This window comes from Microcaecilia unicolor, chromosome 7 (genome assembly GCF_901765095.1).
Source record: "Microcaecilia unicolor chromosome 7, aMicUni1.1, whole genome shotgun sequence".
Lineage (NCBI taxonomy): Eukaryota > Metazoa > Chordata > Amphibia > Gymnophiona > Siphonopidae > Microcaecilia > Microcaecilia unicolor.
In genome coordinates, this window is record NC_044037.1 from 9,954,186 (window position 1) to 10,026,274 (window position 72,089).

A 72,089-nucleotide genomic window follows, 5' to 3' on the forward strand; every position below is an offset into this window, starting at 1 on the left:
GTCTATCCCAACTAAACAGTCCCTTCTGCTGAGACATTTCAGCAGGTGGTTAAAGACATTTTCTGCTTCTGCTCCTTCATGCAAAGTCTCCTGCGATAGTATCTATTTCTTTAATCCTATTTCTTTCCCACGTCCTCCCTCCTCCTTCCCTACTGCCTTCACCATCCTAAACAGTATACAACAAAAGGTCAAATGAAGTGTTTCATTTTCAGATTCATATCTGCCGCCCCTTTGCGCTTCAGTCCCTGCCATTATGTTTTCTAATCTCCACTTTGCCTGCAGGACTTGATAGGACATAAACCCTGGGATAGCAAAATAATTAGACTCCATTCAGTGGCACTACAAAAAAAATCTCGGTTCTTATTTTCTTTCTATTCAAAGCCCTCATTTGTTACCGCAAGGACAAGCTGGATATCACACTGAGTCAGACATGAATTCCTTCCGCCGTTCCAGTAGCTCTCCTCCAAATCCTTCTCATTGGTAGTCAATGTGCGCTGTTCATACACTGTTTATGTTCACAGATCAGAAAGACCCAGTCCTCACTTTCGTTCATCATTCCAGGGCAAGGAATTGTGTCAGTGCGTAGGCAGGAGCCCAGCTTTCAAGTGTATAATACTGCTTGAGTATTTCGATTTCTTATTCAATTTAGTCAGAGCTGTCGGTCTTTTGCAGCAGCTCGAAGGGTAGACTGTATGGCAAGAGTTAGGAAACGATGGTGCACGTTTCTGAAAATGTAAATGTTTATGCATATTAAATATTGACAATTTTATTTCATGTTATAATAATAGTTTACTAGCGTTGCTTGCGTGTCTGAATTTTGTTTCTTTGTTGGCTGGGGAAAGGGGATCTTGAGAATTGGAGAAGGGAATGATGACGAGCGATGCTGGGAGGGGATCTGGGGTCATGGGGGGGGGGGGGGGGGAGAAGTGGCAGGAGGGCAGATCTGGGATTAATGTGGGGAGAGATCTACATTTGGGGGCGATGAGGAAAATGTCCTTTCCCAGTTTCAAGCCTACTTCTCCTCACATCTCCTCCCTCCTAATCTTCCTCCTTTCCTTTCCTACTTCTATCCCCCACATCTTTCTTCATCAAACTTCACTTACATTGGCACTCAACTGTGGAACGCCTTACCCAAATTAACAAAAACTACCCAGAACTTCCTAAACTATAGGAAATCATTGAAAAGAGTATTGTTCAAGAAGGCTTATTCCTCAGGTTCAACATAATCAGAATTATCCCTTACTATTATAAGATCCAATAGACTCTAATTACATCTTATCTTTCATATTTACTACTGATTAATTGTTATTCATATACTAATTCAATACCCATCGCTGTTTAACTGTTATTTTTTTATTCTGCTAAATTTAAAAAATTGTGCTTCTTGCATTGTAACTTACTACAATATTCTTGTAAGCCACTTTGAGCCTGCTATCAGTGGGAAAAGGTGGGATACAAATGTGATAAATAAATAAATCCCCCTCCACGTGAATCCTTCTCTCACTCTCGTTTTTTCTCTGTCTTCCCCTTGTTTCCCCTTCCTTACTGGCAGGGGGAAGAGAGAGCAGCCTCATTTTGGGGCCATTTTACTAAGCCGCGTAGGCGCCTACGCGCATCCAAATGTGTGCCAATTTGGCTACCGTGTGGCCCGGGTGGTAATTTCATTTTTTAATGCATGTCCACTACGCACGCCGGAAACTTTCTGGCGTGTGGCGCTAACCGGGCGGTAATCGGCAGTGTATGCGTGCTGACAGTTACTGCCTGGTTAACGCGTGAGACTTTACCACTAAGTTAATGGGTGGCGGTAAGGTCTCAGGCCTAAAATGGATGCGCACCATTTTTAATTTTGCCGCATGTCCATTTTCGGCCCCCCAAAAAGGCCTTTTTTGCAGGTGCGCTGAAAAATGGACCTGCGCGCGTCCAATACACACATCTACAGCAGCGCAGGCCATATTTCAGCGCACCTTAGTAAAAGGATCCCTGTGTGTTGACCTCCTTCTGAAAGCCAAGTCCAGCGCATCCTTGGAACTGCGCAGGACACTGTAGTCCCATGTAATCTAATCTTAGTGTATATTCAAATCTTTTGTTGAGAATTCCCTCAGAATTTCCACTCATTACTGCAAGTGATAATATCACTGCCTGGTGGTTCAGCACTTCGTTCATCAGGTGATACTAATCCTTAATTCACCTTCTATTAAATGTGATATAAGTATAACCAATAGCCGATGTTTCTGATAATATAGTCAATAAATAGCGGAGGAGTGGCCTAGTGGTTAGGGTGGTGGACTTTGGTCCTGGGGAACTGAGGAACTGAGTTCGATTCCCTGCACAGGCAGCTCCTTGTGACTCTGGGCAAGTCACTTAACCCTCCATTGCCCCATGTAAGCCACATAGAGCCTGCCATGAATGGGAAAGTGCGGGGTACAAATGTAACAAAAATAAAATAAAACATGCACTTATCTCGTAATTCGTGAGTGCTCCATCTTGTTGAGTCATGACAAGAGAATATCCAATAGCCTCCCCCCTAAAAGACGCCTTTTAGTGGAACTGGCTGGTGTGGAGATGGACTGAAATGGAGCAGAACCATTTACAGGCCATCGTCAGGTCTGAGCAAACAATTTGACTGTCCCTGTGTGGTGTCAGTCGCACCACACAGGCCAAAAGGCAGGGAAGTTAATTTTCTGTTTTATAATGATAGAAAAATAGCATTGCTCTCTCTGTCTCTCTCTCTCTCTCTCTCACACAATGAAATTTCACTTTGTTTCCTTTCTGTTATTTTAAAAGAAAACAAAGTGCACATAAATAAATAAATAAAACCCCCAAACAAACAAAAAACCCCAAATGAAGTGAAAAAAAAAAATAGAAATAAGTAGAAAACAAATGAAGTAATGAAATGAAAATGAAAGTTTTCTATGCATGTCTGAGCTTATTATGTGGTCTGGTTAGAGGTTAGAGGTCAGAGCTAGGCCAGGTTCTACCCTCTCCCAGAAACTCCTGCAGTCATTCTGGGGCCTGGTTTTAGGGAAAGATGATGTCAGAAGGTAGCTTCACATTTTATTACCACTCTAGGCCCTGCTCCAGCCAACAACTCCACTCACATTTTTAGTCCGGCAGATATGTCACCTATACTAATACCCAACAAGAATCATTCTGAGCCCATTTCTCAGAGCACACTGGAGGCATTTCATAGGGAAGCAATCTTCAGACTGTGCATTATGGAACAACGTCCATGGGTTCTTTTCAATTTTCAAAGCACAATTACTCAAGTACTTTTCTTGGAAACTTGCTGCTGGTACAGTGTGCCCACAGACTTTTGCACCTGCTATTGAGACAGACATGAGGAAGCAACTGGTTGCCCTGGGATTGTGGTAGATGGAATGTTGCTACTAATTGGATTTCTGCCAGGTACTTGTGACTTGGATTGGCCACTGTTGGAAGCAGGATACTGGGCTCGATGGACCATTGGTCTGACCCAGTATGGCTATTCTTATGTTCATAATGCAGAGGACTATTCCTTGTCCCGGGATCAGTAGCATGGAATGTTGCTACTCTTTGGGGTTCTATGTGGAATCTTGCTACACTTTAGGATTCCGGAATCTTGCTATTTTTTAGGATTCCGGAATCTTGCTGCTCTTTGGGGTTCTATATGGAATCTTGCTACTCTTTAGGATTCCAGAATCTTGCTACTCTTTGGGGTTCTACATGGAATCTTGCTACTTTTTAGGATTCCGGAATCTTGCTATTCTTTGGGGTTCTACATGGAATGTTGCTACTAAATGGGTTTCTGCCAGGCACTTACGACCTGGGCTAGATGGACCATTGGTCTGACCCAGTATAGCTACTCTTATGTTATGTTTTCCGTGAGCAGTTTTTCACTGAAAATAAGGTGAGTAGGTTTGAAATGATCATCTGCTTGTTTATTTTCCTCCTACACCCAAAGCCAAAATGCCGCTTATGAATGCAGTGGAATGACGCATGCACATTGTCAGGTTCTCAGGTTCAGAGCCCGCGGGGCTGGGCTCTGGAGCAAACGTGAGCCCTTGGGCTGCTGACGAGGAGCGACAGCAGCAGGCAAAACCCACCAACCAACACTGGGTAAGCACACTGGCAGGGACTGCAGGCACTGCCCAGCGAACCGGAACACATGGACTGGAATCCCCCGGACTGGAGGACCCAGGGCTGGAACACTGGACTGCAATTCCCCGGACTGGAACACACACCGGACCAGAACACACTGGACTGGAGCACACCAGACTGGAACACACACCGGACCGGAACACACTGGACTGGTCCCCCGGACTGGAGGACACAGGACTGGAACATGGGACTGGAGCACACTGGACTGGTCCACACAGCTTCACCTGCACTTAGCTACTAAGCCCCCCAGGAGTTGAGCTCCTGGGTTCGAGTAGCCGACAGGACTTACTGGACGACACAGGGACCAGGAATAGAAACAGAAGTGCTCCTAAACCTAAACTGATCTAAAGTGTTCCTAAGCCCAGCACCAACAGAAAAGCTCCTAAGCCCTCCACTAACAGCAGTGCTCCTAACAGAAAGTAACAGGGGTGCCCCTACGCCCTACACTAACAGAAGTGCAGGGAAACCACAAGGGAAAAGGAAGGGAAGACAAATGCCAAACCTTAACACTGGTACTTCCTAAGCACCAAGCTGCAGCAGCTAAACACAGGTCATGAGGAAAACGGGGCAAGCACAAGGAAACAAGCAGGAAAGCCAAATACCCAAACAACAAAAGGTGCTTCCTAAACCCTTACTCACAAGGGAGCTCCCAGCACCAAACTCCAGCACTGCACTAACAGCAGTGCTACACACCGTAACAAAAGGGAAAAACAGGGAAGTCAAACACACAAGTCACAAGTGCACTCTGCACTAAAGTAACCTGGACCTAAAGCAAGTAGCCAGAAGCAAACGTTGCGAAGGCCCTGAAGGAAAGAACCCACTTCCTTATCAAGGCCCTCCCAGATGATGTCACACTCCCTAGACCTAGGCAAAAGCACACTGACCCAGAGAGGCCCAACCCACATCAATGCAACACCGTGAAACACTTGAAGCCAGTACACCCAAAGAGAGTTAGAGCAACTCAGACTACCCACACAGGTGCAGTATAGTGAGACAATTAACCCCATGCTGCTGGAAGCTGCCAGCACAGAGAGACAGAGCCAGCTCAGAAAGGACAGAGAAAGAAACAGAAGCCAGCTAAGAAGCTGACTCCCAGGAAAGAGGTAAGTTTGAAAGGGGTTCAGACCCCAATCATAACACACATTTAACCACAGTAAAGGAGAACAATTTTCAGACTGCCAGTTATAAGAAAAAAAATGCTGTTTTTACCCCTTGTAAATGGTTTTGAAAATTGATCTCATGATGAGCAGTTGAAGTTATAGCAATAAAAACAGCCTATTGTACGTAATGTTTTCTACATCCATCTTATTTGGCTCTGATGATGTGTTTTTATATTTCAGGGAGACATTTGAGGTCTGGTAATTGCTCATTATTGGCATTTGCAGGTGGTGCTTGGCCACATTTGACTGTGATGAGGGAGAGCACGTTTGTTTTGCCATGCCCCCGTTCTTTGGAATCAGCTCCCTCTGGAGCTGTGTGGGGTCTTCTAAACAGTAAACATATTTGTTTTAGAAAGCTTTTTGGATTTATTAATTGCGGGGTTCACTTGGGAATCTGAAACTTTTAGGAGGATGTGAGTTGATGGCTATGAAAATGGGTCCATTTCTATCACGATTGCCATTCTTTTCTGATTTGTTTTAATTTTTATATTGTACAACACCCTGATTGTTAAGAAGAGTGGTATATCAAGCATTTTAAGCTATTAAACTCTCATAGAATTCCACCCACTCTGGAGTTCGCTGCTTGAATTTTGCGGAGCTGGAATACTGTGCATTTTAATTATCTAGAACTAGTCCGACACATCTCTCATTAGCAGTCAAGTGGGAACTGCGTGATATCTTTGCATCACAAATTATCTGCTCCTTAGTCATAATCAAGAGGTTTAATAGGAAAATTGTTGTAATTTCCGGTGTTACACCACTGCATATCTTACTAGATAGGTAGATGGGGTTTGATGAAGCAGAGGGAATGAAGTGGGCAGCTGGGGCGTCAGTTTGACAACCAGAATCAGGGAGAACTAGACTGGCATTACCTTGAATGCTCAGTTTTACTGCCAGGGCAAAGTCTTGTGTGTCAGGGGCGTAGCCAGACTTCGGTAGGAGGGGGGTCCAGAGCCCGAGGTGAGGGGGCACATTTTAGCTCCCCCCGGCGCTACTGATCCCCCCGCCCACCCGCCATTGCCGACACCCACCCACCCCGCCATTGCTGACTCCACTGACTTTGCACTCCCGCCGCCGACCCTCTCGACCCCAACCCCCGCCAGCCGAGGTCCTCTTCTTCTCCCAAAAGACTTCCTTCTGTTTCTGACGTCCTTTTGCCCAGGCCCAGGGAATTTTGTCCCCCCTGTCCCCCCCTCTCGGCGGCCCTGTTTGGCAGTGCGTTCCATAGTTGTGTGCTTAAATAGGAAAAGCTGGTTACGTAGATGGATTTGTATTTGAGTCCTTTGTTGCTTGGGTAGTGGAGGTTTAGGTATGATCATTTATGTATTATCATTCATGTTACTCTGCTCATCCACTGACGGGCCATTTTACTAAGCTGCGTAAGCGCTTCCCTATGTGCGCCCAAAGCATGTCGATTCTGAGTTACCACCCAGCTACCACATAACACGGACAGTAATTTCATTTTTGATGCGTGTCCTCTACGTGCGGTGCAATCGGGCAGTAAAAGGTATTTGACAAACGTAGACCATTACCGCCAGGTTAACGTGTGAGAGACCTTACCGTTAAGTCAATGGGTAGCGGTATGGTCTCAGACCCAAAATGGATGCGCGTCAATTTTCGGTCAAAATTAAAATGAGGCATTTTTACAGATGCGCTGAAGAATGGAGTTTGGGATATTTTCGGAGTCATAATAGATGTTGTGGAAGGTCCCTAGTATGTACTATGTGGTTGCCAAGAGACTAAAATGCTGCAGATGCTTGTAATGAATAGAAAAGAACAGAGTCAAAAATAAAATTCCTAAATGTTGAAAAAGTTAAAAAATTGTTGATAAAAGCAAAGTTCTATGGCTGCTAACCTGAATTAGTGGAGTTTAATGCAAAAACAAAGTTTTGAAATGTCATTTTTTTAAAAGGTTTTAAAAGCACATAAGCACCGCCATACTGGGAAAAGACCAAGGGTCCATCAAGCCCAGCATCCTGTCTCCGACAGCGGCCATCCAGGCTTCAAGAACCCGGCAACCCCCCCCCCCCCCCCAAATAAATAAAACGTAATAATGTTCAATGGACTTTTCCTTCAGGAATCTGTCCAAACCCCCCTTAAACTCCGTAAGGCCAGCTGCTGTCACTACTTTCTCCGGCAACGAGTTCCAGAGTCCAACTACACGCTGAGTAAAGAAAAACTTTCTCCTATTTGTTTTAAATCTACCATATTCTAGCTTCATCTTGTGTCCCCTGGCTCTATTATTTTTTGAAATATTTTTTGGCTCTGTTTCCAAGCTATGTAAGCAGCAAGCTGATAGGCTGCACTGCTCCCTGTAGGAACCTTTGCATCAGAACACCAGCCTCACAGGGTGAGAGGGATTTGAAGAGGCAGGAGGTGCTGAGCGAGTGTATGTCTGTAAAGGATAGAAAAGTGAATAGAAGTAATTGGATTTGACTGAGTTTAAAAAAGGTTTGGACAAGTTCCTGGAGGAAAAGTCCAGAGTCTGTTATTGAGACAGACATGAGGAAGCCACTGGTTGCCCTGAGGTTGGTAACATGGAATGATGCTACTCTTTCGGATTGGCCACTGTTGAAAGCAGGATACTGGGCCAGAGGGACCAGTCTGATCCAGTTGGCTATTCTTATGTTCTTATTAAATATTTCGTTTAATTGAGAAATAGAGGAGTCCTTTTACTAAGGTATGCTGAAAAAATGGCTTGCGGTAGTGTAGGCGCGGGTTTTGGGTGGGCACCGATCCATTTTTCAGAGCGTCTGTAAAAAAGGCCCTTTTTTATTTTTTGCTGAAAATGGACGTGTGGCAAAATCAAAATTGGCGTGCATCCATTTTGGGTCTGAGACCTTACCGCCAGCCATTCACCTAGATTTATGTAGTAACCGGGCGGTAATGACCTACGCGAGTCAAATGCCACTTGGCATGTGTCCGATACGCGTGTTTGAAAATAAAAATGATTTTTCAGACACGCTTATCGGACGTGCACCAAAAATGAAATTACCACAAGAGCCACACAGTAGCTGGGTGGTAACTCCATTTTGACGCATGTTGGGCGCACGTAGACGCTTACGTCTCTTGGTAAAAGGGCCCCAGATAGAGTACAGATATTTTAAAAGGAAAGAAAGGCCCAAGAGCTTGTCTCGATGGGCTGTGAAGAAGGGGATAAGGGAACAGAGAGGGAGGGGTACCAGCGGAGGAGAAGATAAGGCCCAGAGGAGGGGACAACCCAGATTCTTAGCTCAGGGAGTTCCACATGTCAGGGGAAAGCATAGATCATTTTCCCCAGAAGGCTGGAGGCAGGGTAAAAACTATGATTCCCAGCAGCCCTTGAGGAAGTCTTACAACAGAATCAAAGACTTCCTATCCCAGCAGCCCCCAGTGCAGCCCAAGGGAAAGGCAGGTAAAGGTGAAACCCAAGACACGGAGGGGAGGTGGTGGAGATGAAAACGGTAACGGAATTCAAAAATGCGTGGGATAAATATAAAGGAATCCTGTTTGGAAGGAAGGGATCCTCAGAAGCTTAGCCGAGATTGGGTGGCAGAGCCGGTGGGGGAGGCGGGGCTGGTGGTTGGGAGGTGGGCCTTGTTCTGGGCAGACTTCTACGGTCTGTGCCCTAAAAATGGCAGAAACAAATCAAGAAATAAACTAACAAAAGGAACCAAATCAAGGTCAGGTGTACACATAAAGTAGCACATAGGAGTTTAAATTGTTGGGCAGACTGGATGGACTGTGCAGGTCTTTTTCTGCCGTCATCTACTATGTTACTATGTAATTGACTTTAATTAGAATTTAAACGCATAACTTTCTAGGCATATTATATAACGTGGTGTGCATAAATTCTAATGCACGCAGCTGAAAAGGAAGCGGGTCATGGGTAGGGTTACCATATGTCCGGATTTACCTGGACATGTCCTCTTTTTGAGGGCATGTCCGGGCAACCAGACGGGTTTTGCCAATCTGCCTCTTTGTCCACCAGCCTGCCCGTTTGTCCAGAAATCCGAACAAACGGGCAGATTGCTAGCCTCCCCTCCCCTTACTTACTAGTGCCCTGGTGATCTAGTGACCTCTTCCGCCTTCGGGACAGGAAAGAGCTCCCTGTTTCCTGCCCGGAGCGCTGCCCTGCATGCTTCCTTCCTGTTGCTGATCCTCGGAGCCAATTCAAAATGGCCGCCGAGAGTTGAAGTGACCTCGCGAGACTTCAACTCTTGGCGGCCATTTTGACTCGGCGCCGAGGATCAGCAATAGGAAGGAAGCATGCAGGGCAGCGCTCTGGGCAGGAAAGAGGGGGCTCTTTCTTGCCCCGAACAGGTCACTAGACCACCAGGGCAGTAGTAAGGTAAGGGGAGGGGGGTGATGGGGAGGGGGGGGCGATGGGATATGTGACAGGGGGAGGGGAAAATGTGACAGGGGCGGATCGAGGGTGTGACATGGGGCGGGGTGGGTGTGAAAGGGGGTGTGGTGTGTGGTGGGGCGGGGCATGTGTCCTCTTTTGGGTCGTCGGCAGGGGTCGTCAAAGTTGGTGGCGACGGCGGCAGCGCTGCCGGCGGGGGAGGGGGGGCTAAAATGTGCCCCTCACCTTGGGCTCTGGACCCCCCTCCCGCCGAAGTCTGGCTACGCCCCAGCCCCAAAGTACCCTCAGAGTTCAGGTCAGGCAGTGGGGTGGGGTCTCCTCATTCTGAACAATGACAGACAGTAATAAAGTAATAAAATACAGCAACTTATATTCTCAGGTTTATGTAATAAAAAGAGTGTCAACTTCGCAAATACTGGCCATTTTTTTTTTTTTAGAATCCTATTCATGTGTAAAAAGTAGGGCTTCATTTTCATTAAAATTTTTAATCATGCAATTACACGCAGGGCATAGTCAGCAATCAATTGGGGGGGGGAGGGGCACCAGGGGCACGGCAAGGACTGGGGGGAATGCATTCCCACTCCTTCCCCCTACCACGTTAGAACTGATGGTGGAGAGCTTTGCAGAGCAGACAGCACTTGAGACCTGAGAAATAGAGAGCCTGGCCCAGTGGTGTTCCTAGGTCAGATCACTCCCCCCCCCCCCCCCGACGCATCATCCTATCAGTGAATCTCCCCCCCCCCCATAAATCACCCCCCCCTGACACATCATCCTATCAGTGAATCTTCCCCCGCCCATGAATCTCCCCCCCCATAAATCACCCCCCCGGTGCATCACCTCCCCCCCCCAACGTATCATCCTCTCAGTGAATCTCCCCCCCCCCATAAATCACCCCCCCCGACACATCATCCTATCAGTGAATCTCCCCCCACCCATGAATCACCCCCCCCCCCCCGGTGCATCACCTCCACCCCCCCCCAAGCGCATCGCTCTTACTTCCTGGGGTTGTAGGGAGCAGTTGTGCGGCTGTCGGCTCCGCCGGTTCCCTGCCCTGGAACAAGAAATAATATCAGAGGGAGCAGGGAGCCGGCAGAGCTGACAGCTGTGTGGCTGCTCCTTGCATCCTCTTGCAGCGTGTACCCGGGGCAGACCGCCCCCACCACCCTGGCCTTGGTATGCCATTGGCCTGGCCTCCTCAAGGCCTGATGTTTTGCAAAACTCTCCACCATCAGCTCTTCCTAGGGAGATGGTCAGCAGCCTCAGTTTTTATAGCCCCTTGGAAAGGGTGAAACATGACCGTGTTGGGCTTTTAATTATTTATGTATTTATGATTTTACGTGGTGAATAAATTCGGACCCTTCTTTGTACCAACGATCAGCTATTTTGTTGTCAATCTTGGATTTTGTAGATCACCTGCTAATGTGTTTTTGTGACCTCCTTTAAACTATGCCAGGGATTCTCAACCCAGTCCTCAGGACACACCAAGCCAGTCAGGTTTTCAGGATACCCACAATGAATGCTGAGATAGATTTGCAGACAACGGAGGCAGCTTACAGAAATTTATCTCGTGGATATCTTGAGAACAAGACTGGCTTGGTGTGTCTCGAGGACTAGGTTAAGAACCCCTGAAATAATTTGTAATTCAGTTATGGTAAATTTGGAAAAAGTCTTGGGTTGGTTATAGAAATAAACCTGAAACCCTAGTAAGCAAGACATAAAAGCCCTTCACAGTACCATGGATGTGTCTTCATTTCAAATCTGCCTCTGTTTTACACTATTCTGAAATATTGAAAGCATCTTTTCAAACTGATTGGAGAGATTACAAAAAAATAAGATCATGTCTCTAAACCTGTAACTGGAATTGTATGAAATGTGATACAGAATAATCTTCTGAAAAGATGCCAAAACATGCCAAACAGCAGAAACGTTGCAAAACGTAGAGAACGCAGAGCTTGTCCTCCAACACGAAAAATCTGCATTGCTGGTGTGATTTCAGCAGAATGTCTATAATGATGCCAAAACATCAAACGTTGCAAATAGCTCAAACCAAGACTGATTGTGAATCTTGGAAGACCCAAGTTCTAGTTCAAACACTGCCCCCCCTCTGTGACTCTGCGTAAGTCACTTAATTTCCCTGAGTGTACCTTACATTGCAAGTTCATTCGAGCAGGGATATTGTACCTTGCGAGTTCTCACACTGACAACAACATAAGGTTTTCACTGTATTTCTTTGTGAAGCCACTTAAAAAATGTCAGCCTGTAGTTTTTTCTAAAACAAGACCCTCACATGAGGGGGGGGGGGGGGCAAAAGTCATATCAGCAATGAGAGCCCTACAGGCGCAGTGCAATGCCGCCATGGTACATCTGTCTTAACTCACTGCCACGATGGGTTCTACTATGGAAATATCCGTCCTGCCTGAGTTGACGTTGGAGGCTGACCGGGCGCTCGGAAGTGGATTAGCTTGTTTATAGTTTTCAATCCAGGCATGCCTGAAGGGAGGAGAGATGGACTGCAGAGCGTGACTCTGGGCCATGCTTCTTCGCCTGCACACACAGAGCAGGGCCTTCAGTTCGGAGCGGAAACTTTCATTCAGCCAACAGTAGATGAAAGGGTTGTAACAGGTGCTGCTCATGGCAAACCAGTGGAAGGCAAAGTAGAGGGCATTGTTGATGCCAATGGCCCTGCTGGACATCAGAACTACGTAGCAATTCAGAGGAAACCAGCAGACGGCAAAGACCACCACCACCAGCATCAGCATCTTCAATGTCATCTTCTTCTTCCTGCGGTGAGCGTAGTACTGTTCCATGGTGATGTCGCCAATGGCATTGCGCATCCACAGCTTCTTGGCCACTGTAGTGTAGGTGATAGAGATGACAAAGAGGGGCAAGACATAGAGTAGCACGAATGTGGCCAGGTCCAGATACTTCCAGAAGAGGTCCGGAGGGTGAGGGAAGCTGACAAGGCAGACCATGCGCACGGAGTTTCTGCAAGAGAAGCAAGGTGCCTTAGTGTGAAAGAGGGAACTGTGCCATTTCTAGAACACTGGTAGACGTGTGCATCAATGAGACATAAAAATACTCACATCAGAGAGCAGATAAAAGGAGAAACGTAACACGTATTGAAGGAATACAATACAAAAATAAATACATTCTGCTACGTACCTTAACAACTCACTGGAAATTAATATGGAAAAGAATCTGTTCAATAATTCCCTTCTCCTCGCCTGTTGGTTTGACAAATGACGTGGTAATACTTCGTTCTTCAACCCCTAAACTTACACTTGAGGATCAATATCAAAAACCTTTTGGATATAATGATGGCTCTGAGCACCCATCTGATAGTATTTCATTGGAAAAATAATTTGCATTTGAACTTTTCTGAATACTGGAGTCACCTTTGTACTATTAAAAACTGTGAAGAATCTGCAGCTTTTAAATTTCGTCAATTGCCTACTTTCAAGAAGCATCGGGCTCCTTGTGATCATTACATCGAAACATCAGCATCTCCTAGAGATTAGATTTTTATATTTATAATTAAATTGTCACATTTATCTATATGTAATGCATTTGGTTTTGTTGTTGTATGTTACATTGGTTTAAATTTTCTTGAAAACTCAACACAAATGATTGAAAAAAATAAACAGCTCACTGTAGATAACAGAAGAGACTAGTCAATAATAGGAATAACAATAATTTCATAATAAAATGACCTCAACAAAAGTAAAATGATAACTAAAGCAGTTAACAGTTTTCCAAAATAGAATTGTTTTCAGCTGTCATCGAAAAGACCAGTTAAATCGCTTGTTTGCGACTATCCAGTCATTTTCAGCAAGTAGCACATATGAGTTTATCTTGTTGGGCAGACTGGATGGACTGTGCAGGTCTTTTTCTGCCGTCATCTATTATGATACTACTAGTAAAACACGCCCGTTTCTGGAGCAAATGAAACGGGCGCTAGCAAGGTTTTCCTCCCGAACCCCCCCCCCCCGTACCCACCCCTTCGGCGTTGTGAAGCCACTGACCGCCATTGTTCCGGACCTCGTGAACGCACGCCACCTTCATATCCCGCGTCCTTGTTGGTTGTAAAGCCACTGATGCCATTGCTCCGTCCTCGACGTCATCACGTTTGACGCGAGGGCGGGGCCCAGACACAGCGATTTCAGTGGCTTCACCACCACGAACCCTTCGAACCAGAAGGAAGTGCCCACAGGAACTGACAGTGACGTCAGTGTCCTCAGAACGTTGAGGGTGAGTTTTATTATATAGGATTTAACTGATTATTTTAGTTGAAAATGACTAGTTAGCGCTAGTTTCAAATGTGGTTATCTTGTGGACGTTCCAGGGGCAAAGTCGGGTTCAGTGCCGCTATTCAGCCCCTGACTGCATCAGCAAACCACTTAAATTGGGCCGCATACATAGCAGTCCTATCTTTAAGTGATCTGGCTTATGCAGTAAGGGACTGAATATTAACCTAGTTGGCTAGATATTAGCCGACTTAAAAAACGGATGTTCAATGCCAAAGCTCGATGCACGCCTTCAAGCCTAGTTGTAAAAAGAGTTTGAACTAAAAGGTTTGAAGTTCATTATTTTAAAGGATTGTAGCGCAATAAAGAAAAGCACATAGAATTAACTAGGGGCATTTAACATTGAAAGGGGGAGGGAGAGGGGAAGGGTTTGAAAAAGGGAGGGGTAAAGGAAAGAGGAAGAGTGAGGGAAATTATTTATAAATAGAACTGATAAAATAATTAATAATATTACATTTATTAAGGTAGCATAGGATATAAATTAATGTTGAATATATTTATTTATTTATTTATTTATTCAAATAGCGCAAGGGAGGAAAACGTTTTAAATTAAGAGGAGAAGGGATAGGGGATGTATTTAATTGAAATTTTTTTTTTAAAAAAAAGGTAACTTGGAAAGAAATTGATTGGGGCTGTGAGGGGTTAATATAGGCAGTTTTGTTTTGAACTGGGGCGGGGCAAAGAAGCACGAGGGACACGGCACGTCTGGCGGGCTGAGGGCTGTGGAGATACAGCAGGTGGGTTGGTAGGACAGAAGTGTGAGGACACTGGGAGGCAGAAATTTAATCCCACCCAATCCCTCCCTAATTTTGGTTGGATTTGGGAATAAATTGGGAGGTTAGTGTTTAATTTTGTATATTGAGTTACAAAAAGGAAAATTATTAAGTCGCAGCATTGGAAAATTTGATGTGAATTTCAAGTGGTCTTCATTTAAGGGTAATTAATTAAATGGATTTGTGGTTTAGTTTGTGTAATACGCTTGAATGTGAAACTGCCATAAGCAGGAGTGAGGGCCTTGATGTCACCACAAGTGCCTTCACCTCCAACTCCCCCTTCACTTTCCCCACCCCCCCCACCCCCCCAACTCTGGCTGAGTTCTTTCATGATAAGATTCACAAGATTAAACTTGAATTCTCAACCAGGTCACTTCCACCTCTCCTTCCCTTAGTCCATTCTCTCAACCCTCCAACCCCTGCCTCCTTTTCTGATATCACTGAAGAGGAAGCTACACATCTTCTTTCCTCCTCGAAACTAACTACCTGTTCCTCTGATCCTATTCCCACCCATCTACTTAACACTATTCTCCTATTGTCATCCCTTTTATCAGTCATATCCTCAATCTTTCACTGTCCACTGCGACTGTTCCTGATGCCTTCAAACATGCCGTAGTCACACCATTCCTTAAAAAACCTTCATTGGACCCTACCTGTCCTTCCAACTAGCCCCCCTCCCCATCTCCCTCCTCTCTTTCCTATCCAAGATACTTGAACGTGCTGTTCACCGCCGTTGACTTGACTTTCTTTCATCTCAAGCTATTCTTGATCCACTTCAATCTGGCTTTTGCCCCCTTCATTTAACTGAAACAGTACTTGCTAAAGTCTCCAATAATCTGTTTCTGGCCAGATCCAAAGGTCTCTATTCTATCCTCATCCTTCTCGATCTATCTGCTGCTTTTGACACTGTTGATCACAGCCTACTCCTTGATACGCTGTCCTCACTTGGATTTCAGGGCTCAGTTCTTTCCTGTTTTTCTTCTTATCTCTCCCAGCGTGCCTTTAGTGTATACTCTAGTGGATCCTCCTCTACTTCTATCCCACTGTCAGTTGGTGTACCTCAGGGATCTGTCCTGGGACCTCTTCTTTTCTCCATCTATACTTCTTCCCTTGGTACTCTAATCTCATCCCATGGATTTCAGTATCATCTTTATGCTGATGACTCCCAGATCTACCTCTCCACACCAGAAATCTCAGCCGAAATCCAGGCCAAAGTATCAGCCTGCCTGTCTGACATTGCTGCCTGGATGTCTCAGCACCATCTGAAACTAAACATGATCAAGACTGAGCTTCTTATCTTTCCCCCTAAACCAACCTCTCCTCCTCCCCCATTCTCTATTTCTGTGGATAATACTCTCATCCTTCCTGTCTCAGCAGCTCGTAACCTTGGGGTCATCTTCGACTCCTCCCTCTCCTTCTCTGCACATATGCAGCAGACTGCTAAAACCTGTCATTTCTTTCTCTATAATATCACCAAAATTCGCCCTTTCCTTTCTGAGCACACCACCAGAACCCTCATCCACACTCTTATCACCTCTCGCTTAGACTATTGCAACTTGCTTCTCACAGGTCTCCCACTTAGCCATCTCTCTCCTCTTCAATCTGTCCAAAATTCTGCTGCATGACTATTATTCTGCCAGTGTCGTTATGCTCATATTAGCCCTCTCCTCAAGTCACTTCACTGGCTTCCTTTCCATTTCCATATACTGTTCAAACTCCTCTTATTGACCTATAAGTGCATTCACTCTGCAGCTCCTCAGTACCTCTCCACTCTCATCTCTCTCTACATTCCTCCCCAGGAACTCCGTTCACTGGGTAAATCTCTCTTATCTGCAACCTTCTCCTCCACCGCTAACTCCAGACTCCGTTCCTTTTATCTTGCTGCACCATATGCCTGGAATAGACTTCCTGAGCTGGTACGTCAAACTCCATCTCTGGCCATCTTCAAATGTAAGCTAAAAGCCCACCTTTTTGATGCTGCTTTTAACTCCTAACCCTTATTCACTTGTTCAGAACCCTTATTTTATCATCTTCACTTTAATATTCCCTTATCTCTTGTTTGTCCTGTTTGTCTGTCCTAATTAGATTGTAAGCTCTGTCAAGCAGGAACTGTCTCTTCATGTTCAAGTGTACAGTGCTGCGTATGTCTAGTAGCACTATAGAAATGATAAGTAGTAGTAGTCTGTAGGATTCCGGAATCTTTGCTAGTGTTTGAGATTCTGTACAGAATCTTGCTATTCTTTGGGATTCTAGAATCTTGCTACTCTTTGGGATTCTGCACAGAATCTTGTACTCTTTGGGATTCCGGAATCTTGCTATTCTTTGGGATTCTGCATGGAATCTTGCTACTCTTTTTCCTTATCGCTTATTTGTCCTGTCTGTCTGTCCTAATTAGATTGTAAGCTCTGTGGAGCAGGGACTGTCTCTTCATGTTCAAGTGTACAGCGCTGTGTACGTCTAGTAGCGCTATAGAAATGATGAGTAGTAATAGGAGTCTTTGGGATTCCAGAATCTTGCTATTCTTTGGGATTCTGCATGGAATCTTGCTACTCTTTTTCCTTATCGCTTATTTGTCCTGTCTGTCTGTCCTAATTAGATTGTAAGCTCTGTGGAGCAGGGACTGTCTCTTCATGTTCAAGTGTACAGCGCTGTGTACATCTAGTAGTGCTTTAGAAATGATAAGTAGTAGTAGTAGTCTCACTTTATAAGTGGAGTACTGAGTATGAATACATTTGATAATAAGTATATCTAGTTAGGTCGGCACCGACTAGCTATTAAAATGAATACAAGAGAGTTGAAAGTCATATTAAAATGTTATTCTGTTATTTTGGTTAAGTTTATGATTTATTAATAAAGCTGCGGCCAAATTAATTATACAACAAACAAGCTGTCATTGAATTATTTATGTGTGAGATAAGAACGAATGCTCTGCAAGTGCCAATGTTAAGTTGTTGGGATAAAAACATTAACAATAGTCAGTGTGTTTTCTCTAGCAAAAAAGGTGCCGTTACTCAAATTCCTGGCCACCCTTCAGGAGTGGGGTGATCACTGAGGGGCCCACCCCACAATAGCCAGACCCCCAGCAACCAGTCACAGAATCTATGACAAGGTAGAATTGGTGTGTAGGGCCTGAGCTCTTTCATTAAAACTTGGGGTTCATGGGTCAATTTTAGCAGACAATGGAAAAGGTGCCAATACTCAGTACCCCCAAGTACCGCCTCAAAAAAAGCCCTGCCAATAGTTGTATTCATTGCAGTTGTTGTACTTTTACTTTTTACTCAAAAAGTATTATATTATACAATTATATTTTTACTTTCACTTATGTATATTTTTAACGTGTTCTTCATTGTACTTTTACTTTTACCTAAATATTAAAATACGTATTTTATTTTTACCTTTTTACTGAAGTACAGTGATACCTCGGTTTTCGTTGATAATCCGTCTGAAAACAATCAATGAAAACCGAAAAAGACGAAAACCGAGGCAATTATTTCCATAAGAATCAATGTAAATCCAATTAATTTGTTCTAGACACTTCAAAATACATGCCGAAAACACATTTTATAGAGAATAAATATAGTCCCATGATGGAGCTAAAGGGAAAGGGTTAACTTATTAGCAAGGGAAACACTTAACATGGAAAATGAGATTTGAGCACATGTGATTTTATCTTGCGTGCGTTGTGTTAGACGCGCGGGGTGATGCTCACACAGCAAGAAACAACGCCACAATGAGCAGGAGAACGCGTGGGTCACCCTTTGTTTTTGCAAAATTAGCAGCGAAAACCGAGGCAACCAATGAAATCCGAGACAAATTTTTCACTGAAAAAATCAACGAAAACCGAAACCGACGATAACCGAAGTCAACGAAAACAGAGGTTTTACTGTACTTGGAACAACACTGCTGAAATTTAGCATCCAGAGTTCTACAAATCAATTAAACTTAGTGGTTCATTTTCTTGAGGTCATGTGTACTAATGGATAATTTATCAGCCAAGAAACCTGAAAGTTAATCTAGAGGGTGGGTACAGCTGGACGTCTACCTGGGACATCCATCACCCTTTCACCAGTCCTGGAAGCAGAATGTAATCTTGCCACTTTTTGGGACTCTGACAAGTGACTTGCATTGACCACTGGGCTTAATGGACCTTTAATCTGTCCCAGTATAGCAATTCTTATGTGACCCTGAAATTGTACAGGTTACGCTCTAAACTTACCCAATGTAGAACTCGCCCAGCTTCTGGTAGATTGCATGAGGCAGGGAGAAGCAGCTCGCCAGGACCCAAATGACACCAATGCAGATCACTCCCCTGACGGTGGACATGCGGGGTTTCAAGGGATGCATGATCACCTAAACAGAAAAGCCCAGACTTTCAGCCACCTGATTGTCATGTGACTATTTAATTTTTAAAAAATCTGAGTCTGGGGGTTGTTACAGTCCTCCTTTCCTGGGGGAATCAATCTTACAAGAGCTAATAATTTAGCCAGACCCTGGTGACATGGAGGCATTTTCTGGAGTAACTTTGCTGTGCCTAATCGCTTTTCTGCCCCCACCCCCCAAGCCTTCACTTCACACCCACTGCCACTCTCTGTTATACAGTTTTATTGAAAATCGTGTTATGTTAGCAGAAAATCAGCAGGTGTCATTTTTCCTGGCTAGTATTAATTTTAGATTAATCCTTTTCGTAGGAAGTCTCACAGGAAGAAGAAATGTCTTAATCTTTGGATTCTCCTTTTAGCCCAAGGCATGTGGCAATTGCAGTTGCCCCAGCTGGCACTGGACATGGGGCAACTATAACTGGAGGGAAGGACAGTCTTTTCTTGAATAGCATTACCTTGGGCAAGTCACTATGGGGTCCTTTTACTAAACTGCTTAGGCTCCTATCCAGCTTATTTTCGAAAGAGAAAGACGCCCATATTTCGACCCAAATCGAGAGATGGGCGCCTTTCTCTCATGGGCGCCCAAATTGGTATAATTGAAAGCTGATTTTGGGTGCCTCCAACTGCAGTCTGTCGTGGGAATGGACAAAGTTGATGGGGGCGTGTCGGAGCCGTGGTGAAGGCGGGACTGGGGTGTATTTGTCGGCCAAGGAGAGATGGGTGCGCGCGGCTGATAATGGAAAAAAGAAGGGCGGCAGAAGCGAGAATTTGGGTCACTTTTTTTTTACCCTTTTTTTTTTCATGAACAAGTCCCCAAAAAGTGCCCCAACTGCCCAGATGACCACCGGAGGGAATCGGGGATGACCTCCCCTGACTCCTCCAGTGGTCACTAACCCCCTCCCAGCAAAAAAAAAAAAGAATTTTAAAAACTTTTTTTCCAGCCTATATGCCAGCCTCAAATGTCATACTCAGCTCCATCACAGCAGTATGCAGGTCCCTGGAGCAGTTGTTAGTGGGTGCAGTGGACTTTAGCCAGGTGGACCCAGGCCCATCCCCCCCCCTACCTGTTACACTTGTGCTGCTAAATGGGAGCCCTCCAAACCACTCCCAAAACCCACTGTACCCACATCTAGGTGCCTCCCTTCAGCCATAACTGCTATGGTAATGGTGTAGTGGGTTTTGGGGGGGATTTGGGGGGCTCAGCACCCAAGGTAAGGGAGCTATGGACTTGGGAGGTATTGTCATTTTTTAAAAATTGTTACAAGTGCCCCCTAGGGTGCCCGGTTGGTATCCTGGCATGTGAGGGGGACCAGTGCACTATGAATCCTGGCCCCTCCCATGACCAAATGCCTTGGATTTGTTCGTTTTTGAGCTGGGCACCTTTGGTTTCCATTATCGCTGAAAACCGATACCGCCCAGCTCAAATCCGCCCAAATGCGATGCATTTGCCCGGCACAAACCGTATTATCGAAACAAAAGATGAACTCCCATCTTTTTCGAAAATACGGTCTGGCCCGCCCCTTCGCGGACCCGTTCTCGGAGATAAACGCCCATGGAGATGAGTGTTGCGTTCAATTATGCCCCTCCACGTGCACCCAACGTGCATCAGTTTGGAATTACCACCTGGCTACCGTGTGGCCCGGGCGGTAATTTCATTTTTTCCGGTGCATGGTGCTAACCGGGCGGTAAAAGGCACTCTACGCACATAGACCATTACTGTCCAGTTAACGCGTGATACCTTACCGTTAAGTCAATTGGTGATGGAAAGGTCTGAAACCCAAAATGGACATGCGCCAATTTTCATTTTGCCGCATGTCCATTTCCGGTCAAAATTTTAAAAAGCCATTTTTTTTACAGGTGCTCTGAAAAATGGATCTGCGCGCATCCCAAACATGCACACCTACACTACTGCCAGCCATTTTCAGCGCACCTTAGTAAAATGACCCCTTTCTTTCCTATTTCCTCAGCTACCTACTTAGATTATAAGCTGTGTAGACAGGTTTATATTGTACCTGACTATTTAACACCACTAAGGAGCATTCTGTGCAGCCAGTAGCAGGATAAAAATAGTATTATTTTCATGAACCTGAAGGTGAGCGTCTTAGGCAATGCGTCTTTGACTATGACCCAAGCCTGGACCAACGCATGTAATAAGAGAATTTCCTATATTTTCTGTTAGCAAGAGTCTGCTACATGACAACTGTGGTTTCATGTTTCTAAGCTGCACCTTAATCAGTGGTGTTGTACGTGCAGGATGTCAGACTCACAGAAACAGAATGAAGCCTTGCAGATTAGCCAGCGAGGTCCTCTTCTTCCGGCGCAAGGGTTCATTCTGTTTCTGTGATTCTGACGTCCTGCACGTACAATGTGCAGGACGTCAGAAACAGAACGAAGCCTTCGCGGGAAGAAGAGGACCTCCTCGGCTGGCGGAGATTGGGGTCCCCTGCCAGCAAAGGTAGGTGACGGCTGGGGAGGGTTGGCGGCAGGAGGGGGGGGGGTCGAGAGGGTCATCGGCAGGGGTTGGCAAAGTTGGGGGGTTGGCAATGGCTAGGGGGTTGGCGGCACCGGGGTGGGGGGCTAAAATGTGCCCCTTCACCTCGGGCTCAAATGTGCCCCCTCACCTCGGGCTCTGGACCCCCCTCCCACCGAAGTCTGGCTACGCCCCTGACCTTAATATAAGCTGACTTCATTTAAAGGTACGTCTGCGTAAGCCACACCTACATATTAGCCGCCACTTGGGTGTACGCAGACGCTACTGTGCAACACATGCTCGAATGTGGGTGTTTAATGTGTGAAGTAGAGACGGTCGCAAATGTTATCATAACATTTTAAATGCAGATAGTAGGCAACGAACACGTGCGCAGGTCCGAACAAAACCAAAAAAGAAAGCACACCTAATTCAGTGCAAAAGAACAGGCGCCAATGTGGCACCCGTTTCTGTCTGGGCATGTGTGAAAGAACCGTGCTTAATGCAAAATGTTTCTGCGCATGTGCCAGGCATGTTCCTCCCCTCCCCACCCCCCGCAAAACCAAAATGGGGTTCACAATTTCCACAAAAGTCCAACGACACGAAAAGGGGTGGAAAAAAGAGCAACTCCAAGAGATCAATCAGAATACCAGGATAAGATGCTCCAAAACCCAAACTTTATTCGGACCCTACACGGTCCGTGTTCCAGCTTTTAAAAAAGTCTTCCTCAGGGGTTGATCAGTGAGTGCACAGTAGTATACTGATTGACAGAGGAGCACATAAATTGATGTCTCGAAATACAGAAAGATACATTGTCTCACACCCCCCCCCCCCCCCCACACGCACTTTTAGTTTACCAGTGCGATTTAACTGTGCATAAAATTTGCACACAATTTTTGCATTATGATAAGCTTCACACTGCACAGTCCACTGCATATTTGTGTAAACAGAAACATGTCTAAACCCCTCTAGTCATATGTAAAAATGAGTATTAGCAGCAGCTTATAAGCACAAAAATATGACAGTAGCCTCTGTGCCCCTCTTTAGCTGCCAGGAGTCTTCTGTTTCAGTACAACCTGTAGAATTCCAGTTTACATCAACAGCAGTGGTTCTCAAATCCTTGGGACACACCTAGCCAGTCCGGGTTTTCCAGATACCTACAATACACATGCATGAGTTACATTTGAATGCACTATCTCCACTGAATGCAAATCTAATCTCATGCATATTCATTGTGGGTATCCTGAAAACCTAACTGGCTGGGTGTGTCCCGAGAACTCCCGAGCTACAATATTTTCTCCTAAATGTTTGGCTATGTTAATGATTTCCCTTATCTTTTGTGGTCCCAAAAAAGCAGACAGGCAGACGGTCTGCAAAACCCAGAGAAGCAGAAAGATATGAAGAGCGAGGCAAACCGAACTAGTCCAATGAAGTGGATTTCTTGATATCCTATAAAAAAGGAAAATGGTTCAAACTCTGCGAATTCTTGATTCAATTTAAATTTACAAACGTCCCTTGTTATAAGCGGTACCGACGCATCAGAATCCCAGGACAGGAACTATTTCCCTTTATTAAAGGATATCAAGGAGTCCACAAATGCTGTTGCTTCCCGATGACGCTTATTTGTGAAATGGTAGCGCTCTGTTGAGCACAGTTATTGCCAGAAAAGAGGTCTTCCATGGAAGAAATTGTTTTTCAAGCTGAATGAAAATATAAAGAAATGATTTTAAAATAAAGTTGAATAGGAGGTTTTTTAGACTCATGAAGAAGCTCCTCAGTAAAATCGAGCATAAATTACTGTAAATGGAGCATCTGAAGTCTTTTCCACCCATTTTCTGAAAAGTACTCAGTTGAGTTTTATCTGTTTATTTGATGCTTTGTTTTATATTTTCTCATATTGGCAAGTATTACTCATGGTAGAGCATTTTTGATATGATGTCTAAGTTCAACTTTGGATATTTTGCTCAAAATTCAAGTGGGGAATATAGCTATTTTATTTTTGTTACATTAGTACCCTGCGCTTTCCCACTCATGGCAGGCTCAATGCAGCTTACATGGGGCAATGGAGGGTTAAGTGACTTGCCCAGAGTCACAAGGAGCTGCCTGTGCCTGAAGTGGGAATTGAACTCAGTTCTTCAGGACCAAAGTCCACCACCCTAACCACTAGGCCACTCCTCCACTCTCTTTTTTCTCTTTTGAAAACAGAAGTCTATCTTTTTTTTTCTGAAAATGGCTATTTGCTAAATGATTTTGTGCTCAATTCTTTTATTTTTTTTGGTCCATTTTGGGGTGTGGGGGGTGGGGTGGGGAAACACGTCCAAGTGAAAAATGCACTAAATCAAGCCATTGGGATGTACGTAGGAGGAGCCAGCATTCCTAGTAGACTGGCCACACAGACATCCCAGGAGAGCAATGGGGCACCCTCGGGGGCACAGCAGTGGACTTCAAATAAATGCTCCCAAGTACACAACTCACTGTTGCTCCCTTGTCTGCTGATCCCCCCAAAACCCACTACCCCCAACTGTACATCACTACAATAGCCCATATGGGTGAAAGGGGCACCTATATGTGTGTACAGTGGGTTTCTGGTGAGGGCTCAAAGTTTCCACCACAAGTGTAACAGGTAGGGGGAGGTATGGGCCTGGGTCCACCTGTCTGCAGTGCACTGCACCCACCACTAGACTACTCCAAGGACCTGCATGTTATTCTGATGGACCTGAGTATAACATCTCAGGCTGGTAAAGTTTTTAATCACATTTCTTTTTTTTTTTTTTTTTTTGAGGGGGGGGGGGGGTCAGTGACTACTGGGGGAGTAAGAGGTGGTCATCCCTGATTCTCTCCAGTGGTCATTTAGGGCACCTTTATTTTTTTGTTTGCCTTATTCATTATAAAAACAGGTCTAGCTCAAAATGTCTTTGTTCCCTTATGCTGCAAAGCATCCAAGTGTTAGGAACACCCAGATCCCGCTGTTAACAAGTCACTGGCAATGCCCCCTCGTGGTCTGAACACACTTCTGATGGACTTCTTAGAAAAACGTCTAAAATTGATTTTGAAACCAATTTGGACATTTTTTGTGAGAAAACATCCAAATGCAGCTTTATCCCACTTCCCCCTAGTGTCTCTTAGTCTTTATCGATTGCTATCTAATGCAGGCAGGGGCGTAGCTAGGTGGGGCCAGGGGGCATGGGCCCCTGCAGATTTAGCCCTGTCCCTCCTGCATTCACCCCCTCCCGCCGCCAACCCTCCCCCACCACATTCGACCCCCTCTCCCGCCGCTGCCATTAGGTACCTTTGCTGGTGGGGGTCCCCAACCCCCGCCAGCCGAAGTCCTCTACAGCGCCAGTCTCCAGCGCGTTGCTGATCTGGATTCTGTTTCTGTGAGTCCTGACGTCCTGCATGTAGGAACGTGCAGGACGTCAGGACTCACAGAAACAGAATCCAGATCAATGAACGTGCCAGACTCGGAGACTGGCACTGAAAAGGAACTTCGACTGGCGGGGGTTGGGGACCCCCACCAGCAAAGTTACCTGGCAGTGGCAGGGTTGACGGCGGTGGGTCGAAAGGGATGGGGGAGGGGCGGCAGCACCAGGGCGGGTCAAAAGTGGTGTGGGGGTCGGCGGTGCTGGGGAGGGGGCTAAAATGTGCCCTCTCACCTCGGACTCTGGACCCCCCTCCCGCTGAAGTCTGGCTACGCCCCTGAATGCAGGTGAGGTGTGGTAACAATGATAATTATATCACAATATCTTTGTCGAGAGTTCCTTTAGAAAGCCTGCATCCACTGGTCTTATCTTTCTAGGCTCTTGTGCTTTAATGGGTCAGAGCAAAACTCTGCTCTGGAATCACAGTTTGTACTACCGATCCTTGTGACCCTTCTTCACTCTCTTCTCACTGAATAAGAATTGCTCTGTACCACTTTCCCACCAGTTGGGGGGGGGGGGTGTGGACAGGATCGTACAGCCTCAATATCTACCCCAGAGCTCACCAGCAATCCCTCATTGCCATGCGACGAAGCTACAACGTTGTAAATTTAAAACGAATTGGAGAAAATTTTTCTTCACTCAACGTGTAATTAAACTCTGGAATTTGTTGCCAGAAAATGTGGTAAAGGCGGTTAGCTTAGCGGAGTCTTAAAAAGGTTTGGACGGCTTCCTAAAGGAAAAGTCCATAGACAGGTATTAAATGGACTTGGGGAAAATCCACTATTTCTGGGATAAGCAGTATAAAATGTTTTGTACATTTTTGGGATCTTCCCGGGTATTTGTGATCTGGATTGGCCACTGTTGGAAACAGGGTGCTGGGCTCGATGGACCTTTGGTCTTTCCCAGTATGGCAATACTTATGTACTTATATATGTGTCTTCAATGTGACTGGATCAGGTCCAGATTCTAGGATTGCCACAGCTAACGTGCACAAGTTGTTTTGAAAGCAGAAAAAATAGGGTTTCAGGTGACCTTTGCTGCTTTCAGGCACGGAAGTGAACGAACGGGCTGCCTCCTTCAGGTGTCAGCTCACTTACCTGGTGTCGGTCCAGTGCGATCGCTGTGAGAGTCAAGACAGACACGTGGACAGAACAATACTGTACGAAGCGGCTAACATGGCACATGACTTTCCCAAACACCCAGGTACTGCTAACAAAGCGAACCTGCGAACCAAAAAAAAAGGGGGGGTCGATAAGGAGATTGCACCCATATAGAAATCAATTTCAAGCTTGGATCTAAAACATTAACCAAGGCAGAGATGGAGAACATTTCCCAGATCAAGGTGCCCTTGTGCCTGCACTGAAGGCGGTGGGCGAGGGGCAGTCACCGAGAATAAGCTGATCTCAGCAGATTAAAAAAGCCGCAGGACTCACACTGCCCTCGTGGCATGTCCATACTTGCCTTTGGCTAAATGCAGCGTCTCGCATACCCTTCCCAGGTAGCAGCGAGCTGGCATCCTCACTCCTCCTCATTTAGGGCCTCTTTTACTAAGCCGCGTTAAGCGTCTACGCACGCCCAACGCAAGCCAAAATGGAGATACCGCCTGACTACTGCGTGACTCTTGCGGTAATTTCTTTTTTGGCGTGCGGCCGATACGCGTATCTGAAAAATATTTTTTTATTTTTGGACACGTGTAACGAACGGGCACCGAGTGGCATTTGACGTGCGTAGGTCATTACCGCCCAGATTCTTTACCGCTAGGTCTATGGCTGGTGGTAAGGTCTCAGAACCAAAATGGGTGCACGGCAATTTTGATTTTGCCACACGTCCATTTTCAGCAAAAAAAGAGGCCTTTTTTACAGATGTGCTGAAAAATGGATTGGCGCGCGCCCAAAACCCATGCCTACACTTCCCCAAGCCACTTTTAGCATGCCTTTGTAAAAGGACCCCTTAAATTGTGCATGAAAAACCAACCCCATATCTGCAGTTTACTGAGGCCCCGATCTATTGATGTCTCAACCAGGGGCGCAGCTAGGTGGGGCAATGGGGGCACGGGCCCCCATAGATTTAGTCCTGGCCCCCTCTACTTTTGATCCCCCCGCCAACCTCCCCCCACCATTCGACCCGTCACCAGGTACCTTTGCGGGTGGGGGTCCCCAACCCCCGCCAGCCTTAGTCTTCTTCAGCGCTGGTCTCTGGCGCGTTTGCTGATCTGTGCTGTGAGTTTCACTTAAAGGAACATGCAGAACCAGGGTTTCACTTAAAGGAACGTGCTGGACGTCAGGACTCACAGCACAGATCAGTGAACGCACCAGAGACCGGCGCTGAAGAAGACTAAGGCTGGTGGGGGTTGGTACCTTGTGGCAGCGGCGGCAGCGGGGGGGAGGTCGAAAGTGGCGGGGGGTGGCAGCAGGTTGGCAGCTGAGGGAGGTGGGCTAAGATGTGCCCCCCTTCGGCTCTGGACCCCCCTCCCACTGAAGTCTGGCTACGCCCCTGGTCGCAACTCCAGTTCTGGGAAGGAACCTGGAGAGAAGCCCAGCATCCATCTTTATCCGCATTAAAGCTGCGTCTTCAGTCTCTCTGGATAGGCTGAGATCCTGCTGTTCACACACTGGCCACAAGAATATTTGTATGGGAAAAGTTTGCCGAAAATGCAGGAGAGAGTATTCTGGAAAGAGATGCACTGTACACCCCTAACTGATCCTATTCTGTTTCCAATATCCATTTGCTAACATCCCACATGCAACCCAGTCTTTTTCTACACAGAAAATGTATTCTATGAAAATGATCACCCTGACACTAAGGTTTCAAGGGAGTTAAAAATAGCACGCAACAGCCAAACGCGAAATAAGGAGGGCAGCTAGAAGGAAAAGCAAAATAAGCATTCGTGGAAGGGAAGAGAAAACGAAACGGGGGAGAAGAGAGAAATAAGAAAAAGCTAAGCTCGAGCGGGAGAAAGAACCGGGGAACGGGAGGAACGGGACATCGATTTTATTTTCTCAGCCAACCGTAGGAGGAAAAGCTGTACGACCTTCCCCATCAGATTCCTCTTCTAACTTAGTCCCTCTCTGTCCCAAGACAGAGTTAAGCTAAGGGGTAGCTTGGGGGGGCTTCTCACCAGAGTGAAGGGGGTGTTGAGCAGGGTGATCATCAGGTCCGCTATGGCCAGGTTGACGATGAAGAGGCTGGTGGCCGAGTGCATCCTCTTGTTCTTCATCACCACGTGACACACCAGGATGTTTCCGAAGAGGGAGATGAGGATGATCACGGAGTAAGCCACGATCAGCAGCGCCTTCACGGTGCCGCTCTGAGACTCGCCCTCGTACTTGGTGGTGTTGTCAAAGTCGCCCAGGTCTTCCAGGTTGAGGGAGGAGATGTTGGCCAACCCGTAGAGGCTGGAGAAGATGTCCGAAGCGTTGGTGTCATCGGTCCTTCGGAAGGGCTTGGAGACGTAAGGTAAGGAAAACCACATGTGCCTCGTCATTTTGGAGGACAGGGGAGCCAACAGGGTCGATCGATAGTCCTTAGGATAGTGAAGTCCCTTGTAGGCTTCCCTTTACGATCATGGAAAGTTTCTCCTTATCTGCTGGTGTCCACGAGAGTCTGTAAAGAACATGGGGTTATCTCATTCCCTCTTGTCCCATCCAATCCCTCCGTAGTAAGTCCAACTCTTCCCTCTGTACATAGAGAGAGGTCTCCTTCCGTCCTCCCCGGGATCACGCGTTTTGTCTCCTTCCAGAAAGAAAAGCAAAAACCATCAGCGCATCTCTCAGTTCCTGGCTGCTCCAGCCTCGCCCCGTCCCCTGGCTTGAATTCTTCTTGCATCAGAGACGCAGCGAATCCCCGGTGCTTCGCTTTATAGCTTCGTGTCAGCCGCACGTGGGATCGTTCTGTTTCTACATCCGACGCATTGTCAGCTCGCAATTTCTGCCAGGTTTTTTTTTTTTTTAAATCCACAGTGCTTGTCTCCAGAGCTCCGGTTTTTGTGGTCGAGGGTAATTGGATGCCGAAAGGACTGAGGTGGTGGCACTGTTGGCTGGTGAATGTAGGGAGGGTATGATGCAGAGGTAGGGACTGGGGGTGGGGGGAGAAGGGCAGAAGTGGCGCCGAAGTCTCCTGGCTCTGCTGCTCTGGCTGGAGGAGGATGGAGGGATACTAATGCTCTGTCTGATGACTAAAATGGAAAAAAAACTGGTGGGGGAGGGGCAGAGAGAGATGTAGGCAGACTATTGGCTTTTGCCCATATATATGCTTCTATAGATGACAGTATTTTAGTCATTTATACATGCTCCTGTGTCTTTATATAATTATCCCCAGAATGACAGTGGCAGTTCCTAGTAATCCACACAAGTACTTCCATTCAGTGGGGTTTTTATTACTCTTTTCACTTCCCAACGCACTTGAATGCTTTTACATTTTGGTTCATGGACGTACCTGGGTTCTAAAATACACACTATAGTTACCCTGTGGGAAGGAGGAGAAATGGCAAAAGGACATCAAACTCTGGAAAAAAGGAAAATAGAAAATAGCGACTAGGACCAATGTGATTGGAAAAATAAAATGCCCAGGAAAAGAAAGGTAGAGTTAATTATTTTATTTTGGTTTTATGAACTGGAACATGCTAGTGCTGGGAAGTGTAACTCACTGATGACAAAACACGGCAGCTAGGCTTATCTTCAGAAAAACGCAATTTGAAATTGCAAAACCCCTTCGCGAAAAACTACACTGGCTCCCAATCAAAGAGTGCATTGCTTTCAAAATCTGCAGTCTGGTTCACAAAATTATCTATGGTGAAGTCCCGGGATACATGACAGACCTGATCGACCTAGCAACTAGAAACACATCCGAATCAACATGAACGTACCTGCAAAGGACTCAAATACAAATCAACCTATGCATCCAGTTTTTCCTACATTAGCACACAATTGTGGAACGCATTACCAAAAGTCTTGAAAACTACGTAGGATCACCTAAAGTTCCGGAAAACACTAAAAACTAACCTGTTTAAAAAGGCATACCCTACCGATCCAACATAAATGTCTGATACCTGCAACACAACAAAAATAAAGTACGTAACGGACATAACACAACTCTTCTGTTATACGATGCCCTAATGTGGCTGTGCCACGTGAACTTGATCTTACCACAACATCACCCTGTATTTCTTCACACCGGAGCCTGCAAAGGCCTTTCCGGTACTATGTAAGCCACATTTAGCCTACAAATAGGTGGGAAAATGTGGGATACAAATGTAACAAATAAATAAATAAAATTTTGTTCAGTTAAAGAAGAAATGCATTTCTACTTATTTCTCCACTGTTGTAGACCACGGCAAGTTGCATTTCTTGAGGTTCAATTTTGTCTTCATGTAGCCCAGTAAAGAATCCGCCTTCCACTTATCTGTCTGGTGCAGGAGGGAGATGTAACATACATAGTAGATGACGGCAGAAAAAGACCTGCATGGTCCATCCAGTCTGCCCAACAAGATAAACTCATATGTGTATCTTACCTTGATTTGTACCTGCCTTTTTCAGGGCACAGACCGTACAAGTCTGCCCAGCAGTATTTCCTGCCTCCCAACCACCAGTCCCGCCTCCCATCACCGGCTCTGGCACAGACCGTATAAGTCTGCCCTCCACTATCCTCGCCTCCCAACCACCAACCTCTCTTCCCCCACCTGCTCCGCCACCCAATTTCGGCTAAGCTTCTGAGGATCCATTCCTGCATAAAGAATCCACGGCAAGTTGCATTTCTTGAGGTTCAATTTTGTCTTCATGTAGCCCAGTAAAGAATCCCCCCCTCTTACCTGTCTGGTGCAGGAGGGAGCTGTAAACTGCTGCTGGGGATCAGGGCTTGAACAATTACTTGTTAATGATTTGATATTTTCCCACACCTTAATCTGCTGTTTCTTCATCTTCCATTTTGATGTCCTGTTTTCCATTCTTACAAGCTCCTCCTGGTATTCTAATGGCTTGCAATAACTTTGGGGTATGTTTACTAAGGTGTGTTAGCGTTTCTAACGCACCCTTAAATTTAAGGTGCGGTAAACGGTAACACACCTATACATTTCTATGGGTGCATTAGCGTTTAACCCGCGTTAACAACGCTAACACGCCTATAGTGCACCTTAGTAACTTAAAAACGATCTATGAACTAACTAACTTCCGCAAACTACTGAAGACCCATCTCTTTAATAAGGTATACAACAAAGACCAACAAATGTGAACTCCTACACATATATCCAGTATTGCCTTATAATATTTGCCTTTATATCATGCTTATTCATTATCATGTAACCCAAATCCTTTATATCATGCTCTTTCACTATCCTTTGTATCATCCTTTTACGATGCTTTATCATTATCATGTTACCCAAAATCCTTCCATAAAACTAAATGTATATTCTATTATATTTTTCCACCATTCATAATGTATTGTAAGCCACATTGAGCCTGCAAAGAGGTGGGAAAATGTGGGATACAAATGCAATAAATAAATAAATAGACGATAAGCATTTGTGTCATCTGTAAAACTGATTACCTTGCTGATTAAATGAAGAAGTTAAATAACAGCAGTTCCAGAATAAATCCCTGGAGCCGTCCATTATTTTCCTCCTCATTGACAAAAACTAACCATCTTTTCCATCCTTTAAACAGTTACTCGTTCATAATAGGACATCATTGTCTCCCATCATTTTAATTTGCCGTACGTTACATTGCTTGAATATTTTTACTGCTGTAATTGTCTGTTGCTTATGTTTGACTTATTCTTGCTGTACACTGTCTTGAGTGAATTCCTTTAAAAAGATAGTAAATAAATCCCGAGAAGTAAAAGAAATAAATATATTTCCTTGGAAGTCTCACATGATAGAGTTACGGATCAAGAAAGGGATCTGGGTGTCGTCGTCGATGATACGCTGAAACCTTCTGCTCAGTGTGCTGCTGCGGCTAGGAAAGCGAATAGAATGTTGGGTGTTATTAGGAAGGGTATGGAGTCCAGGTGTGCGGATGTTATAATGCCGTTGTATCGCTCCATGGTGCGACCGCACCTGGAGTATTGTGTCCAGTACTGGTCTCCGTATCTCAAAAAAGATATAGTAGAATTGGAAAAGGTACAGCGAAGGGCGACGAAAATGATAGTGGGGATGGGACGACTTTCCTATGAAGAGAGGCTGAGAAGGCTAGGGCTTTTCAGCTTGGAGAAGAGACGGCTGAGGGGAGATATGATAGAAGTGTATAAAATAATGAGTGGAATGGATCGGGTGGATGTGAAGCGACTGTTCACGCTATCCAAAAATACTAGGACTAGAGGGCATGAGTTGAAGCTACAGTGTGGTAAATTTAAAACGAATCGGAGAAAATTTTTCTTCACCCAACGTGTAATTAGACTCTGGAATTCGTTGCCGGAGAACGTGGTACGGGCGGTTAGCTTGACGGAGTTTAAAAAGGGGTTAGATAGATTCCTAAAGGACAAGTCCATAGACCGCTATTAAATGGACTTGGAAAAATTCCGCATTTTTAGGTATAACTTGTCTGGAATGTTTTTACGTTTGGGGAGCGTGCCAGGTGCCCTTGACCTGGATTGGCCACTGTCAGTGACAGGATGCTGGGCTAGATGGACCTTTGGTCTTTCCCAGTATGGCACTACTTATGTACTTATGTACTTATGTAGATCCAGGTCCAAATGACTAGCCCAAACAAGAGGTAAGAGCGTTGAAAATGTTTATTGGCGCAAAGGACCCTACATGGTCCGTGTTTCGGCAACAAGCCTTCCTCAGGTGTCTAAAAACATAAAAACCAAGTATAAAAAGGATATAAACATAAATAATAAAACCATAATGGATGATAAAAATAAGAAGAAGAAGAAACACACACAGTCTATAAATAAAAAGCAATGGTATAAATGTAGTAATACAAACACCATCGCATAAAATGTAATAAAACTGTTTCAAAAGGTTTTATTACGTTTTATGTGATGGTGATTGTAAAGGGCTGTTACAAAGATGCAGTTGACCTGCCAAGTGCGTTCCATAGGGACATCCCAGCCTCAGAGAAAGCAGACGCTCTAATCTCAGCATAACGTATTTTCACAGCAGCATCTGTAGACAGGTTCATATTGGTCTCAGATCTCAGAGACCTTCTTGGATGATGTACATTCAAACCTGTTCGAAATAAAATGGTGCACTAGAATAAAGATTTTGTTGTACAAGTAGCAATACCTTAAACTGAATCCTCTGAAGTATCAGAAAGCAGTGTAGCTGTTTAAGAATCGGAGTCATATGGACAATTTTTGACACATTCGGGACCACCTCCAATGCCTTGACACCCGAAGCATAAGGCATTGCAGCAGGGGCATAGCTGTGGGGGGCCACAGGGGCCTGGGTCCCCACAAATTTCATCCTGACCCCTGGTTTGGCTGGCGGGGGTCCCCAACCCCCACTAGCCGAAGCCTTCTTCAGCGCGGTCTCCTGCGCAGCCACGTTCGCTGCCTGCCCCCTGCTCTTCTTGCTCCTCTTGTGCACGCTGATGCTCAGCGGTCTCCAGCGCAGCCGCATTCGCTGCCTGCCCCCTGCTCTTCTTGCTCCTCTTGTGCACGCTGATGCTCAGCGGTCTCCAGCGCAGCCGCATTCGCTGCCTGTCCCCTGCTCTTCTTTCTTCTTGCTCCTCCTGTGCACGCTGACGCTGAGCCCCCAACCTCGGGCTCTGGCCCCCTCCCAGCGAGAGGTCTGGCTATGCCCCTGCATTGCAGTAGTCCAGCTGCGACAGAACCAAGCTCTGAACAACACTTCTAAAGTCATACAGGGGTCCTTTTACTAAGGTGCACTGAAAATTGGCTTGCAGTAGTATAGGCACGAGTTTTGGGTGTGCGACAATCCATTTTTCAGTGCGTCTGTAAAAAAGGCCTTTTTTAATATTTTTGCCGAAAATGAACTTGTGGCAAAATGAAAATTGCTGCATGTCCATTTTGGGTCTGAGACCTTACTGCCAGCCATTGACCTAGCGCTAACCAGGCGGTAATGACCTACGTGTGCCATAAAATAAAAAATATTTTTGGGGCATGCATAGCAGACACGCACCAAAAATGAAATTACTACAAGGGCCACATGGTAGCTCCATTTTGGCACATGTTGGGCACGTGTAGAGACTTACATGTAAAAGGGCTTCACGGTGATAACATAGGTCTTACTTTATGCAAAAGATGTAAATATATAAAAGATGTTTGCACTGGGGACGTGGGGCCATGGGGGCATGGGCTCCCACAGATTACGCCCTGGCCCCCTCTACATTTGACCACCCCCCCACCGCCGCCTGCCCCCTGCCCCCCGCCCCATCACCAGGTACCTTGTTTGCTGGCAGGGGTCCCCAATCCCCACCAGCTGAACAGTCTTCTTTAACGCCAGTCGACTCCAGCACCTTCGCTGTGTGATCATCTGTTTCTGACGCCTTATGTCCTGCACCATGCACGTAGCCCCGTGCGGGACGTAAGGCGCCAGAAACAGATGATCACACAACGAAGGCGCTGGAGTCAACCGGTGCTAAAGAAGACTCTTTGGCTGGCGGGGATTGGGGACCCCTGCCAGCAAACAAGGTACCTGATGCGGTGGCGGGGCAAGTGGCAGCGGGGGGGGGGGGGTTCAAAGTGGCGGGAGGGGGATTGGCGACGGGGGGAGATGGCTAAACAGTGCCCCCCACCTCGGGTTCTGGCCCTCTCTCCCACCGAGGTCTGGCTATGCCCCTGGTTTGCACAACATTGCAAATTTGTCTTTTCATACTGAGTCTACTCTCTAAAATCACCCTTAGCAACTTCTCTTCCTTAACCTCAAGAGAAGCATCGCCTAAATGAACAGAAACAGGCCATGCTTCAGATATTTCTCTTCCCCAAATCATCACCTCTGTCTTAGAGAGATTTAATTCCAGCCCAGTTCTCGACATCCATTGCCTCACTTTTTCCATGCAATTATATAACTGATGATTTAAACCATTCCCCCAAGATATAGGTCTCCAACGACCCTCAGCCCTGGTGAGCATTTTTTTTTTTTAAACTATCCCTTTACATTGCTGCTGCCTCTTCCAGATGATCCCTGTGGACCTGGAAGTATTTACTTATATGCACTGGGCTCTGGGTTGCAAGGCAGAGGCAGGAAAGCTAGTGGCTGCAGAAAAGCACCATAGTGAGACCTGCCAGGTGCATGCATCATGACAGCAGTGCACATGCGCGTGTGCCCAGCCAATGTCGGCTTGAACTGTGAGTTAAGGAGTCCAAATTTGGGCTCATTGTGGCCCAAATCAAATTGCCAGGGCAAGATGAGAAAAGCTTGGGGAGGCTCACCCTGTTGAGGGCTGGTGGCTGGGAGCAGCACAGGGAAGCATTTACGAGAAAAACTATATTGGCTTTCATTAAGAGAACGCATTGCATTCTGGTTCATAGGATCATACACGGTGAAGCTCCGGGATATATGTCAGGCCTCATAGACCTACCAACCAGGAACTCTACTAGCTCATCACATACGTTCCTGAATCTCCACTATCCCAACTGTAAAGGACTAAAATATAAAGTAACATATGCATCCAGTTTCTCCTATATAAGCACGCAAATCTGGAATGAATTACCGAAAACCATAAAATCAACCCACGACATAATTAATTTCCGTAAATTATTGAAAACCAATTTATTCAAGAAAGCATACCACAATTAACTCATCCTAAACGCCAGTTAACAAAATGTACACTAGATCTACACAAAACATAACTCTCTATTTCCTAATTGTTCATACTAATTTTATTACATTTGTACCCAGTGCTTTCCCACTCATGACAGGCTCAATGCGGCTTACATGGGGCAATGGAGGGTTAAGTGACTTCCCCAGAGTCACAAGGAGCTGCCTGAAGTGGGAATTGAACTCAGTTCCTCAGTTCCAAAGTCCACCACCCTAACCACTAGGCCACTCCTCCACTGTTGCTACTATTTGAGATTCTACATGGGAATGTTGCTATTCCACTAGCAACATTCCATATAGAAGTCAGCCATTGCAATCACCAATGTGGCCGCGCAGGCTTCTGCTTCTGCTTCTGTGAGTCTGACGTCCTGCACGTACGTGCAGGACGTCAGACTCACAGAAACAGAAGCCTGCGCAGCCTTCTACATGGAATGTTGCTAGTGGAATAGCAAAATTCCATGTAGAATCTCCAATAGTATCTATTTTATTTTTGTTACATTTGTACCCTGAACTTTCCCACTCATGGCAGGCTCAATGCAGCTTACATGGGGCAATGGAGGGTTAAGTGACTTGCCCAGAGTCACAAGGAGCCGTCTGTGCCTGAAGTGGGAATTGAGCCCAGTTCCCCAGGGCCAAAGTCCACCACTCTTAACCACTAGGCCACTCCTCCACTCATGATTTGAAGTTTAATATTGTTCAAGCTAATTTATTACGAATGAAGTTTAATCCAATACCTTTCATTTCTTATTATAAAATGAACTTTCCTTACCCGAATACCTAATCCATTCTGTCTCCTCTATCTTAACTATGTATTTCTCTTTTCCGGAACTGGTAATTACCATTATGGAACAATGTAAGCCACATTGAGCCTGCAAATAGGTGGGAAAATGTGGGATACAAATGCTACAAATAAATAGATAAATAAATATGCATTTACGCTGAGCTCTCAGTTGAATAGCAAGATTGCACGAGGCAGAGCTGTGCAGCAAGGAGAGAGCTGGCTGGCAACCAGCATAAGCAGGCAGCAGGAGAAACATGAAAAAAGAGGAAAACCCTATGGAGGACCCTGGCAAAGTACGGGGAGCAGATGGGGAAGATTTATTTTATTTTAAGGTTATAATGGGTGGGAGTGCAGTGCAGAGATTGAGGGGGTTTGGCAGTGAGTTTGCCTCGTGGCTGTCATGGTGACTACTGAAGATTGTGTCAGTTGGGAGGGAAACAGCTAACTGACGAGGATGTGTGTGTGTGTGGAGACAGTGACTGTCAAGACCAGAAAACTTTAAAAATCACAGTTTGTTTGCAGTAGTAGAATTGATAATTGTGGTTTTAATAATATTGAGGGCCACGTAGGTGCCTACGCACGCCAAATTGGAGTTACCGCCAGGTTACTGCATGGCCCTTGCGGTAATTTCAAATTTGGTGCATGTCTGAAAAATATTTTTTATTTTCTGCCACGTGTCAAGTGGAATTTGATGCGCCTGGTTACCGCGCGAGACCTTACTGCTAGGTCAATGGCTTGCGGTAAGGTCTCAGATCCAAAATGGACATGCGGCAATTTTCATTTTGCCGCACGTCCATTTTTGGAAAAAAAAAAAAAAGAGGCATTTTTTTTGTAGGTGCGCTAAAAAATAATTCTGCGTGTGCCCCAAAACACGCGTTCTACACTACTGCAGACCCTTGCGGTAATTTTAATTTTGGCGCACGTGCCAAGCTGCATTTGACGCATGTAGGTCTTTACCGCATGGTTACCGCGTGAGACTTTACTGCTAGGTCAATGGCTGGCGGAAAGGTCTCAGACATAAAATGGATGCATGGCAATTTTGATTTTGCTGTACGTCCATTTTCGGCAAAAAATTTAGAAAAGGTCTTTTTTACAGGCACGCTGAAAAATGGACAAATATATTATGCTAATGCCTTTCTACAACATAGCTAACCATGTAGCCGAGGGGCCAGGGCCGCCGAGAGACTAGGCCGGGCCCGGGGCCCCGCCCCCGCTCCCCCCGAGGTCACCGCCAGCGCTCCCCCCTGAGGTCGCCGCTCCCCCCCTCCATCCGCCACCGGGCCGGGCCCCCTGTATTTAAATCACAGCGCCTCTCACCTCTTTGTGAAAGCGCTGCAGGCAGCAGGGCAGCAGATTGCCTCCCTTCGGTCCTCCTTCCCTCCTTGTGTCCCGCCCTCGCGGAACTTACATCAGATGAGGGCGGGGCACAGGGAGGGAAGGAGGCCCGAAGGGAGGCGATATGTTGCCCTGCTGCCTGCAGCGCTTTCACACGGAGGTGAGAGGCGCTGTGATTTCAATACAGGGGGCCTGGCCCGGTGGCAGACGGTCGACGACAGAGGGTGGGTGGGACTGCGGCGCCGGGCCCCCTTGGAGGCTCGGGCCCGGGGAATTTTGTCCCCCCCTGCCCCCCTCCTCTCGGCGGCTATGCAAGGGGCCAAATACAGATATATAGATGGGGATAAGATAGGTAGTATAGAGTCATTTGGGATAAATATATGAGTGGCTAAACGCAAGGCAAGTTCTAATCCTGGTGTAATATTTCCACAGGTAACATAGAGGCATATTTTCAAAGCACTTAGCCTCCCAAAGTTCCATAGAAACCTATGGAACTTTGGAAGGCTAAGTGCTTTGAAAATATGCCTCATAGTAACATAGTAAATGACTGCAGAAAAAGACCTGCACGGTCCATCCAGTCTGCTGAGGAGGAAGGAGGTGTTTTAGAGAGCTCTGCTGACTTCCAGTGGAAAGGGAGTGAGACCTAGCTCCCTCCCCAAAGATGAGGAGGGTCCCTGGGGAGAAGGCCTCAGGAAAGTCCCAGGCTATGGGGCCTCCTGGGGCCCGGGACCAGAAGGCCGAAAGGAGTGGCTCTCTCCCTGGTTTGACTACCGGGAGAAGGGAAAGGAGTCCAGTGGACCGAAGGGAGAAGCAGCCCAGTGGAGGCCACCAGAGCATTTCCCCCTCCATGGCCCAGCTTGCGGAAGGTAAGCGAGAAGACAGTGGAGGGGGGAGGAAGATAGTACAGGCCCCGAAGGGCGCTTCCAAGGAAGGGAGAAGGAAGAGGCGATGGAAGTTTGCCAGAAGCCTTTGCTGGAGGCAGCTGAGAGTGAGAGTGAGGAGAGTGGATCGTCAGATGAGGAGTTCCTTGAAGTGAGCTATGACCCTGATGATCCAGCAAGTAGTGTGTAAATATTGTAAGACGAATTAAGCTGGTGGAAAAAGAAGTAGTGGAGCTAGGAAAACGTCTGAAAATGGCAAGAACTATGTGTAAATTTGCCCCAGCGGAGCACAGACAAATGTATGTTAAAGAGGAAGCCCGGATATCAAAGTTGTTGGGGAAAAAAGAACACTTGTTGAACTGTTTAAAAAAGGGCTCTGTGAATCCTTTGAGGGAGCTCTATGTTAACCGAGAAAGGATGGCTTCAATACCACAGTCTGGGGGTTCAGGAACACTACAGTTGCAGCAAGCTTCAGTGTCTTCAGCAGCATTAGACTCAAAAGAGTTGTCTGGGTTCAGAGGTGACCCCACTTTAAAATACATGAGACAGTTGGCAACACAGTCTAGAGCACTTACCCAGCAGCCAGAGAATAAGGAGGCAGCGGCAGGACATGGCTCTGAGGTGGGGGCTGGAGTAGAGATCCTACCTGTGGAGGGGAGGACAGAACTCAGTAACTTTTTCAAAACTCCAGATAATGGAGGCAGCAGAGGGAGACGCAGGTAGCAGCCTGTTTTCTACAGAGGTGGTGGTCGAAGTCTCAGAGGGCTTACCTGCAGTTGTGCAAACAGCAGAGACAGTTGCCGTGAAGGAAGCCCTGTTGGAAAAGGGTCAGCAGAGGCAGACTCCGGTATTTTTGGCCGGGTCTGCAATGACTGAAGTGGAAACCGAAGCAGCATGGCATCTGGAGAAGCCCCGCCCACGAAGTCCGGGAGCAGGGGAGGTCTTCCCTGAGCATGGAGTAGCTGGCGGTTTACAGGAGAGGGGTCGGAGAGAGAGGAATAGGAGCGGGCAGCAGCTGGGAGCTCATTTGACCAGCTGTCCATTACAAGAGGTGAAATCGGGGGGTGCTAACAGCCAGCCTGTGGCGGAATCAGGAACAGACAAGCCATGCCCCCGGGAAGCGCCAGCCATTGGGAGAACGCAGGAGGGACTGCACCAGAAGCAAGGGGGGAAAGTAACCCGATTGTTGAGAGACTTTCGTTGACTACAGAAGTGGACATGGCAAGTCTAACAGATGTGCAGGCGGGTGGTGGAGCAGACCTGCCAGCAGGACGGCTGGGAGCGAGGAGCCAAGGGGAGCGGCGGAGTTCCGGAGGCTTCGCCCCTGGTGCCGGAGGTTTGGAGGGAGTTCGGGGGCAGAGCGAGCAGGGAGTCTGGTATCGCCAGCTGCAGACCTGACTGGGCAGGTGCCAGAGTATCGCCAGGAGACAGAGGAGAGGAGGCGATTAGCCCAGAGGCTGGAGCCTGCATGGCTGGGGACGAGCAGGGACGTTCCAGGAAGTGGTGATGGGCAGGACAATCAGTTGGAGGCAGCCCAAGCCGCAGAACTGACTATGGACGTTGCTGGATGTTTGTCTGAGAGGGAAGGGGACGGGGGACAACGGGAGGGGGAGGGGGCGGTGGATATTGAGGAAGGGAGAGGGATGAGGGGAGGGGCAGAGGGACAGACGGGGGGGGAGGCAGAGGGAAGGGCTGGAACAAGTGTGGAGGGTGGGGCGGTGGGGGCTGGGGTCCAAGTCCTTTGCGGCAGTAGTCCAGGGAGGGGGAAGGAGGGGAGGGGGGGAGATCGGGTGGTTTTGAGGGCCCAGGGAGGGGTTGGGGGGGAGCGGGGACAGGGGTGTGGACAGCTGCCTAAGCGGCGAAATGTGGTACAGCTCAATGGATAGGGGAGGGGGCAATGCCCTCCAGGGATCGGGTCTTGAGGCTGGTGATGGGGATGGGGTTTATACCCGAGGACTTTTACCTCGGGTATAAACCCCATCAACATCCCAGAATATGACTTGAGCTTCATGACCCAGAGGGGGATGGAAATATTCTGGGAAAGGTACGAGGGGGTGAGGGGAAAGGGGGAGTGGCGGGACCTCAGGGCCATTCCAGTCAGCAAGCCGGACCTGGTGCAGATCACCCTGCTCGTGAGAAATGAGTCTATCTCTGGGGCAGATTTAGCCTACTGGCTACAGAGGTACGCGGAGCTGAGATCCCCACTTACAAAGTTACCGGATCCAAGCAGGGTTTGGGCAGGAGGTTGGGAGCCCTGGTCAAATTGAGACAGGAGAGCCATGTGGTCCAGCACATTCCTTCGGCTGCCTTTATCGGTCGTGACAGGATACTGTGCTTTTACAAGGGGCAGCCGCGGCAGTGCTTCAGATGTGGTTCGTTTAGGCACTTCAGCATGTCATGCCCAGTGGTAAAGTGTGGAAGATGCGGGGGATCAGCATGCCCCAGAGGACTGCACCGCGATCAGGTGCAACCTCTGCGGCGGGTTAGGCCATGCATATCGGAACTGCCCTAGGGCGGCCCATAACGAGTGGGATATGTGGGGAAGGGACGGGGAGGGGGGGTAATGGAGGAGGGGATAGGGCAGGGGGTGATAGGCAGGGAGGGGCAAGGGGGGAGAAGGAGGGGATGCAGGAGGGGGGGCGGCAGGGGGCTGGGTCAGGAGTGGAGCAGGGGGGAGAGGGGGAGTGGGTACAAGTGCCACAGAGGAAAGGGAAGTTTCGGAGGGGGGGGGAAAGTAGGGTGGGCAGGGAGGGGTCGCTGCAGGGGAAGAGGGGGGGGAACAGATTTCAGGTGTTGGAGGAGGAGGAGGAGGATAGGGAGGGTGGGAGGGAGGAGGAAGAACAGGGGGAAGGAGAAGAGGTGGAGTTAATGGAGGAAGAGGGGGCGGCAGGGGGGATTGGAGAGGGCAAACGGAAATATGAGGAAGCACTGGAGGAGGGTACTGGGGGTAGGAAGAAGGGCGGGAAGGCTCTGGGGGGAGGGGGGAGGGGTGAGGGAGGAGGAAGAGGGAAGGGAGGGAGGGAGGGGAAAGGGGAGTAAGAGGAAAGCTGAGGGGGGCCGGGCAGGTGGTGAAGGCCCAAGTGCAGGCTTGGGGGGACAGAGTGGAGCTAGAGGAGGATCTGAGGACTTGGAGGACTTGGGGGAGGTGGAGGACTCGGAGGAGGAGGTAGGGGGCGGGGGTGAAGAGGGGAGAGGGAGGGATCAGGGTGTGGGTCCGGATAGAGCAAAGAAGAAAGGAAGGAAGAAAGGGGGAGGGGGGGGTAAGGTGCAGACAGGACGGCTGCGGGGGGGGGGGAGGGGTGATCTGGCAGGGGATGATGTAGACCGCATAGCAGAGGACCTGCTTCAGGGTAAGAAGGGGGTATCCAGGAGATAAGGAAAGAAGTTGGGAGTGAGCAGACCCGTGACTCGCAATGAGGATGGCAGGCTTAGTGTTGACATTTGCCACGCTGAATGTGGCCAGCATCGCCTCTCCGAAGAAGCAGGGTTTAGCGTATGACTGGTTCGCGAGGGTCCAAGCAGATTGCTTCCTGCTCCAGGAGACTCGGCTGCGGTCCATTGAGGTGATCAGGCGGGCAAGACGGGCCTGGAAGTGGGGTCCCTCGGTGTGGGGGTTGGCGGGGGAGAGGTATGGTGGGGTGGGATCTTATTTAAGTCCCACCGGGTGAATATTCAGCGAGTGGTGGAGCTGGGGGTGGGGAGATGTCTTGTTGTGGATGCGATTTGGGAGGATAGAGCACTGAGGGTGGTGAATGTGTACGGGCCCCAAAGCAAGAAGGAAAGGGTGCTCCTCTTTGGAAAGATCAAGCCCTACCTATACACTTCGCGCCAAGTAGTCTGGGGGGGAGATTTTAACACCATATTGCGGAAAAAGGATAGTGGGGGACGATCGGTACAGGTGGGCTATGACGGGGTGAGGCTGGCAGGGATCATTGCGGGAGGCGGAGCTGGTAGACGCGCATGTGGCCTTCTGTGAGGAACAGGAGGGGTTCACGTTCTTTCGAGGGCAGTGTAAAAGTAGAATCGATAGATTCCTGGTAAAGAAGGGGGTTTGTCTGGGGGGTCCACGAACCGTGGACGTGGACTTTTCAGACCACCACATGGTCCTCCTTCAGGTGGGGGGGGGCGGCAGCGCAGAGGCCAGGGAGGGGGTTATGGCGACTAAATTTAAAGTGGTTAGGTAGCGAGCAGGTGCGGGAGGAGTACCGCCGGTTTTGGAAGATCAGGTGTCAGTGCAGGGGGCATTTCAGTCATTGGGGGAGTGGTGGGATACAGTGAAAAGACGAACGCGGGGATTCTTTCTCAGACAGGCGAGAAGGGAGGGGAGGGAAAGGACAAAGTTGGGCATGGCAATAAAGAAAAAGAGGGACACATTGATTTCACAAGGGGGGAGGGAGGAAGAAATACATGATCTCCAAGCACTCCTGGAGCAGGTACAGTACAACCGCTACACCTCCTTGGTGTATGAGCGGGACTTCGGGAAAATGTGTAGCCCGGACCCCTTCGCATGCTGCCGGGAGCGGAGGGCGCGCAGGGTGATGGAGGGGGTGCGGGATGCACAGGGGGTCCTGCAGGACACCAAGGAGGGGATTCTGGGGGCAGTGAGGGACCACTTTGCGGCGTTCCTTTCAGCCCAGCAGATTGATATGGAGCAGATGGAGTGTTATGTGGAAGGAACCCCGGGGATAGGTCACGGGGGACCCCAGCTTCAGGCCCTCTTGAACCCGTGGACAGAACAGGAGGTGGAGGAAGCCATCGGGGCGCTCCACAGGAAGGACCTCGCCGGGGCCGGATGGGCTAACAACTGAGTTCTACCAGGCCTTTAAGGAGCAGCTGGTGCCGATCCTGGTGAGGGTATGGGGGGCAGCCCAGTTGGAGGGTTCCTTGCCTAGTTCCTTGACAGAGGCGGCTCTTATCCTACTAAGTAAGGGGAAGGACCCGGCGATGCTGGCCAACTGGCGGCCTATAGCACTGCTTAATACGGATCGAAAAATCTTTGCGCGAATGCTATTCCAGAGAATGAGGCAGGTGTCTGGGGATTTGCTAGCAGCCTCGCAAGCATGTGGGGTTAAAGGGAGAGGGGTCTTGGAAGCTGCAGCGTGGGTGCGGGAGGGGGTAGAACGCAGTAGAGTGGGAGGGCATGGTAGGCTGTTGGTAACACTCGACCAGGAAAAAGCGTTTGATAGAGTGCAGTGGGGTGTCCTATGGAGCATTCTGGAGCGCTATGGGTTTCCGAAGGGTTGGATAGAGCAATTACAGCTACTCTATCGGCATGCGGGGTGTTTTCCCCTGGTTAACGGGTGGAGAGGGCAGGGGTTTGAGGTAGGGGCAGGGGTCCGACAGGGGTGCCCACTCAGCCCGCTGTTGTATGCATACGCCATCGACCCTTTTATAAGACGGCTGGAGAAGGGGGGGGCGGAGGGGCTGGAAGGGGTGGAGGTGGGGGACAATAACCAGTTAAGGGTCGTGGCGTATGCAGATGACGTTACAGTGTGGGTAGCGGACCAGAGGGAGGGAGGTAGATTGCAGAACCTGATCCAGGAATACTCGCAGGCAACAGCGTCGCAGGTCAATTTTCAAAAGTCCAATAGCCTGTGGGTTGGGGATCAGGGGCTGCAATTGAGTTGGGAGGTAGGTTTCCTACAGCTGTGGAACGTATACGGGTCTTGGGAATATACTTCGAGAAGGGGATTATAGGCTCTACAACTGGGATAGGTGTCTCCAAGAAGTGAAGGGGAGGGTGGATAGATGGAAGGGGTGGAAAATGACCATGGGGGAGCGGGTACAGCTCATCAAGGCACACTTAGTTCCTTTGTTTCTGTTCGTCAGTTACATCTGCCTGCTGCCGGAGAGCCGGTACACGGCCTTGTATGGGGTGTTCTTCGGGCTGCTCTGGGGCAACAGGACGAATCCGGGAAAACGGAAATGTTACCTATCTGCCTGGGGGGGGGGGGGGGGTGGGCATGATAAACCCAGTCCTGTTTTTCAGCGCTTTGTTCCTGCAGTTCAATCTGGGTTAGGGCGGTAGGGCGGGAGCCACCGGGTGGGCTAGGAGTGTCCTGCAGTGGTGGCCGAGATATTGGGACCTATGGCGGGAGGGGGGGAGGGTAGTGGCACTGCGAAGGGGGGCTCCGGGGGGGGTGAGTTATTGCAAGACCCTAGTGAAATTGGTGAGGGTGTGGGGGCTGACGGTGGGGGAGGTGAAGGCAGGACAACGGGGGGGTCTGGACGGACAGAGTACGGGCGCAGGTGTTCTCAGCTCCTCTGGCGCTGAGGGACGCGCCGGCCCCACGGATGCAGCAGGGGTTACGGTTTGATTGCTTCGAACCGCATCCCGGTGAAGTATAAAGACCTGGCGTGGCTGTCCTTTTCACGGTAGACTGTACGTCCGAGGAAATTTGAAATATCGCAATGTGCGGGATAGAGGGTGCCCACGGGAGGAATGTGCTGGAACTGAAGAGACGATGGAGCATTTCCTGGTGAGGTGCCCATTTACAGTCCAGGTCTCTGACCGGGTTTCCTCGTTGCTGCAGATCCCCAGTTTCCGCAACTACAGCTATGCGGACTGGGTGTATGGCCCAGAGGGTGGAGAGGGACGCGGGGATCCGGTAACACGCTTTCTGATTTCGGTGATATTGCGGTACTGCCTCTGGATGGCGCGCTGCAGGGTGTCCCTGTACCAGGAGGTCCGGCCGGCGGAGGTAGTCAGCTGGGATGTGGTAAGGGCGGTGCAGGAAGCGGCGAAGTGGGAAAGGGTGGAAAAAGGGGTGGGGGTGGCTTCGAGGTGGTGGAGACACGTGAGGCTTAAGCCGCCATGAGGGGATCTGCCCAACAAGACAAACTCATATGTGCTACTTTTTGTGTATACCCTACTTTGATTTGTACCTGTCCTCTTCAGGGCACAGACCGTATAAGTCTGTCCAGCACTATCCTCGCCTCCCACCACTGGCTGGCTCTGCCATCCAATCTCGGCTAAGCTCCTTAGGATCCTTAGGTAGGGTTGGGATGCTCTGAATTTTGGCAGTGTGATTATGGTACAGCGAGTTTGCTATAGGCTGTGGGAGGTCTTTTGGGTTTGTTTGTTTTTTGCAGGATTTTGTAGGACTTCCTAATGTACCTGGCAGTTGACACTGGAGGGTAATCATTTAGGAATCTGGTAGCCTTGATCTAACTCCACTGCACATGCAAATGGGGTTCAGACACTTATATACAAGTTGGGATCCAAGACAGCTTGTGAGGAACTCCACTGGAATCCATAGGGGTGAGGGAGAGGGGATAGCACAGGAAACGCTAAAAAAGTGCAGCTAAATAGGTAATACTGACCTTGTACTCTGTCATAGTTTTCTAGCTCTCAACTTACAAGTATACAGCATCATATGGTCAGGCACCTCTAATGCTAGAAGAGGGAGGGGCAGCAGATAGGAGCATGAGAGCATAAGAAAAGCCATGTCGACTCAGACAAAGGTCCATCAAACCCAGCGGCCAGTTGTGGTCACAAGTATCCGGCAAATGCCAAAATGTAAATCTATTTCTCACAGCTTTGTTTCCAATGATAAGCAATGGCTAATAATTCTTTATGGACTTTTCCTCCAGGAACTTGTCCAAACCTCCTTTGAATCCCGCCGTGTTTGTTGCCTTGACTACATCTTCCAGCAACAGATTCCACAGCTTGATTATGTGCTGTGTGAAAAAATACTTCCGATTTGTTTTCAATCTGCTGGTCGTTAGTTCCGTGGAGTGTCCCCCTGTTTTTGTGGTGTTAGGGGATGGGTTTTTTTAACTTCGGTTTCCCCATTCCAGTCCTTCATGAGTTTATAAACTTCTATTATATAAGTACATAAGTACATAAGTAGTGCCATACTGGGAAAGACCAAAGGTCCATCTAGCCCAGCATCCTGTCACCGACAGTGGCCAATCCAGGTCAAGGGCACCTGGCACGCTCCCCAAACGTAAAAACATTCCAGACAAGTTATACCTAAAAATGCGGAATTTTTCCAAGTCCATTTAATAGCGGTCTATGGACTTGTCCTTTAGGAATCTATCTAACCCCTTTTTAAACTCCGTCAAGCTAACCGCCCGTACCACGTTCTCCGGCAACGAATTCCAGAGTCTAATTACACGTTGGGTGAAGAAAAATTTTCTCCGATTCGTTTTAAATTTACCACACTGTAGCTTCAACTCATGCCCTCTAGTCCTAGTATTTTTGGATAGCGTGAACAGTCGCTTCACATCCACCCGATCCATTCCACTCATTATTTTATACACTTCTATCATATCTCCCCTCAGCCGTCTCTTCTCCAAGCTGAAAAGCCCTAGCCTTCTCAGCCTCTCTTCGTAGGAAAGTCGTCCCATCCCCACTATCATTTTCGTCGCCCTTCGCTGTACCTTTTCTAATTCTACTATATCTTTTTTGAGATACGGAGACCAGTACTGAACACAATACTCCAGGTGCGGTCGCACCATGGAGCGATACAACGGCATTATAACATCCGCACACCTGGACTCCATACCCTTCCTAATAACACCCAACATTCTATTCGCTTTCCTAGCCGCAGCAGCACACTGAGCAGAAGGTTTCAGCGTATCATCGACGACGACACCCAGATCCCTTTCTTGATCCGTAACTCCTAACGCGGAACCTTGCAAGACGTAGCTATAATTCGGGTTCCTCTTACCCACATGCATCACTTTGCACTTGTCAACATTGAACTTCATCTGCCACTTGCACGCCCATTCTCCCAGTCTCGCAAGGTCCTCCTGTAATCGTTCACATTCCTCCTGCGACTTGACGACCCTGAATAATTTTGTGTCATCGGCGAATTTAATTACCTCACTAGTTATTCCCATCTCTAGGTCATTTATAAATACATTAAAAAGCAACGGACCCAGCACAGACCCCTGCGGGACCCCACTAACTACCCTCCTCCACTGAGAATACTGGCCACGCAATCCTACTCTCTGCTTCCTATCTTTCAACCAGTTCTTAATCCATAATAATACCCTACCTCCGATTCCATGACTCTGCAATTTCTTCAGGAGTCTTTCGTGCGGCACTTTGTCAAATGCCTTCTGAAAATCCAGATATACAATATCAACCGGCTCCCCATTGTCCACATGTTTGCTTACCCCCTCAAAAAAATGCATTAGATTGGTGAGGCAAGACTTCCCTTCACTAAATCCGTGCTGACTTTGTCTCATCAGTCCATGTTTTTGTATATGCTCTGCAATTTTATTCTTAATAATAGCCTCCACCATCTTGCCCGGCACCGACGACAGACTCACCGGTCTATAATTTCCCGGATCTCCTCTGGAACCCTTCTTAAAAATCGGAGTAACATTGGCTACCCTCCAGTCTTCCGGTACTACACTCGATTTTAGGGACAGATTGCATATTTCTAACAGTAGCTCCGCAAGTTCATTTTTTAGTTCTATTAATACTCTGGGATGAATACCATCAGGTCCCGGTGATTTACTACTCTTCAGCTTGCTGAACTGACCCATTACATCCTCCAAGGTTACAGAGAATTTGTTTAGTTTCTCCGACTCCCCCGCTTCAAATATTCTTTCCGGCACCGGTGTCCCCCCCAAATCCTCCTCGGTGAAGACCGAAGCAAAGAATTCATTTAATTTCTCCGCTACGGCTTTGTCCTCCTTGATCGCCCCTTTAACACCATTTTCGTCCAGCGGCCCAACCGACTCTTTGGCCGGTTTCCTGCTTTTAATGTATCTAAAAAAATTTTTACTATGTATTTTTGCTTCCAACGCTAATTTCTTCTCAAAGTCCTTTTTGCCCTCCTTATCTCCGCTTTGCATTTGGCTTGGCATTCCTTATGATCTATCCTGTTACTTTCAGTTGGTTCTCTTCTCCACTTTCTGAAGGATTGTTTTTTGGCTCTAATGATTTCCTTTATCTTACTGTTTAGCCACGCCGGCTGACGTTTAGTCTTTTTCCCTTTTTTCTAATACGTGGAATATATTTGTCCTGAACCTCCAGGATGGTGTTTTTAAACAGCATCCACGCCTGATGCAAGTTTTTTACTCTGCGAGCTGCTCCTTTCAGTCTTTTTTTCACCATTTTTCTCATTTTGTCGTAATCACCTTTTCTATAGTTAAACGCTAGCGTACTTGATTTCCTAGTTTCACTTCCTTCAATGCCAATATCAAAACCGATCATATTATGATCACTGTTATCAAGCGGCCCTCGTATCGTTACCCCCTGCACTAGATCATGAGCACCACTAAGGACTAAGTCTAGTATTTTTCCTTCTCTTGTCGGCTCCTGAACTAGCTGTTCCATGAAGCTGTCCTTGATTTCATCAAGAAATCTTATGTCCCTTGCGTGTAAAGATGTTACATTAACCCAGTCTATATGCGGGTAATTGAAATCCCCCATTATTATTGTGTTGCCCAGTTTGTTTGCGTCCCTGATTTCCTTTAACATTTCCGCATCCGTCTGTTCGTCCTGGCCAGGCGGACGGTAGTACACTCCTATCACTATCCTTTTCCCCTTTGCACATGGAATTTCAATCCACAGTGATTCCAAGGAGTGTTTTGTTTCCTGCAGAATTTTCAATCTATTTGATTCAAGGCTCTCGTTAATATACAATGCTACCCCTCCACCAATCCGATTCACCCTATCACTACGATATAATTTGTACCCCGGTATGACAGTGTCCCACTGGTTATCCTCCTTCCACCAGGTCTCAGAGATGCCTATTATATCTAATTTTTCATTTAGTGCAATATATTCCAACTCCCCCATCTTATTTCTTAGGCTCCTGGCATTCGCATATAGACATTTCAAACTATGTTTGTTGTTCCTAAGTACATCATGCTTAGTACTTGACAGTATTAATTGGCAATCTTTTGTCTGATTTTTATTGTTATTTAAAGATACCCGATCTACTACAATCTCTTTTGCAACCTCACTATCAGGATACTCTATCTTCCCTGTTATGGTGATATCTTTGAAAGATACCTTATCCCGAACCATGCTCTTTTGAGCGACTGTCGGCCTTCCCCCCATTTCTAGTTTAAAAGCTGCTCTATCTCCTTCTTAAACGCCGATGCCAGCAGCCTGGTCCCACTCTGGTTAAGATGGAGCCCATCCTTTCGGAATAGGCTCCCCCTTCCCCAGAATGTTGCCCAGTTCCTAACAAATCTAAAGCCCTCCTCCCTGCACCATCGTCTCATCCACGCATTGAGACTCTGGAGCTCTGCCTGTCTCTTGGGCCCTGCGCGTGGCACAGGTAGCATTTCAGAAAATGCTACCCTGGAGGATCTGGATTTCAGCTTTCTACCTAAGAGCCTAAATTTTGCTTCCAGAACCTCTCTCCCACATTTTCCTATGTCATTAGTACCCACATGTACCAAGACAGCCGTCTCCTCCCCAGCACTATATAAAATCCTATCTAGGTGACGCGTGAGGTCCGCCACCTTCGCACCAGGCAGGCAAGTCACCAGGCGATCCTCACGTCCACCAGCCACCCAGCTATCTATATGCCTAATGATCGAATCACCAAGTACAACAGCTGTCCTAACCTTTCCCTCCCGGGCAACATTTGGAGATATATCCTCGGTGCGAAAGGATAATACATCCCCTGGTGGGCAGGTCCTGGCTACAGGAGTACTTCCTACTTCACCAGGGTGATGCTCTCCTTCTAGGAGACCTCCCTCCTCCAAGGTAGCACAGGGGCTACCTGACTGGAGGTGGGACTTCTCTACAACATCCCTGTAGGTCTCCTCTATGTACCTCTCTGTCTCCCTCAGCTCCATCAAGTCTGCTACTCTATCCTCTCTTTTCTCCAGATTGAAGAACCCTAACCTATTTAGCCGTTCTTCATAAGGCTGCTGGACATGGGTAGATGGAGGAGAGGGAAGGGAGAGAGAAGAAATGCTGGACATGGGTGGATGGAGAGGAGGCAGGGGGAGAGGAGGGCTGCTGGACATGGGTGGATGGAGGAGAGGGAAGGGAGAGAGAAGAAATGCTGGACATGGGTGGATGGAGAGGAGGCAGGGGGAGAGGAGGGCTGCTGGACATGGGTGGATGGAGGAGAGGGAAGGGAGAGAGAAGAAATGCAGGACATGGGTGGATGGAGAGGAGGCAGGGGGAGAGGAGGGCTGCTGGACATGGGTGGATGGAGGAGAGGGAAGGGAGAGAGAAGAAATGCAGGACATGGGTGGATGGAGAGGAGGCAGGGGGAGAGGAGGGCTGCTGGACATGGGTGGATGGAGGAGAGGGAAGGGAGAGAGAAGAAATGCTGGACATGGGTGGATGGAGAGGAGGCAGGGGGAGAGGAGGGCTGCTGGACATGGGTGGATGGAGGGGAGGGAAGAGTGAGGAAGGAGATGAGATGAGGGAAAAGGAAGAGAGGAGAAAAACTGCACATGGATGAAGAAAATAGGCGGGAGCTGGATCCACTGGACAGCCAAGTCTGCGGAGGACCCAGCTTTTATTTACAGATGTAGGGCAAGAAATGAAGAAGAAAGGCGGAAAGTAAAGAAATAAATGGAAAGGAAGCCCTGGAAACGGAGTTAAGAGGACAGATAGCAGCAGAATCAGATACTGGGCCAGCATGATCAGAAAAACAAAGTCACCAGACAACAAAGGTAGAAAAAAATCATTTTATTTTCATTTTAGTGTCTGGAATATGTCCAATTTGAGAATTTACATCTGCTGTCTTATTTTGCACTGGGTATACTGGAGCTGTAACAGCTTACAGAAATTATTTATAATGAAAAAAAAAATCAGGTTATTTTTTTTCTCTTATACTAGTATGATATTTTCAATGATGTCTGTTTATATGCGCCATGGCTGGGTTAAGGGGTGTGGCTAATGTGGGTGTGGCTATAATAGGGATGGAGTCATATGTGGTGACCCCACCCACAATGAGTACCGGCACCTTTTTTTCTACAAAAAAGCACTGCAGACCATAGAAGTCCGCCCAGCACTGTTCTTGTACTAAAAATTCTGAAGATTCTGGAATGCTAAAGAGTTAAAAGATTCCGGAATCCCAATTAGTAGCAACATTCCATGTAGAACCCCAAAGAGTAACATAGTAAATGACGGCAGATAAAGACCTGAACGGTCCATCCAGTCTGCCCAACAAGATAAACTCATTTTACATGGTATGTGATACTTTATACCTGAGTTTGACTTGTCCTTGCCTTTCTCAGGGCACAGACCATAGAAGTCTGCTCAGTACTGTTCTTGTACTAAGTTCTGAAGCTAACATCGAAGCTCCTTAAATTTACACTCCAGTCCATCCCTATCTATTTAGTCACGATCAGGGGGTAGACCGTAGATGTCTGCCCAGCTCCCGTTTTGTTTCCAATTACCGGCATCGCCACCCAATTTCCGCTAATACCAGCAGGTTAGTGTGGGACCCCTATCGCCACCTCAATGTGTGGCAGTAAGGGTTGCTCCCCGAAATGGCCACACGGCAAGTGCTTTACTTGCCGCGTGGCCATTTCCTGCAAGAAAGAGAGACTTCCCTTTTACCCTCTGCAGTAAAAGGGGGCCTCGGCGCGCATGAAAAACACACACCGACGCCAGTGAAGGCACCCTTATGCCACAGCTTGGTAAAAAGGACCCTTAGCAGGCTAAAGTTTGCCAGATTTTCTCTGGAGCCCTTTTTAAAAATTGTCATTGCGTTGACCATCCTTATAGTCCTCAGGTTTCATAGCAAATTACAGGTAAGTAGTTTTACATTTGAGCTTTTTCAAATCCTGGTGATTTGTTGCATTTTAGTTTGTCAGTTTGATCTATATTATATCTTCTAAATGCATCAGGTCACAGTTTAGCGGCCTGTGCTCCTAGGGTGGATGAATATTATGCTTCTTTGTGTATGACATTTAAAGAAGAAAAATACTGCTGCATAGAAAGACTTTTCTTGCGTTGAAGTTTTGACTGGGGTCTACATTTAGGGGTCTTTTTAGCAAGCTGTGGGAAAAAGGGTTCTGCGCTAGCGGCAGGAGCCATTTTCCCTCTCGCCAGGGCACTTTTTACCGCAGCGGTTAAAAAGCCCCCATCACACATGGCCATGCGGTGAGAGAACTCTTACCACATGGCCATGCGGCAGAGAGCCTTGAGGTGGCGATAAGGGCTCCCACGCTAACCCGGCAGTAACCAGGCACCACGCGATGATGACCGACTACCGCCGGGTTGTCGCCATGCAAGCCATTTCTGAGGGTTTTCTTTTTCCCCTGGAACTGGCATGCGCTTGGGGCAAGACTACCGCTGGTGACCGCATTGGGCCGGCGTAGTCCCTGAAGAACAAGCGGTAAGTCCACATTGTTTTTTTCCGCCACTCTGTAAAAGGGCATCTAAGGGTTTCCTTGTAAATGTTCAGTATAATATCAGGATAGCACATATTCTTTCCTGGCTCATGGACACTTGGAAAATTTCTTTTGGAAAGGAAGACATGAATATTTACTTTCTGCTTCTGATTTTATGCAGTGAAACCTAGTTCCTAATAACTGGGGTTAACCCAGTTATTAGTGACTAGGTCTTAGTGCATAAAATGGGACCTGTGCTAAAATATTTACCACGAGTTAGTGGTAAATAACACATCTTAATGGTAGCCCACATTGATAACTTCATCCCTTAGTATGAAGAGTTTCAGTGTAACCAGAGCTGACATTGTGATGTCATAATGCATTATTCTACCAATGCCTAAGAGCCAACCTCATCAGTGATGTCACAATGGCTTGATTGTGCTATACTTGGCTCACTTCTGATATTGTGATGTCATAATGCCTCATTCCACCAATGCCTAAGAGTCAACCTTATCAGTGATGTCACAATAGCTTGAGTGTCCTATATTTGTCTCACTTTTATTACATAGCAGTGATTTTGATTTCTAGAGACATTTCTTTTTTCTTTAATTCAGGAGCAAATTATCAATGTGGGCTACCATTAAGACATGTTACTTTACTGAACCACAATCTTTAGTAACTAGCCCCCCGATATTCAAAAGCATTTAACCGTCCAGGATCGGCACCTGGCTGGTTAAATGCCCCATAACCGGCTATCCGGTAATATTCAGCAGGGCATAACTGGCCTAAGTTTAGGTGCGGATAGCTCAATGGCTGTAGGCAGTTAGGCGTGTAAATGCTATTATTCTATGACCCATGCATCTAATTGCTAGGCACGCTCCTGCCATAGTAATTACTGCCAGTTAGTGGCAATTAGTACCAATTATATCCAATAATTAACACCATTAGCAGCTGATTATTAGATTAAGTTGCATTCGCAACGTGCAGTATTCTATTACTTGTGCGTGCAACTTTGTGCGCTAACCCCAGGATCCTGTATATGGCGCCTTAATTTCTGCATGGAAATTGAAGCTTATTCTATAAAAATGTGCGTAACATAATTGGTTAGCTAGTTCATCAGTACTATTAATTTGATGTTAACAAGCAAATATGAGCACTAATTGGCATTAATATTTATGCGCACAACCCGCTAAGCGTATTCTGTAATGTGATGCACATAAATTCTAAGTCACATAGTTGAAAAGTGGGTGTGGTTATTAGCGTGGAATGGGTGGGTCATGAGTGTTTCTAAAATCTATGTGCATTGTTATAAAATAGACTTGCTCTGTACCTAATTTACATGTCAGGATTTACACCATGTTTTAGTTGGCATAATTGACCGTGATTAAATTTAGTTATGTGGAGCAGCACTTAGCATATTCTACAACATATCCTAAATTAAAGCATACATTATAGAATACGTTCTGATTTACACGTGGAAATCGAGGCTCGATATATAGAATCTAGCCCTAAGCGTACAATTGTGCATGCAAGTTTACAGAATTGGGGGTATCTTCGAAGAGTGTGCACTATTGAGAAATGATGAATACTCTTTCGGATGAGCGCACTACTTATAGCATAGAAAAAAACAAAACAAAAATTCCAGGTTCTCTCTTCTATTTCCGGCATAAAACCAAACACAAAAAACCTGAGAAATGATGCTGCATTTCTTATGGTCATTTATGGATGTTTTTATGATAGTGCGGAATATAAATTTTAAAAATAAATAAATAAATTTCAAACGAATGTACATTTCTAGTGCAGGATTGCAATACACATAACCTAAAATTATAGTTCCAAAGCTCCCCCACAACAAACCCAAATCTGTGAGACTTTTTGGAATGGAGCGACGATTTAGTAAACGGTTGTTTCGTCCCTGGTGCATTTGTTCCCCTTGAAACAGTTTATAGGTTAAACACAGTGACTGTCTGAGATATCATCTGGAACATTTCAGCTTACATCGTCATTCAGTTACGAGGTTGGAAAAGTATTAAGTCATTTTGCTAATCCATTATTTGTTGCTCGTAGCTCGAGCGAACTCTGTTAGATGTCATTTTTTCACTTTAGCACCTGCAGTGATTATTGATTGACCCTCGGCTGCTGTAAAGTCAACATTAACAGCGCATATAATCATGTAATTTGAGTATGAGCAGTGTGAAGATCCGCTACACATATTTTTATGCCTGAAGGTTGTTTAATTCAACTCGTTCTTAATGTTTTGATTTGATATAGTAATTTGAACACCAAGGAGGTCATCTCAGCCTTTACAAATGTAGATGACATACATATGCAGGGTACTGGGCTAAAAGGGCCACTGGTCGGACCCAGTATGGCTCTTATGTAAATAAATAAAATAGTAGCAACAGTAGAATAAAGTTAGGTACAGATAGGCCCCGATACTCAGAAGCAAATGCAGACTCTATAGACCATTAGCGCTGAATGCTCAGAGCTGATGAGCGCGTGAATCAACAAGCGTGCCAGCTGTGAGCATACATCTAGTAGCGCTTTAGAAATGATAAGTAGTAGTAGTAATATGCAAACACCAATTTTAAAATGCAGTATTTACATTTGTAAATCCCATGGGATGCATAGATTCGGAGGGGGGAGGGGGCAGTGGCATTCCTGGGGGGGCTGACACCCGGGGCAGATCGCCGATGCGCCCCATCCCCCGGGTGCAGCGCCCCCCCAGAACAGCACGATGCCCCCCCCCCGGCGAAAGAACCCCCGGGTGCAGCACGATCCCCTGGCGAAAGTACCCCCCCAGGTGCACGCCACTGGGGGGGGTGCCGCGCACCTGCCGGCTCTTCGTTTTCATGCTCTCTCTGCCCTGGAACAGGTTACTTCCTGTTCCGGGGCAAAGGGAGCATGAAAACGAAGAGCCGACAGGCGCGTGACACCCTCCCCAGCGGCATGCACTCAGGGCGGACCGCCCCCCACCGCCCCCCCCCCCCCTTGGTACGCCACTGGGAAGGGGAGAAGGTTAAAAAGAATCAGATTCTTCTTCCTTAATGATATTTTCAGAGCCTTGGTACAAACATTAGTACTATCACACCTTGATTATCACAATGCCATTTATGCCAGCTGAAAAGAATTGACCTTAAAAAGATTATAAACAGCCCAAAACACCACAGCCAGACTTGTTTACAAGGTCACAAGTTTTGAGAGAGCATGTCCTCTGCTCAGCAAACTACACTGGCTCCCTATAAAAATCAGAACAGCCCGGTGAAAGAGCGTCAACGCTCTTGGACCTGGAAACAACTTCATCGTTCCCGAATCATGTAACCACCATGTCCAGAGGAGTGAGTTAGGAGTCCATGCTGAAACGGAAGTCGTTTACAGCTGAACCCGTGTCGGCGGTGCCACTCCTAAACCCATAAGAGCTATCAGCTTGGAGTTTCCGGCTCCCGTGGAGGTTACATTGAATATCATCTGGAAGACGCTCCAGGACCTAATGGTGGTAGTAAATAACTTTGCTTCAGATATAATCTGATTAGCGAACTACATGGATAACCTAATCGAACCCTTTGAGAAAGAAAAATTGATACAGCCAGTGAAGTTCTACAGGAGTAGGAAATGGTTAAGATTTTGAAAATGATAATAGACCAGAAATTTGAACAAAGTTTAATTACACGTTGAGTGAAGAAAACTTTTCTCTGATTCGTTTTAAATTTACTACTTTGTAGCTTCATCGCATACCCCCTAGTCCTAGTATTTTGTAAATAAATAATTCACATCTACCTGTGCCACTCTACTCATTATCAGCCTACCCTGTGTAGCTTTATTAGTAAGAATGTGAGCAGAAGGAATGAACATCCATAAGCTGGTGTTTGATATGACTTTTCACTGTTCCAGTGCTTCATCAACTGAGAGTCCAGTAAAGTTCCAGTTTTAAGTTACCACGTAGTTTGGTCTGAATTTTTGTGTGGATGGGATAGTCTGATGCCTCGCTTGCCTGGCCCTCCAGCCTTATGTGCTCCTTCTCCAAATCTTCTGGGCTGTGTCTAGCATTTGCCTGGGGACCCTAGAAAGGGGGCTTACAGTGGCATGAAGCAAAACTCATTTTCAAGCACCTCCCTGTTGCCTTCAGGTTTGGCCGGGACAGTGGTCAATGCAATGCAATAAATAGAACATCTAATCGCATGTGCGTGCTAGGAAAGCACAAATATAATGCCACTTCTACAGACTTCAGTGGTGTTATATTTGTGCTTTCCTAGCACGCACACGCGATTATACGTTCTGCAGAAGATCTATTGACACCTGAGGAAGGCTTTTTGCCGAAACACGGATCGTGTTGGGTCCCAATAAATTTTGTTTGGAGCTCTCACCGTTGTGTTTTGCTGGTCACTTGGGTTTGTTTTTCCCTCCACTCTGTGTTGTTTTCTGCTTGCGTGATTGTGGAAGGAGTAGACCCCCCTTTTCTTGTACTTTCCATATCTAGAACATTCCATCTGAAAAACACAAGTGGAGAAACATATGTGTGATTGGGACAAAAGAAAATGTATGACCCGCCCAGGGGAACGTTGAAGGGTAAGCCCCTCCCCCTTCCTCATTGTGAACAGCTATGAAACATTTCTGTGACATAGGGCTTAGGGTTACAGAGGTGAGAGCTGCAGCAGCATGGAAGGGTCAGAATGTTATCATGCACACCAGTTACATAGGCAGACCCTGAAATTTTCTTTTTTGGGGGGGAGGGGGGAATCCTGAGCCCAAAGTGGAGGTGGTGCACAAACGTTTTCCCTGCCCCCTGCTCTCTCTGCCTCTCCCGCCCCTCAATTACAAAATACCTGAGCTAGTGGAGATCCCCAAGTCTCACCAGTGGAAGCAGTCCTCCACCAGCAGCCTGGAAATAAGTGGTACTATCTATTGGCCACAGCCCCCCCCCCCCCCAAGCATGCTCAGTTTAGCAAAATCTGAGCTTGCACGGCGGGGGGGGGGGGGGGCAGAGTAGCAGCACTGGCCCATAGGAAGTGCTGCCGATTGCCAGGCCAGCCATAGCAGCAGACGCTGCCACAATTATTGGGGGAGGGGGGTGCTGAATCAAAAGTGTGGGATCCAGGCCCCCTCAAGCCCCCCTCCCATGGATACACCACTGACACACATTAAGTGACAGCAGATATAGCCCATTCAAGCTTTCCGATGCAGTCTTTTGTTGTAAAACCTGTGCATGGATTGACTTCAGCATTTGCTGCTAAGAACAAAAGAAACGTCACCAGGAGAAGAGATTAATGTAGACAAAAGAGGTAAAATCTCAAAACGAACTCATTTCTTCCACTTTAGGTTCCTGCAAAACTCAGATCACATCACCAAAAGCTGAATTGTTCATGTATTTTGCAGTTCAGTCTGTGTACTTGGTGAGGCAGTCCATGCAAACACACATACACGAAAGAAAATCCGACCTTGCAGTGTTGTTAACTCTTAAATGTTAAAAGGGGACTATCAGATACATTTTTCACTTAAACCATGAGCCGTCCATGAAAATTCAGAGCAACTATAGTTCAGGTTACTAATTACTTTAAATGTATTAACCAATATATACTCTTCTCCTAATATCATATGTTGTGACATATTCCAACAGGCAAGCTTTAGCCATACCATTGTTCACCAGGTGGGGGAGAGGAGACTGAGTTCTAGTGGAGGAGTGGCCTAGTGGTTAGAGCACTGGTCTTGCAATCCAGAGGTGGCCGGTTCAAATCCCAGTGCTGCTCCTTGTGATCTTGGGCAAGTCACTTAACCCTCCATTGCCTCAGGTACAAACTTAGATTGTGAGCTCTCCTGGGACAGAGAAATATCCAGAGTACCTGAATGTAACTCTCCTTGAGCTGCTACTGAAAAAGGTGTGAGCAAAATCTAAATAAATAAAGATTCCATTCAGAATAGCAACATTCCATGTAGAACCTCAAAGAATATCAAGATTCTGGAATTTTAAAGAGTGACAAGATTCCATGCAGAATCTCAAACAGTAGCAACATTCCATGTAGAACCCTGGAGGAGTGGCCTAGTGGTTAGAGTGCCAGTCTTGATATCCAGAGGTGCCCAGCTCAATTCCCACTGCTGCTCCTTGTGATCTTGGGCAAGTCACTTAACCCTCCATTGCCTCAGGTACAAACTTAGATTGTGAGCCCTCATGGGACAAAGAAATATCCAGAGTACCTGAATGTAACTCACCTTAAGCTACCACTGAAAAAGGTGTGAACAAAATCTAAATAAATAAAACAGTGCTGTACAGAGCCACAGCAATTGCAAGGGAAACTACCCTTCCACAGTATCACTGAACTTTGCTTCACTTCAACAGCTTTAACAGATTTCCAAAATAAAGGTGCTGCCTGACCCTCTTGAGGTAGAACTAAATTCAAAGGCAAAAAACCTGCAGTGGCAGTGAATATCCAGAGGGGCGAAGGTCCGTTCACAACAAGCATTAGTCCTTCTGCATCTCCAGTGAGGAAAGGATCTGTCAGTAAGTCTCCAGTAGGGTGAGAATCCATTCATAGGGCATTAATCCTACACTGGCACAGCAGCCACACTGGGTTAAGACCTTGCATGGCTGTGGTAGAGAAGAGTAAAAATCAAAGCAAATGCATGATGAGAAGCAGTGGTCTGCTGCTGTGTGAATTTATTGTTGATTTTAATTTACACTGCACCAACGGGGAACTAAAGTTTAATAATTAAGAACATAATATAAGAGTAGCCATACTGGGTCAGACCAATGGTCCATCTAGCCCAGTATCCTGTTTCCAACAGTGGCTAAGCCAGGTCACAAGTACCTGGCAGAAACCCAAATTGTGGCAACACTCCATACTACAAATCCCAGGGCAAGCAGTAGCTTCATCGTGCCTGTCTCAATAGCAGACTGTGGACTTTCCCTCCAGGAATTTGTCCAAACCTTTTTTAAACCCAGATACGCTAACCACTGTTACCACATTCTCCGGCAAAGAGTTCCAGAGCTTAACTATTTGTTGAGTGAGAAAAAATATTTCCTCCTATTTGTTTTAAAAGTATTTCCATGTAACTTCCTTGAGTGTCCCCTAGTCTTTGTACTTTGGAACGAGTAAAAAATTGATTCACTTCTACTCATTCGTAGACCTCAATCATATCTCCCCTCATCCGTCTCTTTTCCAAGCTGAAGAGCCCTAACCTCTTTAGTCTTTCCTCATAGGAGAGGAGTTCCATCCCCTATATCAATTTGGTTGCTCTTCTCTGAACCTTTTTCCACTTCTGCTATATCTTTTTTGAGATACGGCGACCAAAACTGAACGCAGTACTCAAGGTGAAGTCGCACCACGGAGCAATGCAAAGGCATAATAGTTTTTTAGGTCTTATTCACCATCCCTTTCCTAATAATTCCGAGCATCCTGTTTGCTTTTTTGGCCACCACTGTAGACTGAGCAGAAGATTTCAGCATATTGTCTAAAATGACCCCTAGATCTTTTTCTTGGGTGCTGACCCCCCCCCCCCCCCCCCCCCCCCACCAGGTGGACCTTAGCATCAGGTAACTATGATTCGGATTATTCTTCCCAATGTGCATCACTTTGCATTTGTCCACATTAAATTTCATCTGCCATTGGGATGCCCAGTCTTTTAATTTCCGAAGGTCTTCCTGCAATTTTTCACAGTCCGAATCTGTTTTAACCACCTTGAATAGTTTTGTGTAATCCTATGTATATACCAATTTCATCCTGAACTGTTGGAGGTACACATCTCAGTACTGTACTATGAATTTGGTTTCTTGCCACTATTAACATGCAACAGGAGCTAATTTCCTTTCCTTGTCACACTTCCTTTCAAGCTGTGAAACAGAAACATTTCCAGCTTCCCAACTGTTCCTAAATGAGTTCTGTTAATTACTCTCCAAACTCCTCTCTGGGAGAGAGACATGTACAAATATCTGTGAAGCTCCCATCAGAAATTAACAGGGTCTGGCTGCCCAGGTGGAGATTGGTTAGGTTTATACATGGGAGATCGGGCACAGCCTTACCTGGAAGTGGTGGAGTCAGGTGAGGCTCCCGGTGAACTCAATCCAAAAGTTTCTTTAGTAACATAGGCAGCCGAGAGACCTCAGTTTACAATTTTATAGCAGTAACAGCATTAATCATCACAAGACACAATGTATTTAATCTGGTATAACTCGGCCGCAGCTTTATTTATATACAAACATCTTACATATGGGTATACCCAAGCCTCCCACAGCCTCTGGCTCAATGTCCATCCGCAGTCCGCCGTCCTAGCAGGACTGACCAATCGTAACCTGAGCTCCCCGCCGTCTAGCAAGGGAGCTCCACCGTACTCGCAGCTGCCCCAGCTGCCTAGCTTACACCATCAGGCTTGGATACCCCGCCAAAGCTGCGACAGTATAGAACAATGTACAGTAAACATAGCATACATTGGGGAGGAAGGGCTGGGTGCACCTGGAGCCCATGTTATCTTCGGCTCCGTGCACCCGAGGGGGCACTGCGCCTCTCTGTTCTAAAGACGTCTAGCTGACTTCTGCAGCTTGCTCCATTTCCTTGAGGAATCTGAGTGCTGTTGGCAGTCTGCAAAACAGAGAATGTTTTGACCAGTGAAAAAAACCATTGCATAATCTCCAGGTCTCTAGCATTCTACCCAGATTTCTAGCATTTTTTTTAACATTCGTTTTTCTTGAGAAATTGTTTAACTCTTAATTGCCACTAGCATGCTCAGTTTATTTTTAGGGAAATTGTGTTTATTTTGTTTTCTGTTTGTTCTATTACAACGTTTCCAACCTGGCATGTGTGAGACCATCACAGAAGCCCACAAGAAAGGAGGCAACTAAAGAGCAGGATGGCTTCAGCTCTGGGGAGCTGGGCTCTGTGGATGCTGCTGCCTGAGCCCATGCTGCCAATGCAAGGGAAGAAGATTGGGGGCTCACTTACCATGCAAAATGAGTTTATCTTGTTAGGCAGACTGGATGGACCATTCAGGTCTTTATCTGTCTTCCGCTCAGCCATCTCTCTCCTCTTCAATCTGTTCAAAACTCTGCCGCACGACTAATATTTCGCCAAAGTCGTTATGCCCATATCAGCCCTCTCCTGAAATCGCTTCACTGGCTCCCTATCCGTTTCCGTATACAATTCAAGCTCTTCTTATTGACCTATAAGTGCATTCACTCTGCTGCCCCTCACTACCTGTCCACCCTCATCTCTCCCTACACTCCTTCCCTAGAACTCCGTTCACTGGGCAAATCTCTCCTAGTTGCACCCTTCTCCTCCATCGCTAACTCCAGACTCCACTCCTTCTATCTCGCCGCACCTTATGCCTGGAATAGGCTTCCTGAGCCATTACGTCTAGCTCCATCCCTGGCTGCCTTCAAATCCGGGCTAAAGGCCTACCTGTTTGATGCTGCTTTCGATTCCTGACTTGTCACTTTTATCTTATCCTTGTGTCCTTCTGTCTGTCCTTCCCTTATCCTTATTGATCCTGTCTGTTTGTCCTGATTTAGATTGTAAGCTCTTTTGAGCAGGGACTGTCTTTCTTCATGTTCAATTGTAAAGCGCTGCGTACGACTGGTAGCTCTATAGAAATGATTTATAGTAGTAGTCATTTACTATGTTACTATGAATAATCATAAGCTGAACGTAGAGTTTCAAGTGGTCTGTAAGAACTATTTAAGTGAAGGGATAGGGAAAGGATTTATCTTCAGCCTTTATCAATCATGTAAGAAAAGCAGTAAATCCACTAATCCTTTATTAAACTCTTTCATGTTCTGACACTCACCATCGATTTCTTTCCCTCACTTCTGAATAGATGAAAATGGCTTTATTTGGCAGGTGGTTGTCCTGTGGCGTTTTGTCTTCTGTGTCACTCTTCCTGCACAGCACCGGTCTCTTCAGTTTTAATGAAGGGTCCACAGAGCTGAGTGCCAGCGAGCAGAGACTCTGCTGGAATGACCAGCAGGCTGTCCTGGCTGATCCCTGGCCACTGGCCAGCGCTTGGCAGAGATTGCTGCTTCTTTCTCTTCCCTCCCATGGCTTCACACATCAGATGTTCCCTTTTTTTTCAGCTTTTACTGTCCTAGGGTTGCTGGCCTCCTGCTGGAAGTTTAAAAGCTGCTTTTAAACAGAACATCATCTGATGCCAAATTATTGTCTTTAATCCAGCTAATCTCCTCTTTAGCCTCATGGCTCTAGGCAGACCTCTGCTCCGTGGGGAGCTTTCCCTCATCACCTGCCCAGGAGTTTCTCTTCTTCATTTCCAGTGACTACGGGAACATTCACAGCTCTTTTCCCAAAGCATTTCAGCAGAAAGGAAGTTGCAAATCTGTGTTCAGCTGTTACCAGTGGCCTCAGGGTCAATAATACATAAACAGAAATGCAGAACAATCCCGCAGGGATATAAGTCTTTCTTGCAAAAACTGATGAAACAGTGTATTCAGTATGTGTGTCCCTGCCACATTAAGACTCCTATGTACTCCGGCTCTTTGGCTTGCATAACTGGGTTATGTCCGAATTCTAAAATGCAACCTGGGAGCCATCACACAGTGGTGGCCCTACCAGTAGACCAACTGAGGCAGGGGTCTCAGGCGGCACTCTTCTGGAACGAAATTCCCCACCCACTCTGGATGAAAGTCGGGGCGGCAGCGGTCCCCATATGCTGCCCTGCTGCCAAACCTGGCCCCTTCTGTCTTATGGCCCGCCTCTCTGACATAAATTCACATTTCCTCGGAGGTGGACCGCAGTAGAGAGAAGGGGCTGGGGCCAGCGGCAGGGCAGCGTATGGGAACTGCTGCCACCTCGACTTTTGGAAAGCAAGAAAAGAAAGTAAATTTGGGGAAGGGGGTTGGGGAAGGAAGGGGAGATGTCAGATTATGGATGTGGGGGTGGGGGGGGGGGGCAGAGCCGGAGCAGCAGCTCATCCCCTCGCCTAAGGCCAGCCCTGCCATCACAGAATAGGCTCCTGCTCTTGGGTGCCTAAATGCAGGTGTCCCATTGTGGATTATGTCCCTTGGGGCTGATATTCAGACAGTGGGAGTGATGCACATTGGGAAGAATAATCCGAATCATAGTTACCTGATGCTAGGGTCAAGCTTAGGAGTTAGCACTCAAAAAAAAAAGATCTAGGTGTCATTGTAGACAATATGCTGAAATCTTCTGTCCAGTGTGTGGCAGCATCCAAAAAGGCAAACAGGATTCTAGGAATTATTAGGAAAGAAATGCAAAATAAGACCAAGATTATAATGCCTCTGTATCGCTTCATGGTCCAACCTCACCTTGAGTATTGCGTTCAGTTCTGGTCGCTGTATCTCAGAAAAGATATGATGTAATTAGAAAAGGTTCAAAGAAGAGTAACCAAAATGATAAAGGGGGTGTAACTCCTCTCATATGGTGAAAGGCTAAAGAGGTTAGGGCTCTTCAGCTCGGAAAAGAGGGGGGGGGGGGATATAATCGAGGTCTGCAAAATCTTGAGTGGTGTAAAACGGGTAAGAGTGATGCAATGTTTTATTCTTTCAAAAATTACTAAAATTAGGGGACACTCATGGAAGTTATATGAAAATATAAAACACATGGGAGGAAATATTGTTCACTCAACAAATGCTGTTCACCGCCGCTGCCTTGATTTTCTCTCCTCACATGCTATTCTTGACCCACTACAATCTGGTTTTCGCCCTCCACTCAACCGAAACTGCGCTTACTAAAGTCTCCAATGACCTATTACTGGCTAAATCCACAGGTCAATATTCCATCCTCATTCTTCTTGATCTTTCCGCTGCTTTTGACACTGTCGATCACAGCATACTTCTCGATACCCTGTCCTCACTTGGATTCCAGGGCTCTGTCCTTTCCTGGTTCTCTTCCTACCTCTCCCTCCGCACCTTTAGTGTTCACTCTGGTGGATCCTCTTCTACTTCTATCCCTCTGCCTGTCGGCGTACCTCAGGGTTCTGTTCTTGGTCCCCTCCTCTTTTCTATCTACACTTCTTCCCTTGGTTCATTAATCTCATCCCATGGCTTTTCCTACCACCTCTATGCTGATGACTCCCAAATCTACCTTTCTACCCCTGATATCTCACCTTGCATCCAAACCAAAGTTTCAGCGTGCTTGTCTGACATTGCTGTCTGGATGTCTCAGCGCCACCTGAAATTAAACATGACCAAAACCGAGCTTCTCATTTTTCCCCCCAAACCCACCTCCCCACTCCCCCTGTTTTCTATTTCTGTTGATGGCTCTCTCATTCTCCCTGTCTCCTCAGCTCGAAACCTTGGGGTCATCTTTGACTCTTCTCTCTCCTTCTCTGCTCATATCCAGCAGATCGCCAAGACCTGTCATTTCTTTCTTTACAACATCCGTAAAATCCGCCCCTTTCTTTCCGAGCACTCTACCAAAACCCTCATCCACACCCTTGTCACCTCTCGTTTAGACTACTGCAATCTGCTTCTTGCTGGCCTCCCACTTAGTCACCTCTCCCCTCTCCAATCGGTTCAAAACTCTGCTGCCCGTCTCGTCTTCCGCCAGGGTCGCTTTACTCATACTAACCCTCTCCTCAAGTCGCTTCACTGGCTCCCTATCCGTTTTCGCATCCTGTTCAAACTTCTTCTACTAACCTATAAATGTACTCACTCTGCTGCTCCCCAGTATCTCTCCACACTCGTCCTTCCCTACACCCCTTCCCGTGCACTCCGCTCCATGGATAAATCCTTCTTATCTGTTCCCTTCTCCACTACTGCCAACTCCAGACTTCGCGCCTTCTGTCTCGCTGCACCCTACGCCTGGAATAAACTTCCTGAGCCCCTACGTCTTGCCCCATCCTTGGCCACCTTTAAATCTAGACTGAAAGCCCACCTCTTTAACATTGCTTTTGACTCGTAACCACTTGTAACCACTCGCCTCCACCTACCCTCCTCTCTTCCTTCCCGTTCACATTAATTGATTTGATTTGCTTACTTTATTTATTTTTTGTCTATTAGATTGTAAGCTCTTTGAGCAGGGACTGTCTTTCTTCTATGTTTGTGCAGCGCTGCGTATGCCTTGTAGCGCTATAGAAATGCTAAATAGTAGTAGTAGTAGTAGGTGAAGGATAGGGGGTACTTGAAAGAAAAAAAGGTTGGGAGGGGGCATGGGAGAGGGCATGAGTGTGTGTGTGTGTGCGTGCGTGCGTGTACACGTGTGTCTTGGCCCTCTGAATCTTACATAATATTAAATGCGGCCCATGAATGGAATAAAAAAAGTTGGTCAAGCCTTGGGTGAAGGGATGACTCGACCTGTCCCCAATAACAACCCTGCTGTATAGTACATATCAGGGCATTCTTTGGTGACTTATTTGGCTACTGTACAGTATGGTAAAGGCAATGACCTCTGCCCAGGCTAATGTTTCTCAAGGGCTGAAGTTGTCTGGATGAAGGGTGCCTCAGTATGAAAACAAATCGTTATGCTAGTATTTTGCTGACAGACTGTCGGGCTTGGGCAAATTATTTTCCTGCTTCTCATTTTGACCTTGTCCTAAACAATGAAATTTTGTCAGAAATTGCCATTTTCCACCTGGGCTTATCCAGAGTAATAACAGCCGTTCTTTCACTGCTTTCGCTCTCCCTGACTTTTATGTCCTGGCTATTTTCTCTCCATCAATTTAACTAAATTAGGCTTTACCATGTTGTCTTATTATGGAAATGTATGCTGATTATAGTCTTCTATCCTTATTTTACCTTCCTAAGCTGTATTTATATTCACCCATCCAGCCTCTCTCCTTACATCTCAGCTGGAATTGTTTATAACACTTTCTCTGTCTGCACCTTCACAGAGCTTCCCTACTCTCCAGGACCAGGCTCCAGGCTCTAGAAGTCTGCAGATCATTGCCTCAAGCCATCTTGAAGAACAATCTTATGAGATGTATCATAAAGACCCCTGTATCAGGTTTATATTCTGCCAAACATCACAGCAATATCACATGTTCCTGGAGGCTGTAATCCAGCCACCATTTGCAAGGTCATTGTTAAATGCAAAGGATTGTGAAAAATTACAAGAGGACCTTACAATACTGGGAGACTGGGCATCCAAATGGCAGATGACGTTTAATGTGAGCAAGTGCAAAGTGATGCATGTGGGAAAGAGGAACCCGAACTATAGCTACGTAATGCAAGGTTCCACATTAGGAGTCAATGACCAGGAAAAGGATCTAGGTGTCGTAGTTGACGATACGTTGAAACCCTCTGCTCAGTGTGTGGCGGTGGCTAAGAAAGCGACTAGAATGTTAGGTAATATTAGGAACGGAATGGAAAACAAAAATGAGGATGTTATAATGCCTTTGTATCATCCATGGTGCAACCGCACCTCGAATATTGCGTTCAATTCTGATCACTGCATCTCAAAAAAGATATAGTTGAATTCGAAAAGGTACAGAGAAGGGCAACAAAAATGATAAAGGAGATCGGACGACTTCCCTATGAGGAAAGGCTAAAGCAGCTAGGGCTCTTCAGCTTGGAGAAAAGACGGCTGAGGTGAGATATGATAGAGGTCTATAAAATATTGAGTGGAGTGGAACAGGTAGACGTGAATCGCTTGTTAACTCTTTCCAAAAATTCTAGGACTAGGGGACACGCGATGAACCTACAAAGTAGTAAACGTAAAACAAATTGGAGAAAATATTTCTTCACTCAACGTATAATGTAGTAAAAGCGGTTAGCTTAGCAGGGTTTTAAAAGGGTTTGGATGGCTTCCTAAAGGAAAAGTCCATAGAACACTTAAAATGCACTTGGAGAAAACCCACTGCTTATTTCTGGGATAAGCAGCATAAAATGTATTGTACTGTTGCGGGATCTTGCCAGGTACTTGTGACCTGGATCGACCACTGTTGGAAACAGGATGCTGGGCTTGATGGACCTTCAGTCTGTCCCAGTATGGCAATACTTATGTACTTATGTATCTATCCGCTATCCCCCAGATTCTATTTAAGGCACTGTGAGTAGCCTGCGTTAAATTGAGCCTCCCAATTTACATGCACACCTTAATTGAATTACAAGCCAATCAGTGATGATAAGTGGCCGATAACAGCCAATTTATAGAACAGCTGGTTTATAGAACAGCACTAAATGTTTGTTTTGGACGCAGAATCTGATTCTTTTTGTTTTTGTTTTATAAAGCATTAATAATAATACATGCTTGAACTGTTTAAATATGCATTAAAGGTTAAAGCGAACTTTCAAAACTCCAGATCCAGATGTGCCCTGGAGTCGAACAGGCTCCTGGTGACCGCACAATGAGGGACCCTCCTCCCCACTATGGTTTTCTTGTCAAGAGATAGGACTGGTTTCCCATTGCCTTCTCCTGTGTAGTGTTGCTGCTGCTCAACATAGGGATTGGCAAATACTGCCAGAACCTTCCCTGGTTCTAAAGTAAACTAATTCCAATTCATAGTAACATGTATTTATTTATGACATTTATAGCCCCCATTTTCCCACACAATTTCGAGTTCAATATGGCTAACAAGCTAAAAAGAACTCATTACAAAATATGAAAGAAAGTACAGAAACCAACACATATCAACAAGGAAAGAATTGTAAATATATAAAGTATTCAATAATAAAGCATAATGGGGAGAATGGAAGGGGGAGATTAGGCACCAGGAACAATTGACAGAAATTGTTTGAAAAGGAAAGATTTGAAAAACTTACAAAAAACCCAAGTAATCATGTTGGGATGTTATATGTTTCGGCAAGTAAATCGATTTTTTATTTGTTCCAAAAGTACAAAGACTAGGGGACACGAGGAAGTTACATGGAAATACTTTTAAAACAAATAGGAGGAAATATTTTTTCACTCAACAAATAGTTAAGCTCTGGAACTCTTTGCCAGAGGATCTCTGTTTAAAAAAGGTTGGACAAATTCCTGGAGGAAAAGTCCATAGTCTGCTATTGAGGCAGACATTGGAAGCAACTGCTTGCCCTGGGATTTGTAGCATGGAATGTTGCTACTCTTTGTAGATTCTGAATGGAATCTTGTCACTCTTTAGGATTCTGGAATCTTGCTATTCTTTGGGATTCTACATGGAATGTTGCTACGATTTGGGTTTCTGCCAGGTACTTGTGACCTGGCTTGGCCACTGTTTGGAAAACAGGATACTGGGCTAGATGGACCATCAGTCTGACCCAGTATGGCTATTCTTATGTTCTAAGGAATTCCACCATTTAGTACCTTGGAATGAAAAAGTAGCGGAATATATAGATTTATAAACTACATTCTTACAGGTAGGAAAATGAAGATGCAGAGGTAGTCTCTTGCACCAAAGATTGAATTGCGAGAAGGCAAAGTAACAAGGGGCAACATATAGTCAGGGGCAATACCATACAGAGGTATGTTTACTAAGGTGTGTTAGTGTTTTTAATGTGCCTGTAAATTTAAGGCGTGTTAAACACTAATGCGCCTGTACATTTCTATGGGCGTGTTAATGTTTAACGCACGTAAACCATTTACGCACGTGAAAAACACTAAGCGCCCATAGCACTACTTAATAAACTTAGCCCAAAATCTGAAATATGAGAGCACAGAGTTTGAAGACAATCCTGGCCCTAATGGGAAGCCAATGCAAAAGTATCAGCAAAGGAGTAACCCTCGCAAAGCGTGCTACATGCATAACAAGTCTAGCCGCAGTATTTTGGGCAGTTTGCAGTTTCCTTAAGATACATTCTTTACAGCCTGCACAGATAGAATTACCAGTAATCAAATTGGGTCAAGACAAGAGATTGAACAATTAATCTGAAAATATCAATTGAAAAAAAGGGCCTAAAACGTTTCAGCTTTCAAAGTAATTTAAAAGATTTAGTAACCACCGAGGACACCTGAGATTCAAAGGTTAAGTACCGATCAACAACAACCCCTAAAGATAAGAAATACAGTCAGTGCTAAAATTGCGGCGGGGATCATTGTCAAACCGATGAGTTATTACCAAAAATTTAGGGGTCCTTTTACAAAGGCGCACTGAAATATGGCCTGCGGTAGTGTAGGTGCGGGTTTTGGGCGCACGCAGAATCATTTTTCAGTGCACCTGTAAAAAAAGCATGGGGCTTTTTGCCGAAAATGGACGTGCGGCAAAATCAAAATTGTCACGTGTCCATGTTGGGTCTGAGACCTTACCGCCAGCCATAGACCTAGTGTTAAAGAATTTGGGCGGTAGTGACCTACGCGTGTCAGATGCCACTTGGCGCACGTCCGCTACACACGTCAAAAAATAAAGAATATTTTTCAGACACGCGTGGTGGACGTGTGCCAAAAATTAAATTACCGCAAGAGCCACACGGTAGTCGAGCAGTAACTCCATTTTGGGGCGCGTTGGGCGTGCGTAAACGCTTACGCAGCTTAGTAAAAGGACCCCTTAATTTTCTTCCGATTTAATTTTAGCCTGAATTCAGAGGCCCAGGATTCCATTAAATCAAGGCCAGTTTTAATCCTTTATAGCATTCCCTGGATGTCAACTCGAAAAGGGATGTAAATAGTTACATCATCCGCATAGATATGAAGAAAGACTAGGCTAGGGCTTTTCAGCTTGGAGAAGAGACGGCTGAGGGGAGACATAATAGAGGTATATAAAATATTGAGTGGAGTGGAACAGGTGGATGTGAAGCATCTGTTCACGCTTTCCAAAAATACTAGGACTAGGGGGCATGCGATGAAACTACAGTGTAGTAAATTTAAAAGAAACCGGAGAACATTTTTCTTCACGCAACGCATAATTAAACTCTGGAATTCGTTGCCGGAGAACGTGGTGAAGGTGGTTAGCTTGGCAGAGTTTAAAAAGGGGTTAGATAATTTCCTAAAGGAGAAGTCCATAAACCACTACTAAATGGACTTGGGAAAAATCTACAGTTTCGGGAATAACTTGTATAAAATGTTTGTACGTTTGGATAGCTTGCCAGGTGCCCTTGACCTGGATTGGCCGCTGTCGGGGACAGGATACTGGGCTTGATGGACCTTTGGTCTTTTCCCAGTATGGCACTACTTATGTACTTATGTACTTAAAAGGATGGAATCCCATTGACTCAAGTCTCCCCCCTAGCAGAGCCATCATGACATTAAATAATATTGGAGATAGGGGTGAGCCTTGTGGCACACTACAATTTGGAGACCAAGGCAAGGATAATATGCCCATATTTTTACACTGTAAGACCTAGACGTCAGGAAGTCCTGAAACCAGGACAAGACTTCCTCACAAATCCCAAATTGGTCTAGTAATTTAACAAAGGATCGTGACCCACCACATCCAAGGCACTTGACATGTCAAACTGCATAACCAAGACCTTGTTGCCTAAACAAATTTCTTCCCTGAAGGCAGAAACTAAGCTGGTTAAAACAGTCTCAGTACTATAGCATGGCCTGACGAAAGGTGAAAAGGTAGTCAGAGAGCTGGGCTGCTACAATTCCTTCCAACACCTTGACCAATAAGGGAATGGAACAACTGGCCTGTAGTTGGCAACGTCACTCAAGGAACCTGAGGAAATTTTAGCAAAAGCAGATGATGACACTTAAAGAAAGACCTGTATGGTCCATCCAGTCTGCCCAACAAGAGAAACTCATTACATATGGTATGATGTGATACTTCATATGTATACCTGATCTTGATTTGTCCTGGCCATTTTCAGGGCACAGACCATAGAAGTCTGCCCTGCACTGTCCTTGTTCTAAGTTTCTGACGTTGACGAAGCCCCTGAAAAGCTCCACTGCAGCCCATCCAAATCTATTCAGCCACGATCAGGGCACAAGAATGATGCTCCTTGACCCTTCCATTGCGTAACTGACAAGACAAGACTCGAAGAAGTGCGGAGAAATATTATTACTGTATAAAACAAAACGTTATATATATTGTGAAGAGTCCAGGAGCATGGATTGGGAAATATCTGAAGAAGGAGGGAGAAAGTTCCCTTTAGGGTATCCTAAACCCGCACGAGAGGGTAGAGCCTGAAGATTCAGGTCCACAAGGATCAAATATGTCACAGAGGGCAGCTGTCGCTTCCTCCAGAAAGCACAGTGAGATCCAGAGACTACAATTCCCAGCACCCCTCGAGGGAGACACAGGGTAGAACCAGGACGAGTTCCCCACACTACAAGACCCAGAATTCTAAGGGAAGACAGGAGGATCT

General features: G+C 46.5%; 1 protein-coding gene across 1 annotated transcript; it reads right to left on the reverse strand.

Moving 5' to 3' along the window:
• Positions 1–12,011: 12,011 nt before the first annotated feature.
• On the reverse strand, positions 12,012–28,468 carry LOC115474777 (probable G-protein coupled receptor 83). The gene is made up of 4 exons (XM_030210432.1): positions 28,103–28,468; positions 26,082–26,207; positions 18,936–19,069; positions 12,012–12,627 (listed from the first exon to the last, which is right to left on the reverse strand). The coding sequence occupies exons 1-4, from the start codon at positions 28,466–28,468 to the stop codon at positions 12,012–12,014; spliced, it is 1,242 nt and encodes a 413-aa protein (XP_030066292.1).
• Positions 28,469–72,089: the final 43,621 nt, after the last annotated feature.

What these genes read in the sequence shown, in the direction of transcription:
- LOC115474777 (XM_030210432.1), bottom strand. Translation starts at nt 28,468, where the DNA reads ATGACGAGGCACATGTGGTTTTCCTTACCTTACGTCTCCAAGCCCTTC. An exon ending in TCGCACTGGACCGACACCAG is followed by an intron (nt 19,070 to 26,081) that starts GTAAGTGAGCTG and finishes TTTTCTGTTTAG; the next exon opens with GTGATCATGCATCCCTTGAA. An exon ending in CTGGGCGAGTTCTACATTGG is followed by an intron (nt 12,628 to 18,935) that starts GTAAGTTTAGAG and finishes CTTCTCTTGCAG; the next exon opens with AAACTCCGTGCGCATGGTCT.